Source organism: Coffea arabica, chromosome 5c (genome assembly GCF_036785885.1).
Source record: "Coffea arabica cultivar ET-39 chromosome 5c, Coffea Arabica ET-39 HiFi, whole genome shotgun sequence".
Lineage (NCBI taxonomy): Eukaryota > Viridiplantae > Streptophyta > Magnoliopsida > Gentianales > Rubiaceae > Coffea > Coffea arabica.
In genome coordinates, this window is record NC_092319.1 from 8,998,031 (window position 1) to 9,070,119 (window position 72,089).

At 35.8% G+C, this 72,089-nt stretch overlaps 2 protein-coding genes and 1 pseudogene across 10 annotated transcripts in view; 1 reads left to right on the forward strand and 2 right to left on the reverse strand.

The window, feature by feature from the left end:
• Positions 1 to 27,976: 27,976 nt before the first annotated feature.
• LOC113689723 (probable disease resistance protein At4g27220) lies at positions 27,977 to 32,332 on the reverse strand (annotated as a pseudogene).
• A 5,153-nt stretch (positions 32,333 to 37,485) lies between these two features.
• On the reverse strand, positions 37,486 to 55,238 carry LOC113689147 (probable disease resistance protein At5g63020). 3 transcript variants are annotated; one of them, XR_011814972.1, is made up of 5 exons: positions 55,046 to 55,238; positions 49,602 to 49,656; positions 49,457 to 49,504; positions 38,947 to 39,846; positions 37,486 to 37,741 (listed from the first exon to the last, which is right to left on the reverse strand). XR_011814972.1 is itself a non-coding variant. In XM_072050542.1 (4 exons), exons 1-3 carry the CDS (start codon positions 49,669 to 49,671, stop codon positions 38,985 to 38,987), a joined length of 987 nt encoding a protein of 328 aa, XP_071906643.1. In that variant the 5' UTR covers positions 49,672 to 52,075; the 3' UTR covers positions 37,486 to 37,741; positions 38,947 to 38,984. The 3 variants fall into 3 exon arrangements, 2 of the variants coding, with proteins under 2 accessions (XP_071906643.1, XP_071906642.1); XM_072050542.1 differs by lacking the exon at positions 55,046 to 55,238 and having other exon boundaries at positions 49,450 to 49,504; positions 49,602 to 52,075; XM_072050541.1 differs by lacking the exons at positions 49,457 to 49,504; positions 49,602 to 49,656; positions 55,046 to 55,238 and having other exon boundaries at positions 38,947 to 48,211.
• A 16,067-nt stretch (positions 55,239 to 71,305) lies between these two features.
• The window catches only part of LOC113691057 (uncharacterized), a 7,176-nt gene continuing 6,392 nt past the window's right edge, over positions 71,306 to 72,089 (forward strand). Inside the window, exon 1 of one of the 7 annotated variants that reach the window (XM_072050547.1) lies at positions 71,306 to 72,089. This exon is cut by the window's right edge and continues 1,919 nt beyond it. The gene's annotated coding sequence lies outside the window, so the exon portion shown is untranslated. The other 6 variants (XM_072050548.1, XM_072050543.1, XM_072050544.1 and 3 more) reach the window with 6 other exon arrangements.

Below are 72,089 nucleotides of genomic sequence, written 5' to 3' on the forward strand. Positions count from 1 at the left end.
TCGACTTATGCAGCCATAGCATAATTTATCATTTCATTTAATCATTCAATACATTCAACCATTCATTTCATTTCAATCAAGTCATTCATGATTCAGTCATTTCAATTCAATCAAATCATTCATGATTCATTCATTTCATTTCAATCAAGTCATTCACGATTCATTTAAATGAGACTGAGTGCGGTAAAGTACACACTCGACTCAGCATTTTCAAAATCTCCAATCACTAATAACAATTAAGCACTTATCAGGTTTACATACACTTGACACTCACCAAGTAAACAAGGAAGAAATGTCACTTGAAGTTCAGGTGTTCACCGTGGGATCCTCTTGAAGGTCATCATGCGAGCCTGAGCAATTAATAGTGAACTATCATGTATAAACCCCAATTATCACAAATGATTGTACACTTGTACAATCTAAGAAAATTTCACGAAAGCAAGCCTAAATTACTCGCGAATCAAGACTCAAAAATGGGGTTTTGAAAACACAAGAGAAATCGAGTTTTCATCTTTGAAATCAAGGGTAAACGTTCAAGTAATATCGAGGGGAAAAGGAGATTTCGAAAAACTCCATTTCCTTAAGTTTCGAAAATTTCAGTTTTGATACGAGATTTTTGAAAAATCGTATCTCACTCTTTGCAAGTCTAAAATTGGAAAAATTGGTACCGTTGGAAACTTCTTCCAAAGTACTAAAAATTCCTAGAATACACTTTCCCATGATTCCCAACAGAAGGCATTCAAAAATTGGATCAAAGTTACAGTTTTAGGCTTGCGAGACAGTTTTGAGGTTGGTTTTTTGCCAACTTTGGAAATTCGTTAAAATTCACAGAATTTGAACTAACCTCTCAAATTTGAAACTCAATTAGAGTTTCAATCAAAATTTAAAACAAAACAAGTGGAACAAGAATCGGAGTTTTGAGCACCAAGATATAGTGGCTCAAAGTTGCTAAAAAATTGAGACGGTTAGGCAAATTTTCAGGTTCCATTTACAAACTTTGGGACTTTGTTTGAGCATCGAAATGAACTCGGAATGACACCAAATTTGGCAGTATTATACTACCATATAAGGGATATTCCTCTATCAATTTTCATGGAAAAATACGCATGGAAAGTTGGTTAACTAGATCACCAAATTTTCCAAATTTTCAAGGCAAATCTACCTTGTACATGAGTTTTCCGTTTTAAAAACGTTTGGCCAACAAAAATGTCCCAAACATGGTCCCTTTGTGTAGGTAATGTCTAAGAAACATCCAAGATACATTTGGTAGGTGATTAACACCAAGAATGTCGAAACAACAAGCCCCAATCAAGATTTAGACATTTATTAGCCAAAAGAGGGTTTCAAATCATTGAGTCAGTTTCGGATTTCGGCCACAACTCACTCAATTCAACTTGAAATCAAGTGTGGTTCATGGGTTTGAAAACTAGATTCACAAAGCAATAATTTCTTAGAAGAAATGATTTTCAAAATCTGTCCACAGCTAGCTCATATTTGAGCATCAATCCGCTGCTCAAAACAGAGCTCCCAGTGTAGACGCGAAACAGGACTGTCATGTTTAAATGATTGGTATGGACTATTCAGGTGGAATCAGAACATGCATTTTATGCTGTTGGAAATCTAGAAATGTCTAGTTTCCAGTGCCACAAATGGCACTCGATTTCGACATCGGAACAAAAAGTTATAGCCGTTTGAAAAACACTGCCAGACCAGTTTCGGGAAAAATTCCAGTTTTACTGGACTTTTGAAAACTCAACATCTACCCATCCAAATCCTGAAATTTTTTGATGGAACTTTCTACACAACCCACACAACATGTATATATCATAAACAAGTCATTAGAACTACAAAAAGTTGGTCTAAGGGCCACGGCATGTATAGGGGCAGAAATGAAAAAATTCTCCCCTTCACTTCCTTTGAGCTTTCATCCATAATATCACTCATTTCTACTAATTTAAGCACTAATCCAACATTATTAACATTAAAACTCATAAAATCAGTCCATCAAGCTATAGTGGGAGTTCATAGAGTCCACTCACCAATTTTCCAACAATTTAAGCTACCCATAAGAAATTATAAACTCATAAGTGCTAAACAACTTCTATATGTCAATATTTTCAAAGTTGATCGTTACTTACTTTCCTAGATGATATAAGGCAGAATTTTCGGTCCCCCTTGCTCAAGAAAAACCGTGGATTTGAAGTTCTTTTTGTAGCTTGAGTTGCTCTCCTAGTAGATTGCAAAGTGTGGTTAAAGTTTGAGGTGATTTAGTGAAGGATTGAAGCAAGAAATGAAGAAGAATTTTGGTAAGTTTCTCCTCCTTGTTGTTCGGCCAGCAAGAGCAAGAGAGAGAGGGTTGTGTGCTGATGAGAAAGCTTCTTGAGGAAGCTTAAGTGTGTGGTTAAAGTGGCCTCAAAAGTCAACTCTCTCCCCGCGCGCACACGCGCGTTTTGTGCTCGATTCCTCTCGAGTTTATTTCACTTGTGCACTAAACCTTTAATGCACTTTCATTTATATTATTATTATTTACTCTTAACAGTCTAACAATAAAGGTCTAAAGTCCCTCAATTAATCGCGCGCGTAAAAACGCGTACTTCCGATTTTTGCGTGATAAAGCGAAATTTTAATGAAATTCTTATAACGATTGTATCACTAACTAATAATTGAGCACTTAAATATGAAAATACCTATTTTAAGGCTAATGTACAAGTCTCCAATTTTTCAAACTTATTGTATTTTCGAATCGATTATTGACTCCAATCGCGTATTCACTATTTTCACTTAACGAGATTCTAAAAATTAAATTTTGAAACAAGTCACTTTAAAAATATAACTAAGCTATGGATTCATATAATTAGGTCTAAAAAGGTTAGAAAATAATATTCGGGGCAATTGGCCAAATAAATAATTAAATAAGCTAGAATTAGGAGTTTAAAATAGATAAATTTTGTGAGTCTTCACAGATCATTCTTAATTCTCCAAAACTAATGCACTCTCGAATCGAATATTATATTAAAAAACGTGTACTCGTTATTTCTCGCTAAACGAGCAGTCGAAAAATTAAATTTACTAACGAAACGTTTTAAAATTATAAAAGGGACATTTTTTCATACAAATGGACTTAAAACGGGTGAAATAAATTATTTGGGGTAAACGGGTAAATAAATAATTAAATAGGCCAGTAAAATAAAATAAAAATAAGAAAAAAAATCGGGTCCTCACAAATTTTCTATCAAACTCAATATGTAGATCAATCTCAACTCTTCTGAAGTTGTCATTTTCATCTTTCAGATTTTTGTTTTGTCGAAAATGGTTTACATTGTTTTGAATGAAAAAATTGATCTTTTGTTTTAGTTCCTTGTTTCTAGTATAGGATTCTTTCAAACTATCATGCAGTCTCTCAATGAAGGAATTAACATTATTATCAGATTCATCATCACTATTAAATTGAAAGTTGCAAGTAGTTATCTCATTATCACCAATGGCCATGAAAGCTATTTGAGCAGATTCTTTTTCCTCTTCAACGTCACCATCTGAGTTGCAATCATTCTAAGTGATTTGGAAGTTGTTGAATTTTGGTTTTCGTTCAGTTTTTTCATCCATTTTTTTCTTCATTAGGCACTCACTCATGTAGTGTCCAAGTTGGCCGCATTCAAAATACTTGTCAGTTTGTTTTTTATTTGCCTCTTGCTTTCCTTTGTTTCTTCCATTGTTGAATTGATTCAAAAATGTATTGCTGGGTCCTCCTTTTCTGAATCTCCTTTTGTTGAGAATTCTCTTGAAACTTCTTGTGATGAGAGTAAGATCATTGTCATCAACTTTTACATCTTCTCCATCCAAGGAGGCCGAGTAATCTTCATCTTGAGATGCTTTTATAACGATGCCCCTTTTCACTTTTGTATCTTCTTCCTCCTGTATTTTAGTCTTAAGATTCAGTTCATAAGAGGTTAGAGAATTAATAAGAGATTCAATAGGCATAGAGTTCAAGTCTTTAGCCTCTTCAATGGCAGTTACCTTACTATCCTAATCCTTGGACAAGACATTCAAGATTTTTCTGTTTTTCTCTTCTAAGGAGTATTCCTTTTCTAACACTTCTAAGTTTTTAATGAGATCATTGAATTTATAATACATTTTGTCAATATTTTCATGAGATTCCATCTTAAATGATTCATATTTGGTGACTAAGATAGATTTTTTTTGTTCTCTCACATTTTCACTTCTTTCATGGATTTCTCTCAGTTTGTTCCAAATCTCTTTAGCAGACCTACAACCTTTGACCCTAATGAATTCATTTGAATCTAAAGCACTATACAACACATTCATAACCTTGGCATTCAAAGTGAGATGGTTTCTATCATCACCAGTCAACTCATTTTTTATTTTTGGTCTTGGTCTATGAGTGACTTCATCTATAATAGTGGCATCATATGAACCTTCATTAATAATAAATCACAGTTCAATATCAATAGATTACAAAAAAATAATCATTCTTTCTTTCCAACTCACATAATTGGATCCATTAAACATTGGGGGTTTAGTGACAGATTGTTCTTCAAAAAATATGGCATTGTTGGTTGTCATTTTACTCCAAAACCGCTTGAGTTTAATCTCTAGGAGACCAATCTCTGATACCAATTGTAAGGATCGAATACAACCTAAGAGGGGGTGAATTAGGTTATTTAAAAACTAATCAGGTTATGAGATACTTTTTGCTCAATATAAAATTTACCCTCTTTTCTAGATGACCACACAATGAACAATTAATCAAGAAAGCAAGATTGCTCAGAAGTAGAAGAGATAATCAATTAAGAATTACAAAACAGTAAATAGTAGGGAAGGAATAGCAAACCAATTTACTTCCAAGCTCCTCTTGAGCTTAAGTATCACTTTATAGAACAAGTCTCTTCAGGTTGATCAAATACAATCAATCTTTGTGTATAAAGGAAGAATCACTTCCTCTTTACCCTAAGTTACACTTGGTCAAGTCAGAAAGTTTTACTATCACTCGGATAACCCTCACAAAGCTACACTATTGAAATATTTTTCTCACACAAGAAGAGCTTACATGAAATTCACACAAACAAAATTACAAATCTTCTTGAAGAGTATCTTCTCAACAAAACTACTCTAGATCTTTTGTATTTTCAATGTGCAAAAGTTCTTTGAAAGTATTTGAACATGCACTATTTATATGAGACCAAAAAGTGTTCCATAATGCTTCCAATAGATAGAAGGTAGCTGAAGAGTTTACTAACCATTGGGAGTATTGAACGTCTGGTCCATCTGAAATTCGCGTTCGACAGTAGCCAGTGAGCTTGAGGGAACTTCTCTAATTCTATCAGACGTCCAGTGTCTCTGATATTTGCATCCGAAAGCAGATGATCATTTTGAGAAGTTTTCTTCAGTTCTTTCGGACGTCCGGCACCTACTATGCTTTTGCGTCTGAAGTTTGCATACTTTATCGGACGGCCGATGCTCTGATGCTTAGCGTTCGAACGAGGTCAGTGAATTAGAGGGAAAGTGTTAATTCCTTCGAACGTCCGGTGGTGGAGTTTTTTATGTGTCCGAAGTTGCGCAATGATTATCGAACGTCCGGTCCTGTCTTCACAAGGGTCCGACAGCTTTCAACAACTTTTGTTTCTTTCAATTGCACTTAATCTTTGAATCTGATTTGCACTTGATCTGAAAGTATATCTTGAAGAGATATGAGTATCATCCATTTGTTTTGTAAACATCAAAAGTTAGGGATTAAGATTAACACTTTCCTTGACTCTGATTACAAGAAATGTTTGATGATTTCTACAAGGCAAAACTCATTGAACTTTCTGAGATGAAACGTCCTGAGGAAGCTGGCTAAGTCATTGACCCGAATTATTGTTGTTATCATCATTTTGTTGGTCATTCTCTAACAAAATGTTTTATCTTTAAAGACAAAATCATGAATTTAGTCCTTCTTGAAGAAGACAAGGTCTACAAACCAAATCACAATAATGTTTGGTTCTTTGTGCTGTCCAATAGAAGTCCCTCCTAGTCAATTCTTTTCAAGCAATATTTCATTTGCAAAGAAAGGGATTAAAAAATTAACAAGCCAAAATGACAATAAGGGATGGACTCTCGTTATTCAAAGAAAAAATCACAAGCCGAAGGTAAGAAAAGCATCTGTCCAACAAAGTTCAAAATTATGAAAAAATAAAGCATGATGAAGAAAGCGAAAAATGCTATTAAAGTACCAAATTTTCCAAAAGATCCGCTGCTCCAAAAAACCCGTTAGCTTATAATATTAAGAGAATTTATGCCTAAAAGATATTTAAATGATGATAATGACTATACATTTTATAATGTCACCAAATCTGAAAATTTTCAAATGGCACAAATGAATGTTGAATTAGAAAAAAAGAACTCAAAATTGCTGTTGAATACGCAACAACAACAATTATTTATAATGATGATCTTCTCCTTCGTTTCAAATCCCATAATCACCCTTTATTTGTGAGTAGGTATGTCTGAGAACAAAAAATAAATAGAATACTTATCGACGGAGGATCTGCTATCAACATTAGCTTTAAGTGCCATGAAAGAATTTAAAATTTCAAGTGACGAATTCTCCCAAAATCGCCTCATAATTCAAGGGTTTAATTAAGAAGGGCAAAGAGTAATACATCCCATAAGATTTGAATTACTGATTTGTGAACTATCTTCAAGTACACTTTTCATAGTATTGACGTTAAAACTTCCTACAACATGTTTTTGGGAAGACCGTAAATTCACGAAAATAGAATTGTACCATCTACTCTACATCAATATTTTAAATATTCTTGTGATGGCATCATCAAAAAAGTTGTTGCTGATGATAAATCCTTCACTGAAGTCAAGACACATTTTGTTGATACCAAATTTTATCTCCAAGATGAAGCAAGAATAAAAGAATAAGTGAAAAAAGAAATTTAAAAGTCTAAAGCACCTATTCTGCGTTATGTTCCAAAATCAAGAAGAAAATGAAGGTCAATCTCCATTTGTTGGTTGTGACATATTTAAAAGATTAAATATTCCATTCATCAAAATTGAAACAATTTAGAAGGTGCCTTAAGGGGTTCGTTCGTCCGTCCAAAGAAGGTGCCTGCAGTAGAACATAACTCATTACCAACCGCTCGAATTCAAGAAGGTTTTAATCCAAATGCATATGTATTTCTTGTTAAGGCTGATTATGACCCAAATGAGAAAAATATATTGGACAAACTTTCTCCTAAAATAACTGGCAAGAAAAATCATGGATTGACCTCTATTTAGAAGATGTTAAAAGAAAAAGGTTATGATGTTGAAAGATCATCCATGAGTCTTGACTATCAACCATATTCTCCTATTCGTATAGCAATTAAAAGGGTAAGTTTTAATTATGTGAATGTAGAAAAAGAAGTCACAAATCAAATAAGGTCCATTTTCAATAGATTGAGAAATAAGTCAAATCGTGTTTCTATCTTTGATAGACTTGGTCCACAAGCAAAGAACTTGAAACGACATGTTCATGAAAGATTAAGCATGCCAACACAAGGACAATCAATTATTAAGTAAGAAAGAAACTTACTCCAATAAAGAAAAGTAGTTCAAAAAAAAAAAGTCACCAAATTTTTTTATACATTATAGTGATTTATTTAATACAAGAATTAAAATCATTTTTGAAAAGCAGGATCCAGAAAGTATCACTTCCTATCAATATATTACAATCAACAATTCCGAAAAAAAAAAGATATGAGTGACGCTCCCTCTGAATTTGAAGGAGTAAAAGCCACTACTAATGTGCTAAAGGAAATTAATTTTGGTACAAGTGATGACTCTCGCTCAATCTATATAAACTCGTGAATGACTCATGAAGAAGAAAAGAAGTATGTTGATTTACTATGTGAATTCAAAGATGTTTTTGCTTGAAATTACACAGAAATGCCTGGTTTGGATCCAAAAATTACCGTTCACCACTTGTCTGTCAAGACAGGTGCAAGATCTATTAAACAAATTCAAAGCGCCTTCGACCCGAGTTGATTACTTTGATAGAAAATGAAATAAACAAGTTGATCGAGACTGGATTCACATGAAAAGTGAAGTACTCAACATGAATTTCAAGCATCGTTCCTGTAAGGAAAAAATGGACAAATTCGAATATGTGTAGACTTTCATAATCTGAATGAATCTTGTCTAACAGATGATTTTTTGCTCCCCATTACTGAATTGATGTAGATTCTACAACAGGACATAAAGCATTTTTTTTTTTGGATGGATATTCTGGTTACAACCAAATACGCATAGCATCAATGAACGAAGAGTTCACAGCTTTTTATACTTCTAAAAGAATCTATTGCTATAAAGTGATGCCATTTGATTCAAAGAATGCTGGAGTAATATACCAAAGGGTAATGCAAAGAAATTTTGATGACATGCTACATCGTAATATGGAATGTTATATTGATGATCTCATAGTGAAATCCAAAAAACGAGAAAACCATATTCAAGACTTTCAAAGAATTTTTCAACATCTCTGAAGATATTGACTAAAAATGAACTCTTTGAAATGTCATTTGGAGTTGTGTCTGACAAATTCCTCAGTTTTATTGTCCATCAATGTGGAATTGAGGTTGGTCAATCTAAAATTGATGTCATTATAAAATGCTTGAACCCCACAATGTCTATGAGTTGAAAAGTCTTCAAGAAAAATTAGCTTATATTCAAAGATTCATTTCTAATTTGGTTGGACAATATCAATCATTCAACTACTTAATGAAGAAAGGGATATCTTTTGAATAGAATGAGACATGTAGAAATGCCTTCATAAGTATCAAGACCTATCTTATAAGTCCTCCCGTATTAGCAGCGCCAATCTCTGAAAAGCCATTGATTCTTTATATTTCTGTTCAATAACAATTAGTGGGGCATCGCTTACTCAAGAAAATCAGAGGGTAAGGAGAACGCCTTATACTACTTGAGTCAAATGATGACATTAAATGAATTGAAATATTTACCCATCGAAAAGTTGTGTCTGGCACTCAAATTTGCCACGCAAAAGTTGAAACATTACTTCTGAGCATACACTATTCAATTCATATCCAAAACTAATTCAATCAAGTACGTCATGACAAGGCCTGTGCTGTCTAATTGCCTAGCAAGGTGGTATCTTCAATTTTAGCGGTTTAAAATCGTTTATGTGCCTACAAAAGCCGTGAAGGGTGAAATACTGGCTAATTTCTTAGCTGATCATACTATGCTCGTTGACTGCGAGTTGATGTTTGAATCTCAATGATCGATGTATTTCGATGGGGCTGCCCATTTTGATAGAGTCGGAGTTGGAGTAGTTTTCTATACTTCTCAAGCAAAGATTTTGCTATAAAAAAGGTTCAACAATTTAGAGAGAGAAGACGTTATTTTTTAGTGTGCAATAGTGGAAGCGGGAAGCTGAAAATTGAAGGAGTAGAGGCGAGGTTCTAAAAGAAGTAGAAACAACGTCGTTTGAAGTTGATTTGGAAGAAAAACACTCAACAACACTTAGCCAAATTTCAGACAAAACTCATTTCCCTCTTTCTTTGCCTTCGGACACTATCTTCTCCTTCTCTCCACTGGGATCTTGCCAAAATTACTGAGATAATCACTAAATTGAGCTACCCAAACTGATAGGGCAGCTTTAGTAGGTAGCAAATAGCAAATATCCCTAAGTTGAGCCACCATTTGCATCCCTAAATTGAGCTACCCAAACTGATAGGACAGCTTTAGTAGAGTAGGAGATAACAAATATCCCTAGTTCGTCACGGCATTTGACCATGAATTTTGGAGAAAAGCCAGAGTTTGAAGACTGAATCAGAAGGAAAAGAAGACCTAAGGTTGTCACGGCATAATTTGAGGTAAAAAATTTCAATATTTTCCATCTATTTTCGAACAGTTCTGTCTAATGTAGGTCGTGTGAGTTGAATGTTGAGTTGTGAGAGTGAAACGAAGTGGAAGGGAGAGTTGTGAGCTGCATGTTGAGCTGAATCTTGGAAGGGAGGGCGTGAGCTGAATGTTGAGCTGAATCTTGGAAGGGAGGAAATTTTGGAGGAAATTTTAGAAATTCTGGAGGAAACTTCGGAAATTCTGGAGGTTTTCGTGGCTTGAAGATGCTTGATTCTGGGTTGCCCTTAGTTTATTCTGTTGTCTATAGATGCATGGCAGCTTTTATTTCATCAAGGACGAAATTTACATTGTTGTCTCTTTAGATGAATTTTGTGAACTTCTAGAATCTCCGTGCCTTTGCTTTCAATACTAGTATGGTTTCTACTTTCTAGTGCCTAATTCTGGTGGATTTATGTCAAATATTGTCAGATGCATGTGCTCTACAGTCTGCTGTTTCGGGTTCAATTTTATCCGTAGGCAACTGAAAGAAAATCATGTTCATGTCTACCTTGCAAGTGTGCCTGTCTTCCAATGGATTCGTCTTTAGACATTTGCTCTGTTGGATCCCTAAAATTCTAAACATGAATCAACCATCATTTCCCACCAACTAAGTTATACATAGCTAGCTATCTCCTGAAGCTTAGAAGCTTTATGCATGTAGTTCATTCTTTTTCTCAATTTTTTGTGCAATTGATTTTGTTTCTGATGGTACATATCTACCCCCATTAAACGGGTTGCCACACTTGGTGCATTATGTTTGGGTATCTATTTTCTGTATATTTCTTCACTAATCAGCTTTTTCATTGGAGCCTTAGTTGAAAAATGGTTCTCAGCTTTTTCATTGCCTTTGTTGCAGCTGCTTTACACTGGACTCAAGAGACAATTAAGCCCGTTTTTACCTCTGTGACTTATGTTCTAGATTTGTAACTCTAGGAAATGGACAAAAATTGGATGAAACTTGATAATAGACAGGACAAGTCTTATAAACTTGGGGTGGCTACTTTCTTAAAATTCGCATATTCTCGAAAGGCAAAACATCTTACGATAGCGTGCCCTTGTAAACAATGCAATAACTTCTGCAACCATACAAAAAGTGTGGTGGAGAACCACTTATTTACATTTGGAATTAGAAAAAGTTACACCAGATGGATTGTCCAAATAAAGACAGATTATGCATTGATGTGTTGGAAAAAGAAATGCTTAGAAATCCACTAGCTGGTACTCTATGTATGTCATCAATGGTGGTGGCAGATGATTTGATTATGAAGCTACATATCCTTGAAAATAGAGGTTATATCTCTATCTATAAAGTTCAATACTGTATCCATGCCTTATTGACCCCAGTGGGACACCATCTTCTTAAAATAGGCTCCTTGAATATAATTATTTGCATCCATTTCTGGTGGCATCAACTTTTGAAGGTTTACTTTTCAATCTGAATATTTTGTACATGTGTTTTTGAGCCTGCATCAGTAACTATGAGCGACACATGATGGTATAAATAAATAATACATGCATTGTGTTGGTTCTACTTTCTTGACTTGCCTAGAGGATTGAAAAAAATGAAATGTATGTAGTATAATCAGGAAAAGTATCGAGCCTTGACTTATTGATCAAGCAAAAGTCCCAAGTTTCATTATTTCATTGAAAATCAGGTAGTCAATGTATGATGATCTAATGAGAAACTTTCAGCCAAACTGTTGCGTTAGATGGCAACGATTGGTAAAACCTTTGTTGTTCCCTGGACATGTACCAATTTTATAAGCCTAATGCCCTGAAATTGAATCAAGCTGGAATATTTGTGATTAAAGTAGCAACCAAATTTATTCTGAGATGAAACTTAATTTCTTCTGGAAACAAGTGCTTCCTTTATAATCTTTAGAGAAAGGAAAAAGTTCCCATTTCTTAGAGACAAAAATGTTAGGACCGGCCCAGGAAATAGACAAACTCAAGTTAGAACAAAGTAGGCGGTATAACCGACCATATAAAAGATAAGCGGTAGATACCAGCCATATAATAATTAGGCGGTAAAACCGACCATATAAAAGGGTTGTGGCAGCCTAATAAAGACAAATAATAAAGCAAATAAAAGACACAGAAGATTTACGTGGTTCGGTCAAATTGACCTACGTCCACGGGCGAGGGAAGAGCAATATTTCTACTATGAAGAAGAAATACAAAAGCCGTAGGAAAATGGTTCCTAGGCCAAAAGGCACTTATAAAAGGTTTAGAAAATATTCCTAAACACAATACAAGAGAGCCTAAAATATTTGACTAAATGGGCTAAATGACTCAAGAAGCTAATAGCCCATATAACTCTCTTGAGTGGTGCAATTAATTCCTTCAATAGGCTTCCTTATTTATAACCTTCAGCAGCCGACTTTTCCTTGCCATTGTTTGATGTGGGATGAAAAGAAAAAAACTTCCTTACGCAGCATCTGATGTGGAACGAAGAATTTTGCCACACAAGGTCAAACCTTGCGGCTCAACAAATCTCCACCTTGGCATAATTTTGAGTTCCACCATCGACAATAGTAAAACTGCTCCACCTTCTCCACATAAGCCCCAATGGGCGTAAATCACCAACAATGAATACCAATCAAGTCCAAACACTGCTTGAACTTGTAAACTGGAAGAGGTTTCGTAAACATATCGGCTGGATTGTCCTTAGTATTGATTTTCTGAATAAGGACTTTTCCCTCAGCAATGATATCCCGAATGAAGTGATACTTCACATCAATGTGTTTCGTCCTCTCATGATACATCTGATCTTTAGTCAAGTGTATGGCACTTTGACTATCACAGTGAAATATCAGTAACACATTGATATAGACTTAGCTCGCTAAATAAACTTTTCAACCACAAGGCTTCTTTAATTGCCTCGGTCACAGCCATATATTCTGCTTCTGTAGTAGACAAAGCTACGACAGGTTGTAGAGTAGCTTTCCAACTAACAGCACAACCGCCAATGCAAAATACATAGCCTGAAAGCGATTTTCTCCTGTCAAGATCCCCAGCGTAGTCTTAGTCTACAAAACCAATCAAAGTGTTATTATTTCTTCCAAACTCTAAACATACATTTGAAGTACCTCGCAAGTATCTAAGAATCCACTTCACAGCCTGCCAATGTGTTTTACCAGGGCAAGACATATATCTGCTAACAACACTGACTGCTTGTGCAATATCTGGACGAGTACAAACCATTGCATACATAATACTGCCGACTGCACTGGAATAAGGAACCCGTGCCATATAATCTTCCTCTTCATCTGATTTTGGTGATTGAGCAGCAGATAGCCGAAAATGGCTAGCAAGAGGAGTAGATATTGGTTTAGCATCTTTCATGCCAAAAACGCTCCAAGACTTTCTCAAGGTAATTTTTCTGGGTCAAGAACAAATTCCCTATTCTTCGATCTCAATTGATATCCATGCCAAGAATTTTCTTAGCTGCTCCCAAATCTTTCATTTCAAATTCACTATTTAACTGCAGTTTTAGAGTGTGAATTTCTGACAAATTCTTGGCAGCAATGAGCATGTCATCAACATATAACAATAAGTAAATGAAAGAACCATCATTTAACTTTCGGAAGTAAACACAACTATCATACATGCTCCTTAAATAATCACGACTCAACATAAAGGAATCAAACCTCTTATACCACTGTCTTGGAGACTGTTTCAATCCATATAAGAATTTCTTTAATAAGCAAACATGGTCTTCCTTACCTTCAATTTCAAAACCCTGGGGTTGTCTCATATAAATTTGTTCTTCAAGTTCGCCATGTAAGAAATCTGTCTTAACGTCGAGCTGTTCTAACTCCAAATTATACATGGCAACTAAAGCAAGCAAAACACGAATAGAGCTATGTTTAACAACAGGTGAGAATATATCATTAAAATCAACACCTTGTACCTGACTATAGCCCTTTGCAACTAATCGTGCTTTATATCTTGCATCTTCAACCCCTGGAATACCTTCTTTTTTCTTGAAAACCCACTTGCAACCAACAATTTTCTTAGCTGACGGTGGCTTTACAAGAACCCAAGTTTCATTCTGATGAAGAGATTCAATTTCTTCATTCATCGCAATCAACCACTTTGCAGAATCATCATAAGAAACTGCTTCTGAATAGGTAGAAGGCTCACCAACTGCATCAGTTTCTTCTGCAACAGACAAAGCATATGCAACTAAATTTGCATAACTTTGTGGTGGTCGAATGTCTCTCCTTTGTCTATCTCTGGCTATAGAATACTCCTCTTCTTCTGAACTATCTTCAATAGTAGATTCAGGTGCATCTACTGGCATTTGCTGAATAGAAGATTTGGATTGAGAAGGACCAGAACTGCCAATATCAAGCTCCACCTGCTTCTGTATACTATCAGTAGTACAAGGAGTAGAAGGCTCCTTCTTGGAAGATAACATAGACAATTCATCAAAAGTAACATCTCTACTGATTACAAATTTTGGGGATTTGGGATCAGGACACCATAATCTGTATCCTTTCACCCCAGAAGCATATCCAAGAAAAATGCACTTTTTAGCCCTAGGTTCCAATTTTCCATCATTCACGTGCATGTATGCTGGACACCCAAAAACTTTTAAATTGGAGTAATTAGCAGGAGTACCTTACCAAACTTCCTCAGGAGTTTTGAAATCAAGAGATGCAGAAGGAGAACGGTTGACAATAAAACAAGCCATATTGATCGCCTCTGCCCAAAAGTCATTTGTCAACCCTGCATCATACATCTTGCTCTCTCCAAAAGCGTTCTGTTCATACGTTCGGCCACACCATTTTGTTGAGGCGTCATCCTGACGGTGTGATGCTGAGCAATTCCTTCATTCTTACAAAAATTATCAAATTCACCTCCACAAAATTCCATGCCATTATCTGTTCTCAACCGCTTAACATGTTTTCCTGTTTGTTTCTCAATCAAAACTTTCCATTGCTTGAAAGTTAGGAAAACATTATTTTTGTGCTTAAGAAAATAAACCCAAACTTTCCTTGAATAATCATCAATGAAAGTCAACATGTACCTGGCACCACCTTTATAAGGAGTACGAGAAGGACCCCATAGATCTGAATGAATGTAATCAAGAGTACCTTTTGTCTTGTGAATTGCTGGTGAACTGAAGCTGACTCTTTTCTGCTTCCAAAAAATACAATGTTCACTGAATTCCAATGGCCCGGTACTTTGTCCACATAGAAGTCCTCTTTTACTCAGTATGCCCAAGCCTTTTTCGCTCATGTGCCCCAAACGCATATGCCATAATTTGGTGATGTCTGTATCTGACAAAGATGATGTTGAAACAGCAGCAGCACCTGTAACAGTAGGTCCCTGCAAAATGTATAAAGTACCAGATCTGTGTGCCTTCATAACAACAAGAGCTCCTCGAGTGATTTTGAGAACTCCGTCTCCACCTGAATACCTGCACCCAATGGACTCAAGAGTGCCTAAAGAGATGAGATTTTTCTTCAAATCTGGAACATGTCTAACATTTGTGAGCGTCCTCACAATACCATCATACATTTTAATCCGGATTGTGCCTTTGCCAACAACTTTACAAACGGCGTTGTTGCCCATTAAGACAACTCCACCTTCAGTTGATTCATATGTTGAAAACCAGTCCCTATTGGGACACATATGATATGAACAACCCGAATCTAAAATCCACTCATTGTTAGACCTAAAATTATTTTATGTTGCACAGAAAATGGTTCCATCATTCTCATCAACGGCAATACTAGCCTCGGTGGTTTCACTCCTTTTCTCCTTTTGCTTTTCTTTATTTTTCAATTTAAAGCAATCAGAGATAATATGGCCCTTCTTTTTACAATAGTTGCACACCACATTTTTATGTCTGGACTTGGATCTACTTCTATTTTCTGTGTTTCTCTTTTCAGATCTACCCTGAACAAACAAGCCATCAGCTTGACTCCCACTAGTTTCCCCAGTAATATCCCTATCTATCTGCTCTTTAGATTTTAGTGCAGATTTAATTTCCCGATATGAAATTGTTTCCTTTCCATAAATCATAGTATCATGAAAATACTTAAAGGACTGGGGAAGGGAACACAAAAGTAATAGGGTCTGATCTTCATCATCAATTTTCGAATCTATAATCTCCAAATCTATAATAATGGAATCAAATTATCAAGATGGGAGAGTATAGATGTACCTTCAAACATCCGAAGCATATACAAACTCTGCTTCAAATATAGCCGATTCTCGACTGTCTTCTTTATATACAAGGCTTTTAATTTATCCCACATAGCCTTGGCTGAAGTCTCCGTTGCTACCTCACGCAATACCTCATCAGAGAGATTCAAAATTATGCTGGATCTAGCCTTCTTATCCATATCAGCGAAATTCGCATCCTTTACATCTTCTGGTTTGTTCTCGATTCCATGAATCGCTAGATCAACTCCATCTTGGACAAGAATGGCCTCCATCTTGAGCTGCCACATGCCGAAGTTGACATTTCTGTCGAATTTCTCGACAACCGTCTTTGTTATCGTCATTGTTGCCACAAAATCTGTAACCTGAAGTTTGTCTAAAAAAAAAACTGGCGAAACAAATATTCAAGTCTTGTGAGTGGGCCCCACAGGGTGAGCGGCCCCCACGAGATAAGCGGGCCCCACGGGATGAACGGACCCCACAAAGTGAGACGGCCCCACGGGATGAACGGATCCCACAGGATGAGTGGGCCCCACAGGATGGACGGGCCCCACCAGATGAACCTGTCTTGCAAAATATATCAACCAACTCTGATACTAGTTTGTTAGGACCGGCCCAGGAAATAGACAAACTCAAGTTGGAACAAAATAGGCGGTATAACCGACCATATAAAAGATAGGCGGTAGATACCAGTCATATAATAATTAGGCGGTAAAACCGACCATATAAAAGGGTTGTGGCACCCCAATAAAGACAAATAATAAAGCAAATAAAAGACACAGAAGATTTACGTGGTTCGGTCAAATTGACCTACGTCCACGGGCGAGGGAGAAGCAATATTTCTACTGTGAAGAAGAAATACAAAAGCCGTAGGAAAGTGGTTCCTAAGCCAAAAGGCACTTATAAAAGGTTTAGGAAATATTCCTAAACACAATACAAGAGAGCCTAAAATATTTGACTAAATGGGCTAAATGACTCAAGAAGCTAATAGCCCATATAACTCTCTTGAGTGGTGCAATTAATTCCTTCAATAGGCTTCCTTATTTATAACCTTCAGCAGCCGACTTTTCCTTGCCATTGTTTGATGTGGGATGAAAAGAAGAAAACTTCCTTACGCAGCATCTAATGTGGAACGAAGAATTTTGCCACACAAGGTCAAACCTTGCGGCTCAACAAAAAAGACAATACATGGTTTTGGAGTAGAACATAACAAGAACTTGTGTAATGATTTACGTATCCTCTGGAAATACCACGTAATACTTCTCTGTCCTTAATAGAAGGTTGAAACAATTTTATTTCTGGTTATCAGCCAGTGAAAAGGTCTGATGAATTTAGCTATTATACCAATTGAAAGAATTTAATCTTGACAAGCTCCAAAAGTTCACTTCTCATTCAACTGAAGAATCCTCTGGTAGTCCTTTAGTTGTGGTGGAGTGGTTTTTGAGTGACAGGCTCCCCTACTTGGCATCTAGTTTGCTATATTTCTTCACATAGTGATGTGTCATTAGCCTAATGATCATCTAACAAGGGTTCCAGGTGTTGTAAATTAGTCCCATTTTCCCTACTGCAGTTGCCAAAGTTTCTTTTACGGTTTTAATCATCCTTTCCTGCATCATTGAATGTAATTCCTAGAACTTCAATATGTCCTAAAGTTTTTGGCTTCTGGCAGTGGCAATTGCACAAATATTGTTAACCCAAGAAGCTATGCTAGCAATGGAAATAGCCAATGTGCATTCAACCTCAGCACCTGAATTCTCGCGTCCAAAGAGGATTGGTTTGAATGAGATACCATATGGGCAAGTAAAACGACTTCAATTGCGGCTACAAGCCCTGCAAAAGTCAGGTATTTAAGATCTCGAGCATTCTTTGTATCTTGGGAAAATTAAGTGACTCTAAGTTTGATGGATTGCTAAATATCATCAACAGAGATGGCATTGACTAGTTACATAATAATAGAGTAAATAATAGATGTCCATGCCTGGTTTTCTATCCTCTGCTAATTAATTCAAAACAAAAAAGTTAAAAACAAAACAGTTCCTTGTCTGGTGTTCTCTGATTATGCCATCGACAGCTTAGAGTTATATTTTGCAGAGATATATCAGTATTTGGCATCATTTAACTATATTTTAGGACCTTCAGATGATCATGTATATGTCATTCTTTTTTCCATCTCTTGGATAGTTTGGAGCAAGCTAGAAACAACATTAGTGCTTAATGAATGCTAAATTACAAAAGCTGGTCTTCAATATTTTTAAATACTAATGATCGTCATCTTTGTTCTTTGCCTGACTAGCATTGCAATTATTATTGCCGAGTGGAGGAGTTTTTGATACCAGTTAGCTCCCAATTTGAGTCAATTCCAGATCAACAATGAAAGAGGTGTTTGGACAAAATTCTAAATTTGGTTTCATATAAACAATTTGACCAAGATATTGGAGTGCTTTGTTTCAAGCCACAGGATTAAGTTGGGTGTTTAGCTTTGTAGTCATCCTAAGATGTTACAATTCTAGTTAAAATATTAGTACACCTATGAACTTGTGACTTGCATCACTATTGGTCCTGTTTATGACTAAAATGCCAGCCTTCAAAATGTACTGGATGGTGAACCGAGATTAATAAAATTGCGTACCAAAATCATTAGATTTTACAATTAGAGGTTCTGAGTACAAGAGCTTGCAAGATCAGCAACTTGAAACTAGGGGGCTGTACGAGAAGTTGATAGCCCAAATGAAAGACTTGCACAAATGATAGACTTCAAAAAAGGTGAGGAGATAGATTCTTTGCTTTTATTTTGGCTGAAACTCTCTTTTTGACTGATTTTTTTACTTATTACTTCACAATAGTTGGATATGCTGAAACTCTAAAGAAAAATTTATTTTCAATGCAGTCTAGCTTCATATTTTGATCGTGAGAAGGCTGATGCATATGCTGCTAGAGATGATTGAAATCTGACCTGGTTCCGTAGTTTATGCTTTAGTTTAGAAATCTAGTACTCTATCTTTTGGGAATGATATGTATTGGCCATTATTACTTATGCTGATTATGTGGGATTACTATATTCCCAACATTTACGGTTCACTTTTGTTTTGATTAATTTATAGATGTGTTATGGCCAAATATATGACTTTGCGGCATATATTCTACATTGATTTTGCCTTTTGTCAAATTGAATGTTCTGTTATATTTGTTGAAAATGCCATGGCAATACTATATTTGTATTGGCCAATTTCAACTCCTTAAGATAAAATTCAGTGACAACCTTCCCAAAGGATGTCACTCTTAACCAAATTTAATATTTTTTGCTATAATTGTAAGAACGAGAGCCGTGACAATGTTATATTTGTAATGAACAATTGCAGCTCTTCTAGACAAAGTTGTAAGTTCACTAAGTGACGACTATTCTTGTCACTGAATACTAGGAATGAAAGTGACAAGCTCAAGTCGTCATTGTGCTCGTTCAAATTTGTGACGACTTTTGCTACTTTTTATGACAAAAAAATTTGTGAAACAGTGACAACCTTAACCTTGTATGGTTTTATATTTTATTATATAACACTCTCATAATTTAATATTTTACCATATAACCCTCTTATAATTTTTAAAATATATACATAATTCTCCGTGATTAATAAATGCTCCCTCCGTCCCAATTATTTAGTCCTATTCCGAGAATCCAATTTTGCAAGAATAGTAGTTTGATTATGAAGTTTGTGTATTTCTTTTCAATTTTACCCTTTCAAATTCAATTTTAAATTTGAATGGTAATATACATCTGATTAGAAGAAGGGACTATATTGAAAAAAAAAACTGAAAAGTATTTTGACTTTCTTAACGGGATCCTTTTAATGGGATGGAGAGAGTAATTTTTAATTTTATACAGGGGTACTTTTGATAGTTTAGTTGACTCCGTTATCGAATGTTTGACACTTTAATCCAAATTATGAGAGAGTTATGTATAGTTTTTGAAATTATAAAGGATTATGTGAAAAAAGTGCTATATTATAAGGGGATAAAATGTATTTTGCCCTTAATTTTATCATCAACAAAGGTTATCTAACTTCTCGTGATTTTTCGTGCTTTCATTCTCTATCTGGATTTTCGAGTTTTGTAAAACTAAATTTTTTAAATACAATATTACAGTAATATATAAATAAAAATAATTTTAAAAAATCTTTAAAAAAATTTCATATATACTGATACGATAAAGCTTTTCAAAAACACACAGCTAATCCAAACCGGTTCTAAGTCCGTTAAAATGCTGGCTTTGTTCAGGCAATTCTTTTTTTTACTGAAACAATAATAAACACACACACACACACACAATTAGAACAAGCACGAGAGTTAACGGATAAACCGGCCCGATAAACAAGCAATTCGTCCACTTGATTTTTCGCCTTTCTGAGCACCAAAATGACTTTAAGCGCTCATGACAGTGGGCCCTCGAGAAGGAAGTGCCGGGAAGGTCGAAAGAAAGGCCACTGGAATTGCAATGGTTAAATACCTCGACCATCAACCAATTTGCTTGAGGTTAGTTGACCACCATGCAAAATATAAGATACAACTTTAGTTACACATCAAGAGCTCAAACTTTACTACTTACAATTGCATCCAAAGAATTGTACATATTTTTAAATTCTGAAAGTGTATTCCAACTCTAGAGAATTTTACTTACTTTATATCTAAATAATGTGCAGTAGTATACCTTCGAAAGTTTAGATAGACTGTCTATCGAGTAGAGCACGTTCTCTTCAGAAAATATCTATTATGTACACTAAATGCTAGGATAGAAACAAATTTAACTTAAACGCCATCGGTTTCCATAGTATGTAAATGTGCATTTATCCTTTTGCTTATGCAATATGATTTCTTAAAAATTATTTCCAAGCTATGAGAAATTTTAAGATAGTGCGCTCCAATTATAAGAAACATTACACGACTACTTAATTCACATGCATATTGATTCAGCACTCATGTTAAGTAATTAAGTGGTAGCATCTTTTAATTGTATACTATATTTTGTTCGGAAACTGTTTGAATAGAGATTACCATTCATGTTATATAATTCTCAGACAAATTGATCGGTAGAAAAATCTAAGTGACGACAACTTAATAAAAGCTTTAAAACATAAGCATGCGGCATGAGAATGCAATGCTGTCACCATTGTTTTTTCATTTTCAAATAAAACTTTGAAAGGGCTTGGGTTTTGTATGTGAACAAATTTTGAAAAATGAGTAAAATGTAATTTTGGTATCTAAACTTTGACCCTCAAGTGATTCTAGCACCCAAATCAGGTGTTGTCACATGTCCAACGATGAAATTGTAAAAAAGATTTCATGTTTATACTTAATCGAAAGATTTTGAAATTGTTACTTCAAGCTCTTCATGTGAAACTATATTTCACAATTTTTTTTATAATTTCATGATTTCATGGTTAAATCCATAAAATTTTAATTGAAATGAGGGTCTCAAAGTTTTTTTCCCTTTGGTTTTTATATCTGACAGTATGGAGAGGAGAGAGGAGTTTTTGAGCATGTATGATTAGCTTGATTCAGTGTTTTCTTAGAATAAGTTATTTTATATTCAGCTGAGTGATCCACGTTCTATTATTCCTTAAACTGGGCACCATGTTAGCTTTTTTTTTAAAAAAAATTATTTAAAAAATTTTTGTTGTTGGACACACATAGCAAATAATTTTTTTTTAGTTGGAATTTGAAAAATTCCATTAAGGATACAAAATGTGCTTAAATATTATAACATAATGTACTAGATTTATTTTCATCCAAAGTTTGGTTACCAAAGTCACTTAAAGGTCAAGACTTGATTACCAAAACTGCATTTACTCTTTTTCAAAGTTTAGTTGGAATGAGCCTTTTAACAAGGGATAATTTCAGAAACCTCCCGTGAGATTTTTTACTATTTCACTTAGTTCCCCTGATATTTTAAAAACTACACTTACATCCCTTGATTTGACACTTTGGTAACCAAACTTTAAAATAGAGTAAAAAATTTAATGAATACCCTAAAATGCCCTTATCTTATGAAGTTCAATTTGTTCTTCTCAACAAAAGAGTATCAAGTTTTTCATACGAATATTTGTTATTCAATAATCAACTATAACAATAAATCTTTTGCCATAATAGGGTATTTTTATGGTACTTTATTGGGAATATAAATTCTTTTTAAGATAAAGAAGAAAGTGCTATTTTGTTTCTTTTAAAGTTTATGGACTATTCTTTTAATAAAAATTTATGGACTAGTTTAGCAGCCGAACTATCATAATTTGGTAATGATTTTGGGTCATTTGTTTTTAATCATTGTTGACTTATCCTTGATTTTGATACCCAAAAAAAAAGAGCTACAAAAAAAATTGGAGGATATTAAACGTTATCAAAAAATATTAACTAATTTAACGTTTAATTTGGATAGATATTAGGGAAAATATTGAGTTCTGTTATACTTTTAATGAAATATAAGAGAAATGAATAAGAAGGAAAATGTTAAAAAAATTATAAAATCCATCATTTGCATAAACATGGCAACAAGAGAGTTTTATTAAAAATATTAAAATTAGTATTATCATTTTAAATGGACAAGGGAGGTAGGTGTAATTTTTGAAACCTTGGGGAAGCCAAGTGAAATTATTAGAAACCTCAAGGGGGGTTTTTGAAATTATCCCTTTTAAGTGTGTTTGGATTATAAAAAATTACATTTTATTTACACACATTGATTTGCTTGCATCATCAACACACTTTCCAATCACCTTTTTATCTCACATACATCATATTAAAAAAGTACTACAGTATTTTTTTCACAAAATTATCTCAAGTAATTTACAATCCAAATACAGGTTTTAGCCTAACGATTAAGGTTGAGACTTTAGGTTTAAAACTCTTGAGTTCAAATTTTCCTATTTTCTTGTTTAAAAAAAAAAAATTATCCTCTCCTTCTGGAAAAAGATTAGGGTAAAAAAAGAGAAAGAAATCATAAGATCAATTAGTCAAGAGGAGCCAAACGTTCTTCGCATGGTGACCTATTAGTTTAGTCGTTCAAGTGCTTAGAAGGAGCCGTGGTAGTACATAGACATTTGCAGATGATTTGCTTTTCACTTTTCATCATTGCACGGACAACTAAAAGCGACCACACTCTATTATTAGTAAAGGGCCACCACCGAAAGGGGAAAGACTTCGCGGTTGACGTTGACGGCGACGATATTGTCGAGAGGAAAAATCCATGAAGTTGCGGGGAGGCATGAAGTGGGGAGCCTTCCCTCATCCTCGATCACTCTTCCAAAAGCTCCCTCCGTCTCTACCCAGCTCCCCCTGCAACTGCTCGGTGGCCGTGGGGTGCCACTTCTATGTTTTTTTTTTTATTTGACTTTATTTATATATGTATAATATTGATAATAAATTTACTAAACATTCTTCTGAATTTTTAACCAAAAATTCAACTTGAACTACAATTTAAAATTATTTTGATCTTTGTGAATTCATTTCTTCATATTTAATTTTAGATAAAATCTAAATCAATTATCATTGTCGTTTTTAAAAACAACATGCCCTACGTAAAAAAAAAAAAAGTAATCTAATATTCAAAGAACATCCTTTTACCAAATGAATAAACCAGAATGATTATATTATTTTACCACAATTTCATATTACATAAATACATTCATATTATGTTATCTATGTTATATTCCACATATATATATATATATATATCATTTAAATTATTGGTAGGGTGGAGTGCGAGGTTTCATTCCCCATCCTTCGCTCCATTTAAAGTTGGGGGAGAAAAATGCCCCTTCTCTTCTCCTCCCCCACCCTTCCTTCTCAGCGCACCAATCCTTGTTGCCCTCATTGCTATCTCGAAAATTATTAGGTAAAATTAGAATTGAATTGTTTGGAAATCAATTTTCTAAAGAAAAATTGTTACGTTTTCTATTAACACATTTTTCAATCATTTTTTTACTTTACATATATTAAATCGCTACGGTAATTTTTCTACAAAAAATTCAGAAAAATACAATCCAAACAAATGGGTGATTATTTGTAAAGTAAATGCTAGTATTTGTGTCCCTAAAACTAAGTTTAACTGGCAGAGACATTAGTCAAGTAATGATCAATTAAAGGTTAGATTGAAAATCTTCTCAACCTCCCATTTCTCTCCTACCTTCTTCCTCTTTATAGGATTTAGTTTCTTCCTTTGAATTAAAAAAAGTACTAATATTTGTAAGGTATCCACTAATAGTCAAGGTTTCCTTACCTATTTTATGCCTAGTTCTTGGAAAAATATGATTCTAATCTTCCTTTTTTTTTTCTAATAATGCAGTTATTACTTTAGTTCAGACTCAAAACTTGACAGCTAACACCCTCACATCCAACGTTTCTTGTACATACCAGGTTCAACCCTTCAACTGTTACATAGATACATGTACATAACCATTTTGCTTTTTCCTTTTTGTTATTTTGACAAAAATATAGGTGCATGTCTGTGACTCTCTCTTAATTAGGCTATAAAAAATTTTGATGTAGTACCTCTACTTGTTTCTTCGTCTAATTAAATAATAGGCATTAAAGATTAAAAAAAAAAAGGAAAAGCAAGTAACACGGATACCAATTACTAGCAATGAAAAGGCTAAAAATAGCTAAATGAAGTACAATATTTCCTTCAATCTTAGGCCTCGGGTTTCAAACTGTTACCCCATAATTGTATCCATATTTCCTTGCTAAAACACTCATAGCGTCAATAGAGGCAATCAGAAAAATTAAAAAAATAAGAAAATAAAAAAGAAAAACCTTCATGGAAATTATTTTCTACTTTACAGACATTGCCACATTTTCTTGAAGTTTTACTTCAAAATTTATCAAATATCTATTAATTTTATTATTGTTGAATTTATTTTATGTTGGTTGTAGGAGAAGTAGAGTGCTTCGTTATAAGTGTGAGTGAAAGTCTCACCACTTGAGCTAGCTTTTGAAGTGGAAAAGCCCAATAACACTCAACAATCATCAATTGCAGTTTTCCTACTTGACAAGCACAGTTTCATTTGTCCCTATTCTCCTGATTAACAATCACAAAGCTTCACTTGTTGTAAATGAACAGTTAATAGCGAGAAAGTCTTTGGAAGATGCCTGACAAAAATACTTTTTGACCCCTTTTTCAATTCAAAAGAATGTTTGCTGTTTCAAAGATTGATTACTAGTTCCGGCTTCCTCATCTGTTACGTTTTTCATAGCGTAATGGAAATGAAGGCTTCTTTTGATCACCAATTCACAACTAAACTGGAAACACGAATCAATTGAATTCGTGTCGGCTCTGGGATGTCCATTCATCCCAATAATGTTTATGGGATTGGATTGCAATCACGCTGGGTACTGCAACCTTTTGGAGCGTTATCATGTCCTTTTAATGGTTGAGGACTATGGTTACAATTCACAAGAAATATTACCGAACTCTGAATAACACGTCTCTATTGTGAAAGCAGAAAGTCCTTTACCGCTTGCCAAGCACTAGATTGTGTTGCCCGCTTTGATTTCGTAATGTGATTCCTAAAACGCAGGCCAGACGTGTACCTTGAATCAGGAGGGGATCTAAAACTACTTGAGAACTGAACAAACAAAACCTAGTCTAGTCTTGTTGATGCCTGCTTCAATTTTCCCATCTCGATTATTTTCTGATATTTCACTGCAGAAGTCAGACCACATAACTAAGGTCGAGTATGACATCATTATTGTACCTTGAAATGGTGCAAATTTGCAGTCTAAGTAAAATTAATTAGTCAAAGAATAAGCAGTGTCCTTTGCAAGAGGACCTACTGGTTCAGTCGTTCAAGTGAATACTTAGAAGCTGCTGTGGTAATACATAAATGTTTCAGATGATGTTCTTGGTAGGGCCTAAGCAGTTATCTGTATTCATGCTTGTCTTACATCGATGCAATTTTAGTACTTAATGTTTTTCCTTCTTGACAATCGACAATCTTTGCACTACCCCTAAACTAACCAATACAAGAGAAGATCTTGGGCGTAATCAGGGGGAGAGAAACACACCTACAGACTAGAAGAATGTACCACACTCTTTGAATTTTACCCTTAATGCAAGGGTATGAGTTGGTTGCGTGTAATTTTTATCTAAGGTGGGAAAAATGAGTGGATTCCTTCGCGATTAAGGATTGGGATCAGTTCATGCAGAGGGAAAAGACGTGCAAAATTAATCGACTGACTCCTTGGGCTCTAGTATTTGCTTTCAAAAGTCTTCACTTTCGCGTAAACGAATGGCAGACAGAAGCCGGCATAGTTTTGTCAAGTTTTGACCGGCTGTCGTATTCAATATCTGATGTAAAATCACATTGTATATTGTTGTATTTAATATAGGTGTAATACGTTATTTATATACACAACCATTTTTTCCAAGTATTAACAACATAATACATTACATTGTATAGCAAATAATATGACAAATATAATAAATGTTAAAATTTGCATAAAAAGACTACCGTGTCTGTCCCAATTTCACTAACATCTATTGCACTTAGCAGAGGACTAGTAAAAAAAATATATCCTATATATAGGGGAGAATACTTGGTCATTGAAGGTGTCCGTATCCGTTTTACGGTCTATGACTAATCCTGTTCGAGCCACGTCGGGCCCTTTGTAGGGGGAATCTCTCCCAATGTTGTTTTTTTCATTCCCATGAGTTTCAAACCCGAAACCTCATGGTTAAGGGATGCAAGCCCCTCCCACTTGCACCCAAAACAGTTTTGTTGGTAATCAAGGAATAATCACAAAAAACTGTATCACTGCTCCAGTTACAATCAAGTTAAAAAAAAAAATCATCTATAATGGAAATTTGGTGCTGTTGAACAAGGCTTCAATCAGCACTTGTTTTTACAACATCACCCCTCTTACAGCGGCAATTTTGTGGCTACCTGAGAAATATTGATAAACAACAGGATATTAACGCAAGTACAATTTTTGTGGCTACCTGATTATTTTGCAGTTCTACTTCCTTCCAACTTATTGTGGCTCTCAATATGAAATTTAGAATTTAAACATTTGCAAACATATATACCCTATAACTTTATCTAGAAAGCCTCTTCAGAGAAGGGGAAAACAAGACAACTTTCAACAGCAGGAAATGAAAAAAAGAAAAGAACATAGAGATCAACTCATTCACAGAATCACAGAATACATTAATAAAGACACTAAACTTAGAAATGAACTAGATTATATCAATGATTATAAGAAAAGGGTGCAGTTAGCAATGCGTCTTCATCGGAAAGATAGTCGGCAAAGGAAAGCTTGAGCCTCTCCAGAAAAAGGGGAAGACGGAGAACATTCCACAGCATAAAATGAAAAAATAAATTTATAATGACATTTGAACTCAAAAATAAATAAGAGGAAAGAAAGAGAGAGAATAAAGTACTTAAATCCATTTGCCCATCGGAAAACCTCAAAACAAGAAAAGAAAAAGAAAAAAAATTATATGTAGTAAATCACGTAAATTAATTGAAGAAAGGGTGTTGGTAGTTCTGCACCGTAACATCGAAATAGCTAATATTGATTCCTTCGCAATAGAAAATCGACGCTAGTGGAGAAGTAGATCATATTTTGGAAAATTTCAAAGAAAGCGGATACTTGTAAGACAAGACTAGAGGTAAGGGAGGAATCACATACATGAGAACCAATCATGATTTTGATCAAATAGGCAGCCTTCAACACCCAGTTCGAACTTCATCACCATGCACTAAAAAGTGGGTCAAGGGCATCTTTTGGGTAAGAATTGTCCCACTCTAATGATTCCCACCATTCTTTTTCTCCTCTGATCTCTAGAGTGCTGGGTGGAGATGGTGGTCCGTCGATGGTGGAAAGAAACCAGGGCAGCCTCTTTAAATTTGGACAATCTGCTATACTAATGGACCAGATTGATTCGCAGATCATGGCTGCCTTGAAAATGTTCTTTAGTTGAGGTAGCCTAGTCAGACGCAACCACCACAATTTCGGAAGGATGACATTGGCGGTGGCTCCTTCACTTGAAGTCAATTGGATGCCTTCTCCTCCTCCTTATCCTACTCCATTGCCATCTACTGCTATCTCCTCCAGTCCTTCACAATCATTAACTTCTAATATTTCAAGATTTTGAAGGTTCTGCAGCGGCTGCACTGTGAATAGCTGCTTCATGTTGTGACATCCAGAAATCCACAATTTTCTAAGGGAAGAAAAGGTGCCAGCTGGAAGCAAATATGGTTCTGATTCTCCGTCGATGGTGGAAAGAAACAAAGGCAGCCTCTTTAAATTTCGACAATTTGCTATATTATTGGACCGGATTGTTTCGCAGATCATGGCTGCCTTGCAAATGTTCTTCAGTTGCGGCAGCCCCCTCAGATGCAACTTCCTTAAATTTGGAAGGACGACAGTGGCGGTGGCTTCACTTGAAGTCAATTGGATGCCTTCTCCTCCTCCTTGTCCTACTCCACTGCCATCTGCTGCTATCTCCTCCAGTCCTTCACAATCTTCAACTCTTAATTCTTCAAGATTTTGAAGGTTCTGCAGCAACTGCATTGTGAATAGCTGCTTCATGCTGTGACATCCATAAATCCACAATTCTCTAAGGGAAGAAAAGGTGCCAGCTGGGAGCAAATATGATGGTTCTGATTCTCCGTAAAAAAAGACCAACCAGATTTGGCAACCTGGAAAGATGTAGCTCTTCAAGACCATGGAGTGGACTAAAAGACGAGACTTCCAACTGATCACGTGGAGAAGCAGAGGACAATTGCCAGAGGAACTCTATTTCAACCAATTCCTTGATTTCCAATTCAGTTAAGTGGCTTAAATTTATAAAATTCTTAAAAACATCTGACAAGCACCTAATGCCCATGCCCTCACAATCCTCGATTATCAGACATTTCATATCATCTGGCAGATAGTTCGATCCTCTACCAAGCTTACACTGATGGAAATGCAGTTGTTTCTCCCGGAACCCCCTCACTTCATTAACAAAACTCAGATCCTCAGTTAAGATGTCATTGATATAAACATTATTATAGTGTTTTGGCCACCGAATAATTTTATAGAAGTCCGTAAAAGACAAACATCCTTCAAAACTTTCTAATTGGTTCAACACTTCTGGATCATTAACTTGCACCCCACCATAGGATGGCAAGAATAACAGTTGAAGACAGTGAAATTGGGAAAATGTCCCTTTTGGTATTATCTTTCGACTTACAGTTAGACACTTATCCAAGTTAAACCTTTCGAGGTTGACCAGTGACTCCCAGCCTTCAGGTAAATCCTCAATCTCAGTTCCGGATAGATCCAATTCCCTCAATTGCTTGAGCTTTCCCAGTGGTGGCACGGATCGGAGGTGTATACAATCCTTCAAGTTGAGCCTTTCGAGATTAACCAATGACTCCAATTCTTGAGGCAAATCCAGAATCTGAGTGGAGGATAGGTCCAAATCCCTCATTTGCTTGAGCTTTCCCAATGGTGGCACAGATCGTACGCCCCAACAACCCCCCAAAATCAAAGCAGTGAGATCCACCAAGTTTGAAACAGAATTAGGCAAGTCTGTTATACCTCCGCACCGAGATAGATTCAAAACTTTAAGTCCACACATGTGTTGAAAGAATGAATCTGGGATTTCTTTTATGAAAACATCAGAAAGAAGCAAGGTTGAGAGCTTAGGACAATTTGGTGACCAGGCTGGTGGAACTTTTATTTTTATATGTTGAAACATATCTGAATGGAAGGAAACTGCATGGAGATCTTGTGTCCATTTGTTTGGTTCCAGTGTTACTTTTGAATTACTCCATCCTAAGCTTTTCACCAAGAATCGTGGTACATCATCTCTGCTGCTCTTTGGTTTGGAGTTTCCATGCGTGATCCTTAATGCCATGTCTCTGACCAAATCATGCATCTTCACACAGTCATCCCCCATGAAATCTTTTGCTTCTTCCAACAAGCAAACTCTTATCAGTTTTTTTAATATCGTTTGACCTTCATCAAATGCTTTTGACCATGATTCCCTTTTTGACACCAGCTCTGCCCAAATAATGAGGTCTATTAGTTCCTTTCTTTTTATTTTCCAATCTTCCGGATAAAGACAGCAATACAAGAAGCAATTCCTTTGGCATTCATTCAAGCGATTGAAACTCCATTCCAGGATGGGAAACACATCTCGTTCCATCTCATCGTGCCCTACTGAACATGCTTTCAAGTCTTCCAATGCATTTCTCCACTCACAAATGTTGCTCACACCTCTCATGCTCCCAGCCACTGTGACAATACCAAGAGGCAATCCATCACACCTTTTCGCAACGGACTTGGCAATATCTTTCAAATCTCCATCAAGCACGGTCTTGCTGCCAAGTGTACGCTCGAACAAACCCGAAGCTTCCTCTGTGTCCAAAGTTTTCAACTCAAATTTGCTATGGCATTGCATCCGGTTGCACACTTCTTCTGAGCGTGTAGTCAAAATCAGTCTGCAATTTCTTGCATCAATCCCTAAGCTGTTTAAACGAAATTCTTCCCAAACATCATCCAACATGAGCACTACCATTTCCTTCATTTTCTCGAATGCGTCATGCAACCTACGTGCCCTTACTTTTGCATCATCCACGTCTGACAGATCAAGCCCTAAGCGTTTAGCAACGTCACCTTGCAGCCTTTTGATGGTAAAATCTTGGGAGACAGAAATCCAATAAACATTGAATTGAGTATTCTCGAGGAGGTGATTATGGATGTGTTCCGCCAAAGTAGTCTTACCCACGCCACCCATCCCGTAGATCCCAATCCTTGAGATCTCATTGGTGCCCAACCATGCCGGGATTGTTTCCAGACCTTTGCGAAACATTTCTCCAAATAATTCTGTTGTCTCTCGTGGCTCACCTCTGCTCTCAGAAGCCTCAAGGCAAAGCTCACCCAAATGATCACTATCACTTTGCACCATCAGTTGCTCTACATCATCGTCCATTTTCTCCACTCTTTTCCCACTGCTAAACGCATTTTCTAGAAATCCACCCTCTTGTATGCTCGTTTTCAATGCAACGAATTCATTCTCTATTTTTGCTACCTCTTCAAACCAATTATCAACCTCTCTTTTCCTTTTCTTAGTACCTGATCTTTCTGCAACTTTCACTTTCGACTGGAAGTCAATTTTCCTATTGCATAATCTTTGCAACTTCGTTTCGAGCGACCTTAGATTATCACCCAAATTGACATACTTCCTTCCGGTGTCGAGTGCCAAATTCCCAAGTGCCTCCATTGTTAATTTTCCAGTGAGCTCCCTTACCTATCAAGTGACAAGAGAATCTCTAAAAGGTATAGTTATCAACCAAATACGTTGTTCAACTAAGGCATCATAAGAATTCAAGAATATATCAAACTTGGTCTACACGTTGCTAAATAAAGTCATAGCACAATAGGTAAGTAGGAAAAGAAAAATCTTCCTCAGTCCTGCAACTGTAAGCTCATCTATGATTCTTCCCATTGGCAAAAAAATAAAATATTTACTACAATATCTGCAGAAATATCAATGTGATATGAAGAACCATGTAAATTTCAAATCTCATCAATAAAATGTATCTCAAAACAATTACAGAATATGCGTGAAAACCCACTCTCTCAATAGATCATTGAGGTATTTTTTTTCTTTTCTATACATTTTAAAATTTTGAGTGTATCAAATTAAAAAATTTAAATGAAATAGATAACAGGAATTGTACCCTAATAAGGTGTCAGGATAATAATGTGTCAAATATATTATTTTTAAAAAGAAGAAAGAGGATGAAGAATAAGATAAAAAGTGTCTCAAAACTTGAAAGGAAGGATGTTAATACCTTCCCATTTGATAGGGAAGAAGAGCACATAAACATGTAGTCGCCCAATTAAGCATGTTAATAAATGATACTACTGTTGTGCATCAAGAAGATTATGATAAAAATTTTAACCATTTTATGCAACATTTCTGTTGTAAGACTAACACCAAGATCGTTGAGTTTGATGAACGAATTATAATTGAATCAAGATGGTGCCGAGCAAAGCCATTATAACATGGTGAAATAAGAGAAAGCTGCAAAAGTTACAAAATTCAGATGGATATGATCTCATTATACCTGAAACTGACTCGAAAACTTGAGGAAGCTGAAAACCTTGAGACTCTGCCAAGATTATGTATAATGAGTGTTGAGGAAAGGATGGTAAAAGTTGAGCTAACAGCAGAGCAGACCACCAATGGCCTTGCGGGTTCGTGATAACGGGCCCTCGTGAAGGAAGTTCCGGGTGTGTTCGAAGAAAGCTAGTGGAATTGTATTTGATCAAATACCTGGATTATCAACCAAACTGTCTTTGGCTACCTTGCAAAGAATGAGATGCAACTCTGGCTACAAGTTAGGAATGGAAACCATTACACTTACAGATATATCCAAAGAATTGCACATAGTTTTAAATCCAAAAAGCATATTGCAACTCTCTCGGGAGTTGCATCTACTTTTAAATCCAAAAAAAAATAAATCTGTTGAATACTGTACACTCTCTTCAAAGAATGTCTATTACAGTTACTAACTTAAATATCATTGGTTCCCATAGTATATATATGTGTATTTATCCTTTTGCTTGTACCATAAAATTGACACCAAAACTTGGATTTTGACTTAGGAGCTGTGCCGGAAAAAATGTAAGGATAAAAATGGCTCAAACAAATTATTTTTCTTCCCAAACATTGATCTTCTCTATACAACGGAGTACAAACAACTTTGCAACTATGATAATATTCAAAATTCTTGCCAGGAAATATCAATCTTGTAAAAAGCTTGAACAGAGCACTCCATGTTTTGAGAAGAAGAACAAGTGATCAAGGTTTACAGGCCTTAGAAAGCTAAATATAACATGATGAAGTGAGAAACAGCTACAAAAAATTTGCAAATTCAAGATTGAGTCTAAAATCATTGTACCTTGAAATCAGGATAAGTTATCTTGAAAAAGTTGAGAACTGCAAGACTCTACCAAAAGATAAGAGTTTGAATTAGATTTTGGTCTAGCTTTCACTCATACAAGGAGGATGATCATTGAGTTTTGGCGAATGAATTATAATTGAATCAAGATTTTTATGCCATGTAAAACTATTATAACATGATGAAATAAGAAACAACCCCAAACATATACAAATTCCAGATGGAAGTGATTTCACTGTATAGTGTTACATGGTTCCATCAAATGAACTACGTTCATGGGTAGAGGAGTAAACCGTCAAATAACCTATATCTACGGATAGAGAAGTAGAATTTTCATCATGAAGAAAAAACTACAAAAGCCTTCTACACCTATGAAAATCTCTTTTTGTCTAGTGTTCAAACTAAAACTAATTTAAATTCACTTTATTTATAACCACATAGGGGAAGAATTCCTTAATAAAACTTCGGAGATGTTTTACAAAGCCAGATTTTTAGTTTTCAGTCACTATTCATGCAGACATACAAATGAATGAGAACGCGATTAGAGATCAAAAGTAGATATTTACAATCCAAAAATTTATAAGCATGTGTGCCTCGATATATATGTATATGTATATGTGTGTGTGTGTGTGTGTGGTACTATCAGCGAAATTACATATATTTAGTCCTTTTCATTCTTCCGTGTAGCTTCTTAACTGGAACCATGTGGAACCATGCTAAAGTCAGTCAATGCAAAAGAGGTAAAACTAGTAAAAGTTTCTTTGAAGCTTTAAGCTCATGGAGCACAAAAAAACGCGGGCTGGCGAATCATTTTCCACTAATAAAGCTATTGAAGACATCTGATTCTTTACTTCGTCTTCCCGACTTCCCATACCAAAGCCATAGTTTGCAAATTCAATGATCGGCTATAAAGTGGAAATTGACAATACAAAATGTGCTTCTTTTCTTTTTTTGGTTCTTTCGCCGAAAGGGGTGATGGGGTAGGCAAAGGAAGGAAGAATTGGCTAAGAGGGTGATAATCTAGTTGTTTTAAATTTTTTTTTTTAAAAAAAAGGGTAAATTACATTTTACCCCCCTGTGGTTTACCCTTTTTTTAACATAACCCCCCTATGGTTTCAAAAGCTATACATAACTCACTCATGGTTTGGATTAAAGTGTCAAAGTAACGGAAATAGTCACTCGTAATGGAACTTCTAAAAATGTCGAAATTACCTTTATAAATACATGACACATTAACCCCCTATGATTTTTATATTTTACCATATAACCCCCTTATGGTTTAATACTTTACCATATAACCCTCTTATGATTTTCAAAATATACACATAACCCCCCTTGGTTAATACATAAATTTCAACCTTACATAAGGGTATTTTTGACATTTTAGGTGACGCCGTTACGAGTGACTATTTCCGTTACTTTGACACTTTAATCCAAACCATAAGAGGGTTATGTATAACTTTTGAAACTATAGGGGGGTTATGTGAAAAAACGCTAAACCATAAGAGGGTAAAGTGGAATTTGCCCAAAAAAAAAAGAAAAGAAAAGCTTTGCGTATTATGTCAAAAAAATTCAGTGTCTAATTAAGTCCAATATTTTTGTGAATTTTTCATGAAATTAAATCTGATTGCCCAGCGAACTATATTGGAAATAAGCATTTAGCCAGTAATGTTGATTCTTCAAATTCTTACGAAAGGTGTTCTGCTTCAGAAAGGAGAACCTTTTTTTTTTTTTTCCCTTTTTGCTCTAAATTTTTTGTGCTCTTGATTGATAATTTATAGCAACTAGGGGCTTTGATAACCCCATGAAATACTAAAATTTAATAAATTAAGTGTTTTTTTCTGTTAAACTTGTTTTATAACATAAGTTTGATAAACTAAGTCTCACTTAATTTTTATACAAAATTTTTTACGTGAAAGTTGTATCACTTAATTTGCTAAATTGATGAACTACTACAATATATTCACTCAAAGAATAATTATAAATTTAGCGACAAGTAATGACCTATCAATGACTAAAGTTAAGATATAAGTGTCACACGAGTTATTTAGTCTCGAAATCTAAGAGATTAAAGCTTTCAATAGTTGCCAGTACTGCACGGTGTAAAATGGAAATTTCAGACGAGCTAATGTAAAATTTAGGCAATTTCAGACGTTGGAAAGATCCTCAAAAGTCAAGGTGCGAACGAGAATGCCCAATAGGTCCGGGCAATCTCACTGCAGCTTCGTGCCCTATTGTAGATGTTCATAAGGTTGGCAGCGTTCTGACTTCATCAAGACTTCTTGCTTATGAGTGCTGCAACAGAATTTGCTAGAATTCCATATCAGTTGCAGCCGAAAAACTGGCTTTCAGCAATTATAACATGAAAACATTTGAGTAACATTTCCATCTTGCTTGATGAATCAGCTATTATAAGGGACCGTACGAATATCATGCTCCGACGGCTTGCCAGTAAGCTTAGTCCTTCTGCAAACAGAATACTCAGGGGACTTTCTAGGTGTCACTTAAACAAAGAAAACTAGGAAAAACAATAAGAAATGGACCTTGCATCCTTACGATTTGCATGATAAAATTTGATAATTTACCTAAAGCTAAGAGTATCTTAATCTCATTTTCATCCTACTCCATGATTATCAGCCTGCCCACTGGTATTCTGGATATCTCTGAAATTTCAACAGAACGTGGAGATCAAGTGAATAATAAGACATCTCGTTGCAATGCCATGGAGAGTTATATTCTCAACTGCGAGAGGAAAGGTTTATTACTAATTTGCAAGCAGTAAACTGTGCTTGCTTGCTTGGTATGAAATAACATTTCTAGCAATGTATATAGCGTGTGCCATAAAAAGCAGCAGGACTTCTCACCTCCAGGTCCGCATTTTCGCATCTCTTCATGTATATATGACCACTATAGGTCACTTTTCCGAACATTACTTATGGATGTTTTTCCTTCCCTAAATTTGTGGATCATCATGGTTTACAATCTGCTGAGAACTGATTTCCTTCAACAGTTGACTCAAAAGGTAGTAGTTTGAACAGATAGTCCAATTTTACAAAATATATCTCCCTCTAGGCTATGAACTATTTCCTTGTAAAGTTAATTTAACTATGAATGTCAATTTAGTCTTGCCTTTGATTAGTTTACCAATTATGTTCTCCAGAATCCGGTTGCCTCTCTCCAGAATTGGATTCTATTGTGGTCTCGATGACAACGTTGCAGCTTCTTGGCCTTCTGGTCCGTTTGTTTTTGCATCTTCCTGCAATGAAACTTACGCCTGTCATCTTGAGACTTCAGCGAATTGTTTGAGAAATTATCGTCTTTTTTCCTTGTTTTATTCTCCTTTCCTTTTGATTATTACTTTTCATCTCGTCAAATTTAACTTCCACTATTGCAGGTAGTATACTTCCAAAAATACCAACGGCAACATATGCTCAAATAGGTAGGAGTACTTGCTGATGTTCTATTAATAAAAAGCAAGTCATTCAATTAAGTTCACTGAAAAGACTACTTTCTTTAACAGATATTATCCTTTTTTATATGAAAGATGATCCATTGACCCTCTAAAGAACACAAAAAAAAAAAAAAGAAAAGAAAAGGATGTCCTGACATTGTGACATTTGTTTAACCATTTTCATTAGAAGAATAATTTCAGTTCTGATATGGTTACACTATCTGAAACCACATTCCTTTCTTTACCACATTGTACAGCAAGTGATATAATATTTCTTGCTCATTTATTGGTTGCATAAAATAAATTCTTTGCGGTGCGAAGACTTTGAATTCGGCTCAAATTGAAACCAATCAACATTAAGCTGGAAAATAATTAGTTATGACTGTTCCTTAATTGAAAGTTGTTAACCTCAAATTTTGCCTCTTCATAAATTGCTGGACTACAGATTAGCAACTTGATGCTTGCTTTACTGGCCATCTCAAACATACCCTGATTTTTCACAACAAAAGCCAATACCGTATCAGATGACATGTACAAGTGCATGTCTCTTGCAAGACAAAACTACATCTGATTAATTTTTTTTTTTTGGGTTTAATACATTTGTTTCTGAAAAAGGAAAAAAAAAATCATTTGCTACAAGTTTGATCTGCTCATAGAAAATTCCTGCCAAAGAAGTCAGACATAAAAGATTCAAGTCACGCAAAAAAGGGTTGATGTGAAAGCTTCTTCCGTTCATTTATTCTAAATGTAGTTATTTAACTCCAAAAGGGATTTAAATGTTATTCTGATCCTTCTTTAGCATGTAAGTACAACCTAACCCCAATCAAAAGGATTTAGCTAAAGAATTATCGGTGGAACTGGGGATATAATTGCTTGAAGTGGAAATCAGGAAGAAGCACACACACACACAGAAAGGTTTAAATTGACAGAATGAAATCACGCTCTTGGAGTATAATGTGACTTAAAAGTTTTGAATTAATAATACTTAATACCCCATCACAGTTTTGTTGATATTTAAGGAACAGCCACAAAAAACTGTATCACTGGTCCAATTATAATCAAGTACAAAAAAAACATCATCTAGCTAGGAATGGAAAACTAAACATGGAAAAAAAGCAATTGTAATACAGCTAAGGAAGAAGCATGTACTGAAAATAAGTTTGGTGCTGGTAGGCATGGCTTGAATTTACACTTCTTTTTGCAACTTCACCTTTCTTGCAGCAGCAATTTTGTGGCTATCTAGTATAGCTATCTTAACCTGAGAAATATTGACAATCAATACTTGATCAGTATAGTCAAAAACACAAAGATTGACAAACAATACTTGATCAGTATAGTCAAAAACACAAAACAAATGCATCCATGATATGAAAGCAAGTACAAATTGTAAGTTACTTTGTCAACTGTACTTCTTCCAAGTTACTATGGCTCTCAATTATATGAAACTTGGAATTTAAACATTTGCAAATGTACATATATACTTGTAGCTTTATGTCTTTGGTGTTGCAAAAATGACTTATAAATTGCTTATAAGAGACTTGTTTGAAGCTGGAAAAATGAGCTTATATCTTCATTCGTAAACACCCTATTTATAGTGTTTATAAGGAAACAAATCAACACAATTCAGCTAACAATACTTTAAAAAATTTCAACAAAAACTACTTGATAACATGATCTTTTACCTAACAAATCATAGGTATAATATTTGTTAGCAAACCAATATTTTTTTTGTTAACAAATATCCTAACAAGAATTATTCTTCTACAAACTAAATTATTTTGATATCAAACTCAATCTGATAAAATTTGTAGGGAAAACTAGCATATCTCAACACTTTATCTGGAAAGCCTCTTCAGAAAAGCAGAAAAACAAGACAACCTTTAAGAGCAGGAAATGAAAAGAAAAAGAAAAGAACATAGAGATCAGCTCATGCACAGAATAAATTAGTAATACACTGAATTCAGAAATAAACAAGAAGAAAGAAAGAGAAATAAAATAAAATATTTAAATATATACAGAAATAAGAAAAACTGTAAAAATATTAAAAAAGATGTACGTAGGAGAATATACGAATGACTATAAAAACAAGGAGGAGTGCAGTTTGTAGTTCGGCGCCATAGGAAAGTTCGTCGGCAGATGAAAAACTTGAGCCTCTCCAGAAAAAAGGGAAAAAACAAAGAACACTTGACAGCTTAAAATGAAAAAAGAAAATAACATATAGAAATTTATGATGACGTTGAACTCAAAAATAAATAATAACAAAGAAAGACAGAGGAATAAAATGCGTTAGCAATTCTGCACCTCAAATAAGTAAAAAAACTTGAGCTCAATACGGAAAGAGTTAATATCGATTCCTACACAATAGCAAATTCTATGCTAGTGGAGAAGCAGATCATTTTGGAGAAAAAAGCTCAAAGAAAGGGGATAGTTGGCAACGTTTGAGGAAGGGGAGAAAACACATACATGAGAACGAGTCAGGATTTTGAGCAAACAAATGGTCTTCAACAACTCCACCGCTGTGTGGTAAAAAATGGATCAAGAGCATTTTTGATGCAGGGATTGTCCCACTCTAACGATTCCCATCCTTCTTTATCTCCCCTGATTTTATGAAGAGTGCTAGGAACAGCTGGTAGTCTGTTGATGGTCGGAAGAAACAAAGGGAGCCTCTTCAACTTTGGACAATCAAATATTACAATCTCCTCAATTGAATCACAGATCATGGTTGCCTTGCAAATGTTTTTCAGTTGTGGCAGCCTATTCAGATCCAGCAACATTAAATTTGGAAGGATGACAGTGGAGGTGGCTTCACTTGAAGTCAATTGGATGCCTTCTCCTCCTCCTTGTTCTATACCATTGTCATTTGCTGCTACCTCCGCCAGTCCTTTGCAATCGTCGACAGAAAATACTCTTAGACTTTCAAAATTCCGCAGCAGCTGCACTGTGAATAGTTGTTTCACGTTGTGACATTTGTAAATCGACAAACGCCTCAGGGAAGAAAAGGTGCCGGGTGGAAGCAAATATGCTTCTGATTCCCCAAAAAAGAGACCCACTAGATCCGGCAAATTCCAGAGTATCAGCTCTTGCAGATATCTCAGTGGACTGAAAGACGAGTCTATCAATTGATCACGTGGAGCAGGAGAGGAAAATTGCAAGAGGAATTCTATTCCATCCAAACCACTAATCTTCAAAGAAGACAAGTCCTTTAAACTTGTAAAGTTCTTAAAAACATCTGACAAGCACCTAATGCCCATGCCGACACATCCCTTGAGTTCTAGACATTTCATATCACTTGGCAGCAGTAGCACGGGATAGTTTGACCCTTTACCGAACTTACACTGATGGAAATACAATCGTTTACGATACCTAATATCATCGACCAAGGGAATGTAGTTATGAAAAGATGAGAAGTCATCATTGATATAAAGATAATAGTATTCTGGCCACTCAGAGATTTTATAGAAGTCCGTAAAACATAAACATCCTATAAAAGTTTTTAATTGGTTCAACACTTCTGGATCATTAACTTGTACAGTACCATAGGGCGGCAATACTAGCCGCTGAAGACGGTGCAATTTGGAAAATGTCCCTATTGGTATTATCTTTCCTGTGAAAGATCGGCAATGGTCCAAGTTAAGCCTTTCGAGTTTGACTAACGACTCCAAACCTTGAGGTAAATCCTGAATCTTAGTCCTGGATAGGTCCAATTCCCTCAATTGCTTGAGCATTCCTAGTGGTGGCACAGATCGGAGCTCTTCACAATGCCCCAAAATCAAAGCAGCAAGATTCACCATGTTTGAAATAGAATTAGGTAACTCTGTTATACCTATGCACCCATTTAGATTCAAAACTTTAAGTCCACGCATGTGCTGAATAAATGAATCTGGAATTCTTTTTATGGAAAAATGAGGAATAAGCAAGGTTGATGTCATGAAGTATGAGGGAAATACAGAAGTCGTGATCTAGAATAAAGGAAAGGCGTGTTCCAGCTTGAAGAAGGAGGAAGGCGCGTTCCAGTTTGTGTGAAAGGCGCAGCTGCTCAACTTGAAGAAGAAAGGCGTGACTTACAAATCACGCCTTCTACCTGAAGTAACAGAATTATGCTTCTGTTTTTGCGCAAGTGGAGTTGATGATTCCAGAACTTCCACGTGGCCTCACCTGATTAGCTAGTTTAGAAGTTAGTTAGTCTGGAAATGCCATAAATGGCTGAAGAATCCGAGAGTTAGAGTAGATTTTTGGTCATATTATTTCCATTGATTGTAACAGAAATTGGCTCTACCAATTTCCCTCTCTTTTCTATTTCAATTCCTTCAATCTTTCCTTTTCGATTCTAAATCCGTTGATTCTGTCTCTATAATTGATCTACCTATTGTCATTTAGAAATTGAAGTTCCAATATTCATTATCATTTCCTGTTCCATTCAGTATTGTCAAGGGTTAATTCACTTCTGCTGCAAGGAAATCTGTCACCATTGCTGCATATTGGTCCAATACCATAACAGTGGTATCAGAGCTTAGCTACGAGCCATTGGGATGACAAAATCTCAGGAGGAGGTGTTAAAGAAGGATATCTCTGAGCTAGGCAGTGTGGTCAAATGTTGGGGCATAGACAAGAAAGCACAGAAAGAACTCTTAAAAATCTAGACCAAAAATATGAGAGTATGATGGCTATGATGGCTCAGATGATGGCAAAATTTAATGACAGGGACAAGGAGGCAGAAAGCAGTAACTCCATCGAGGGACCTAGCAAGATAGCAACACAGGAAGAAGGCTGTGGCAGATCAGAGTGGAGAGAAACTAGATCCTACACCAGAATGCCTAAAGTGGAGTTACCTAACTTCACAGGAGACAATCCCAGGGAATGGATCCGTAAGGCTAACAAGTTCTTCAAGATCAATGGAGTGGAGGAGAACTTGAAATCTGAGATTACTGAGCTATACCTGAGGGACAGAGCTGATACCTGGTTCCATGGAGTATTCAGTGGCAGGGGAACCATTCCATTGACAGAACTGGCTACTGCTTTGTGTAAAAGGTTTGGGGAGGGTACACCGGAGGAAGCTATTGAAGAATTCAACAAACTTAGGCAGGAAGGATCCATAGCAGACTACCTGGAAAAGTTCGAGCTACTCAAAGCACTGGTAATGCCTTCCCTCCCTCATTTGGCTGATTCCTACTATAAAGCATGTTTCCTAAGTGGTTTAAAGGAAGAAATAGTCAATATGGTTAAAATGGCCAAACCTACAACCCTGTCAGATGCAATAGAAGCAGCCAAGCTACAAGAAAAGAACCTGAAGGCTATGCAAAAGTTTCACAAACCCCTACCTAACAGCCCCCAGACACACAGAACCCCTTTCCACCCACAGAACCATAACAAATGGAACCCCACCCCATCCAGATCCTCAGATAAAACACCCACAGACACCTACAGAACCCCAAACAACAACACTAACCAGTTCAAAAGGATCACCCCTAGTGAGTTCAATCTTAGGAGGGAGAAAGGACTATGTTATAAATGTGCTGAACCATACACACTTGGCCATACATGTAAACAATCCCACATCCATCTTCTGCTAGTACATGATGACAATGAGAAACAGATAGCCAGTGAGGAAGGAAAGGAGACTGAACCTGAAGTTTTCTGCGATTGCATTGAAGGCAAAATTGGGGATGAACATATGGAAATCTCCATCAATGCTCTAGCGGGAGGTAGTGAGCACAAAACTATTAAATTGAAAGGGTTAGTAAAAGGGAGAACTATCACTGCACTTATTGACAGTGGTAGCACTCACTGATTTCTGGATGCACAACTGGCTAGCAACCTGAAACTGGTTAGTAGTGGTCCACCCCTAGTTGTTAAGGTAGCTAATGGGGAAAAGGTACAGTCCAACAGCCTAGCTAAACCTATAGTGTGGAAGATGCAAGGCTATGAATTACAGCACCAGTTCAATACACTGAAGCTAGAAGGATGTGATATGGTGCTGGGAGTAGACTGGCTGGCCAGATTCAGTCCTATGGAGTTTGACTTCAAGGGGCTTAGTGTGAAGTTCAAAAAAGGGAAACAGCAGGTGGAACTGAAAGGGGAGAGGGATCAGGTGCAGCTAAGGTTGATCAAAGGGAGTCGACTGCACAAGTGGGCCAGGAAACAGGCCTATGGAATTATGGCTCAGCTCAGTGCAGTCCAGGAAGAGGAACATGCCAATGCTACTACACCCCCAGAGATGGAGGAGGTACTGCAGGATTTTGAGGAGGTATTCAAAGAACCTCAAGGGTTGCCCCCTGAGAGGGGTCATGATCATTCCATTACCCTTAAAGAGGGGTCCAAACCTTTCCAGATCAGACCATACAGGTGTCCCTATGTTCAAAAGACTGAGATTGAGAAGTTGGTGCAGGAAATGTTGGGAAATGGTATCATTCAGCACAGTAACAGCCCCTTTGCATCCCCTGTACTTCTGGTAAAAAAGAAGGATGGCACCTGGAGATTCTGTGTCGATTATAGGCAGTTAAATGAACTGACAGTCAAAAACAAATACCCTATACCCCTTATTGACGAACTTTTGGATGAGTTGACAGGATCCAAATACTTCACCAAGATAGATTTGAGGGCAGGCTATTTCCAGATCAGAGTAAAGGCAGCAGACATTCCCAAGACAGCATTTAGAACTCACCAGGGGCTCTACGAGTTCAAGGCGATGCCATTTGGGCTCACCAATGCCCCTGCCACTTTCCAAAGTCTGATGAACCATGTATTTCAAAAACAGTTAAGGAAATTTGTGCTGGTATTTTTTGATGACATCTTGATATATAGCTCAAGTTTGCAGGAACATTTGAAGCATGTCACAGTAGTGCTGAACATCCTCAGAGAACACTAGCTATATGCCAAAAGGAGCAAATGTGCCTTTGGCCAAACACAGGTGGAGTACCTGGGACACATCATCTCTGCTGAAGGAGTAAAAGCTGACCCTGAGAAAATTGAAGGTATGGTGAAGTGGCCTAAACCAGCAAATGTGAAACAACTGAGAGAGTTCCTAGACCTAACAGGGTACTATAGGAGATTTGTTAAGGGTTATTGTAGTATAGCCAGACCATTGACTGCACTATTGAAGAAAGACAGCTTCCAATGGGGACCAGAAGCAGAGGAGGCATTTCAGAAGCTCAAAGGGGCCATGTGTGACACACCTGTCCTGGCTCTACCTGACTTCAGCCAACCCTTTGTAGTAGAAACTAATGCCTGTTACAATGGGATAGGGGCAGTATTAATGCAGAATAGGAGACCTTTAGCCTATATCAGTCAAGGATTAGGGTCAAGGAATATGGGGCTATCTATCTATGAGAAGGAACTACTGGCACTGGTTACAGCAGTTACTAAATGGAGGCACTACCTGGAGGGCCAGCACTTCATCATCAACACTGATCAACAGAGCCTAAAGTACCTATTGGAGCAAAGAATCACCACTCCCTTGCAGCAGAAGTGGTTGACCAAGCTCATGGGGATGAGTTATGAGATCCACTACAAGAAAGGTAAGGAGAATGTGGTAGCAGATGGCCTTTCCAGGAGGGGGGATCCAGGCTTGGAGTGCACTGCAATAACTACCATAGTATCGGAATGGATCAAGGAGGTGATTAGTAGCTACCAAGGAGATGACTGGGCACAGAATATCATCAGGGAAGTTTTACTAAAACCAGACCTGATTGCCAACCACAGCTATCAGAATGGTATACTGAAGTTTAAAGGAAGGGTAGTAGTGGGATCAGGAGGGGAGATAAGGAAAAAGCTGATCCACACCTTACATGACTCCCAATTAGGGGGACATTCTGGGATTCAGGCCAGTTTCATGAGAGCCAAGCAGTTGTTCTATTGGCCAGGCATGCACAGAGACATCAAGACAGCAATCCTGGAATGTGATGTCTGCAGGAAGTGTAAGGACGAGCATGTATCCTATCCAGGGCTCCTACAACCCCTGCCAATTCCACAGTACCCCTGGAGCCACATCACTATGGATTTCATTGAAGGATTACCTAACTCTGAAGGAAAGGATACCATCATGGTAGTAGTGGACAGATACACTAAATATGCTCACTTTCTAAGCACCTCACATCCTTATGATGCCCCAAGGATCGCCAGGATTTTTCTAGATGGAGTGGTCAAGTTGCATGGAATACCCCAGAGTATGCTATCAGACAGAGATAGGGTCTTCACCAGTCAGTTCTGGGGAGAACTGTTTACATTCCTGGGAGCTACACTGGACCACAGTACCGCCTACCATCCATAGTCTGATGGCCAGACTGAAAGGGTCAATCAGGTACTGGAAATGTACCTCAGGTGTTTTTCACATTTGGAACCAAAGAAGTGGAACCATTGGCTGACTATGGCTGAGTGGTGGTACAACACCAGCTACCACACAGCCATCCAAATGACCCCTTTTGAGGCTCTATATGGACAGGCACCCCCCAATTGGCTATACGGCCATATACTCAGGCCAAGGTAGCTGTTGTTGGGGACTACTTGAGGGAGAGACACAAGGTTGACCTCATACTGCAGCAGAACCTAAAGCTAGCTCAGGAGAGGATGAAAAAGTACGCAGACGAAAGCAGGAGTGAAAGAAGGTTTGATATAGGTGATTGCGTGTACCTGAGGTTACAGGCTTACAGGCAAAGTTCAGTAGCCATGCGAGGTAACACTAAGTTATCAGCACGTTACTATGGGCCATATGAAGTAATAGGAAGGATGGGGGAGGTTGCATACAAGCTCAGATTACCAGCAGATTCCAAGATTCACCCTGTTTTCCATGTCTCTCTGCTGAAGAAGAAGGTTGGGGACCAGACCACACCTGTCTTACAACTACCGGAAACAGATGGGAGGGGGTACTTAAGAATCGAACCAGTTGCAGTGCTAGAACGAAGAACAGTCAAGAGAAAGAATGCAGCTGCTGTCCAATGGCTGGTACATTGGTGGGGAACAGATCCAGCAGAGGCAACATGGGAATTTGCAGACGAAATTAGGAGGCAATTCCCTCATTTCCAATCTTGAGGACAAGATTCTTTAAAGGGGGAGGCTTTGTCATGGAGTATGAGGGAAATACAGAAGTCGTGATCTAGAATAAAGGAAAGGCGTGTTCCAGCTTGAAGAAGGAGGAAGGCGCGTTCCAGTTTGTGTGAAAGGCACAGCTGCTCAACTTGAAGAAGAAAGGCGTGACTTACAAATCACGCCTTCTACCTGAAGTAACAGAATTATGCTTCTGTTTTTGCGCAAGTGGAGCTGATGATTCCAGAACTTCCACGTGGCCTCACCTGATTAGCTAGTTTAGAAGTTAGTTAGTCTGGAAATGCCATAAATGGCTGAAGAATCCGAGAGTTAGAGTAGATTTTTGGTCATATTATTTCCATTGATTGTAATAGAAATTGGCTCTGCCAATTTCCCTCTCTTTTCTATTTCAATTCCTTCAATCTTTCCTTTTCGATTCTAAATCCGTTGATTCTGTCTCTGTAATTGATCTACCTATTGTCATTCAGAAATTGAAGTTCCAATATTCATTATCATTTCCTGTTCCATTCAGTATTGTCAAGGGTTAATTCACTTCTGCTGCAAGGAAATCTGTCACCATTGCTGCATATTGGTCCAATACCATAACAGTTGAGAGCTTAGGACAATTTGGCAACCAGACTGGTGGAACTTTTATTTTTGTATGATGATAAAGTGTGTGAAAGGAGACTGCATGGAGAACTTCTGCCCATTTTTTTTGTTCCAATGTTACTTTTGAATCTCTCCATCCTAAACTTTTCACCAAAAATCTTGGTACATCTCTGCTCATCTTTAGTTTGGAGTTTCCATTCGTGATCCTTAACGCCATATCTCTGACCAAATCATGCATCTTCACGCAGTCATCCTTTTCTAAATCTGTTGTTTCTTCTAGCAAGCAAACTTTTATCAATTTGTTTAATATCGTGTGACCTTGATCAAATGCTTCTAACCTTGACCTTGAGTTCTGTTTGTCCATCAGCTTTGCCCAAATAAAGAGGTCTATTAGTTCCATTCTTTTTATTTTACAATCTTCCGGATAAAGAGAGCAATACAAGAAGCAATTCATTTGACATTCATTCAAGCGGTTGAAACTCCATTCCAGGATGGGAAACACATCTCGTTCCATCTCATCATGCCCTACTGAGCATTTTTCCAATTGTTCCAATGCATTTCGCCACTCACAGATATCGCTCCCACCTCTCAAGCTTCCAGCCACTGTGATAATACCAAGAGGCAAACCCGCACACCTTTTCATGATGGACTTGGCAATTTCTTCCACATCTTCATGAAGCACCGTCTTAGTGTCAAGTGTATGTTTGAACAAATCCCAAGCTTCATCTATAGCCAAAGTTTTAGCTTCAAATACCCTTTGACAGCTAATCTTGTTGCATAATTCTAGTGATCGAGTAGTCAAGATCACTCTGCATTTGTTTGCACCAAGAGGAATTCCAATCTTTTCAAAAGAAAATTCTTGCCAAACATCATCAAGTATGAGGACAGACTGCTTCACCAATTCCCTAGACAAAATGGCTGCTCTGCCATCCTCATCATCCTCGTAAGACAGATCAAGCCTTAGGCGTTTAGCAATGTCATCTTGCAGCCTTCTGATGTTGAATTCTTGAGAGACAGTAATCCAATAAACCTTGAATTGAGTTCTCTCAAGGAGATGATTATGGATGTGTTTCGCGAATGTAGTCTTACCCAAACCGCCCATCCCATAAATCCCAATGTTTGAGATGCTATCGATGACCAACCACGCCCAAATTGCTTTCAAACCTCTGTCAAACATTTCTCCAAATAATTTCGTTGTCACTCGTGGCTCACCTCTGCTCTCAAAAGCCTCAAGCAAAAGCCCATCAAAATGCTTACTTTGCTCAATAAGTTCTTCTACAATTGCATCCATTTTCGCCACTCTATCCCCACTGCTTATTGCATTTTCTAGGAATCCACCTTCTTGTATACTCTTTTTTAGTGTACCAAATTCGATTTCTACTGTTGCTACCTCCTCAAACCAAATCTCAACCTCCCTTTTCCTTTTCTTGGTACCTGACCTTTCTGCATTTGTCACCTGCAACTCGAAGTCAGATTTTTTGCCGCCTAATCTTTGCAACTTCCTTTCGAGCGACCTTAGATTATCATCCAAATTAACATACCTCCTTTCCCTATCTAATGCCAAATTCCCAAGTGCCTCCATCGCTAATTTCGAGTGAACTCCCTTACCTATGAAGTCACAAGAGAATATCTAAAAAGTATAGTTATCAACCAATAACGTTGTTCAACAAAGGCAGCATAAGAATCGTGATCTTCCTCAGGCAAATTTTAAAACAGGGTATTTCCAAACTTAAATTGAATTGAACCCGATTAGTAAACTAAACAAATAGCCGTTTAATGTTAGATTCTACATAATGGTATTCTCAACTTTTAACCAAAGTTTAAATGATGCAAAGGAATTAATAGAACTTTTTCAATGTTAAAATGAAAAGATTTTTTTTTTGTCATATTCAACTATTTATCAAATACAAGTTCTATAATGTCATGGCTTTCTTGCGCTGAATGAAATGTTCATGAAGTATACATGATGTTACTAAGTAGAAATATTCCTGCAAACAGTAAATTTTTTGGATACAAGTATCTCTTCTCACTAAAACGATTTTCCTTTTTCTTATTTGACGCAAATGATATCTTTTTTTTTATTTTGATAAATAAATGTATGTCGAATTACTCACCACTCATTGCGTCTCATTCCACAAACAGCAACAGTCCAAACGACAAAATAGTCCAATTAAAGACCTCATTGAATTCAAGAATATATCAAACTTCATCTGCACGTTGCTTAATAAAGTTCAAAACACAATAGGTAAGTAGGAAAAGAAAAATCTTCTTCGTTCAATCCAATGTTTATGCAACTGTAAGCAAAAGTAAAATAGTTACTACAAGGTCTGGAGAAATATCAAGCCTCTTACCACTGTCTCACCAGTATGTCAAACAAATTTTAGCTAATTTGACAAATCTACTTTTCCTATTAATACTAGAGGGAAGCCCCACGCGAAGCATGGGGATTGATACCTGTGGTGTGATCAAATAACTTAACAGTATTTGATAACTTGATATCAAGTGGAACACACTTATATATTCCTTAAACTTTCTATTGTCATAATTAGCATTACATTTTTCTGGTGCTTGGCTAGATTCTTTTATTGAGCAATAACGGCACGGTTCCTATTTTCCTTTTCAATGTCTAATACAAATGGAAACTCATGGTGTTATCATATGTATCATTTTCCCCTGAGTTTAATCTTTCAAACAAAATTAGGTTGTTCAATCAGGAACACTCACCATTGTTTTGTTTAGTAGTTTTAACAAAATGAACATGAATTTTTAATGCTTTACGCTTATTTTCTGTTGTTCCAATCGTACTTTATCTTTTCTTCTACCGATAACAATACATATCTTTTTCTTGCCTTTTGATTCCCAAATTACTTTTTAGCATTAAGTTTTCCAATATTGTTTGTTTGATCCATCCTAAATTTCAACCCACAAGCCCTAAACTTAAACATAGAAAATTTATATATAGCATTTGTTTGTTTGACTACTACAACTAAGAACCATTATTTCAATCAATACATGCATCTACAAATAATTAGAGAGGAAATTAATTTTCCTCATTACAAACACTAACTTGTATCACCAGGTCTACGAAAGTCAATACAAAAATAACAAAGCATGTAAATATAGCTATTTATCTATTCAAATGGCAATTTCTATCCACACACAACAACTCAGTCACTTAACTATTGAACCAATAAATTGCATCGACTACAAGATAATTTTCAAAGTGGAACAATCATTCACACACTTGTTCATTTAAGTACATGATTCAAATGGATCAAGTATAATTGTAATCATATTTAATCAATAAATGGCATGCATCAAGTGGGAATATAGAGTTACCTTGTACCTTCAGTAGTAAAGTGCAATCTAAGAGCAAAATCTCTCCACACTTCGTCTGCATGCAATAGCAAGCACAAAAACTTATTCAGGATTTTGTAGAATGGAAGCTATGCAACTCATAGACCAAAAAGCAAGAGCAAAATTGAGCATACCTCTACAAACCCAACTTTGGTATTGTGCAAACCTTCTTAATCCACAATTTTGTACCTTAACAATAGCCATTATTGTTACCTACGTTACAAATTGATGACCAAATGTTGAAGAAAATGGGAGGTCCTGCGTTACTCTTGTAACATTTATTCCAAATGATTCTTTACCTCTCACACTTTAATGGCCTCATCAATGTGCTACAATTACTAATTCAAATAAGTGCCATTTGTTGCAAGAGTTGAATTAATGGTTCTTGAGCTTGAATGATGAAGAAGATGAAACTTTCTATAGTTACAATTCAAGCATTCATTTTTAGCCTTACTGCACCAATATTATCTTAAATGCATTTAATTTGCATAATCAATTCAGCTAAACATACTTGAGGGGAGTTAATTTCGCTTTTCTACCCACTTTGCTAAATCAATGGCAAAGTAGCCAAACCATTAGCCACTAAAGGGTACAGTAGGTAAACCATGCAAAATTAGGCAACAGAAACTTGTGCATTTTGCTTAATCAATACTGTTATATTTTTACCATTACCAAAACGTCCCTACAAATGTTAGATGAAAATCACCCAAGAGTCATACAACAACTCCTTTATATATATATATATATATATATATATATATATATATATAAATATATAGGATATCTCCATTTCATTTTGCCCTCAAAAAAGTTTTTAAACTCAATATTTTGCTCTTTTTAGGGATCTATATATATGAATTAATAGAATATAACACCATGGTAAGCTGTGGAACTTATCAAGCTATTTCAAACATTAATCTTCTTGGAAGAATTGATAACAAACAATTTTGCAACTATGATATTTGGCCTTCATTTTTAGAATCCAAAAAAATATACAATTTAAGCATTATTATTAGCAAAACATGGGACATCACAAATTTAGCGCCAATCTAGGCATAATTATGTGTTTTGACAAAAAATAACTTAGACCCTTTTTTTACATTCTAAACACAAAAAAGAAAACTTATAGCATCACAATTAACAAAACTGAGACTACATATTTGGCGCCAATTTAGGTGCTTGAAGGTCTACTTTTTTTTATTGTTATATATGTAACATAAAGATGAAATTTGGATATCTCCTTAAGTTGTCGTGAGCTATCATCTAGAGCTCACAAGAGCTTGGAAAGAGTGAAAAAGTTTGAAATTGTTCTTTTCTGATTCAATGGCTTTGTGCATTGCAATTATGGTAAAAAATGTGAATTTTTTTCTTTTGTAAATATGCCCGTACACACCTTGAAGTAAAATAATTTTGTGGGTTAAAAGCCTTTCCGCCCAGAATACATTTCTACGTACCCATAATATTAGGGAAAAAATTATTGTTCTGGAGCTTGGTAGACAAGTTTTGGATGTTTGGCAGCCTTCAAAAATGACTCTTTGGCCTTTAAACTCGCTTCAGCTACCTTTCTTGAGTGGGGGGAATCGATTTATTCGTGAATAATAGAGGTGGCAAAATGGACGGGATGGGCGGAATTTGCTTGAATTTGAAATGGAACCGAGTCATATGGGTTTGGATCCAACTTTATCTATATGTGTTTTGGGACTTACTTGGGCAGGATCACTTTGGAATGAGTTTAGATTGATCCCGCCCAATACCCAAATCTATTTTCTACATATTTTTTCCCTTTAATTCATTTTTTATTTTTTATATAATTTTAATATTTTTGATTTATTAAATTTCTTTTAGTTTTATTAAATAAACATGCAAGTGCTTTATAGTCAAGATTCCCACCAAAAATTGGATTAACAAATAAATGAAAAGATAGATATACAGCCATATTCCAACATATATTAAGATGGCCAAGGTACTTAGAGTGTTGAATATTTATCCTCATCATTGTCCAAGGATGACAGGTCTAAACTGACTGAAATGCTCGAAATTCTTGTGGATAATGACTAGGAAGACTATTAGATTATATTCGCTGGTATGACTATAAAAATTGTTAAAGATAATTTTTGAATCTAAGACTCTGTTTGGATTGGCTATTTTTTCAAAAAATAAGTTTTTCAAATACAATATTACAGTAATATACAATAACTCAAAAAACATTCCATCCATATTAGTATATCAAATATTTCAAAAAAATTTTATAGTAAAAATTTTTCATATACACTACTACAATAAAATATTTCAACAACACCCACCAAAAACAGCTAATCCAAACGCAGCCCTTGCTATTTGAGTCCAATGGGTACTCAAGTATTTTCCAAAATTTCCCATCAATTAATGGGTACAATTGAGATTTGTCTCATTTTAAACCCAATATCAAATTCAAGTACCCATCCCGCCCAAAGTCCCCATGGGCATGGGTAACCCATTGGAACTTGGGACAAATTGCCACCTCTACTGAATAAGCATTTTTCGGGATTTAGATGTCAAAACGGAATATACTAAATACAAATTTGATTTAATTGCCCTAAATTAGTTGGTAGGATATAATATGTGTTATTGCTTTTATTTTATTTATCTATAATTGTGTCTGTCTATTTACATGAAATTTTTGTTATTTTTACTTTAAAAATAAATGAGAATTGATATAAAAAATTCTTCAATTGTAATACTCGATTCATTCTAATATTAGATTTTTAAGTTTGCATTCACTAGCAATATAATTATCAACATAAAATAAAAATTACATGAAGTTAAGCAATTATAATTTATTTTTAATCTATTTTCAATTTTGATGTGAGATTGGAAAAAAAAATTCTTGCACAATTGTTTGAAAGTCAAGGAAGAATGTATCTTAAAACATTAGTTTTCTAGTATAAAAGAAAAAAACTTATTCTAAATACAAGTAAAATTAATTATTAAAAAAATTACATTCAAATATTAATTGAGTTCATAAGATATCATAATGCATTCGAGGATAAAGATTTATAAGGATACATTTGATATCTTGTTATTTAAGCATTCTAGGATGATAGTGGAAAAGCTTTACCAAAACTTTTTTTTTTTTTGAGGAATGAGATTCCAAAAAAACAGAGTATTAGCATTCTAGGGGAAAGAACTTTTCCACTTAAATGAACCGTATCAAATATTGGAATGGAGTGAATAAATTGGAAAGGTCTTTCCTTTCTAACCGATCTCTATGTACCGAATAGGCGAATTAGGGGATAGTGTACTCAAATGCATAAACCTTTTTTTTTTTTTTTTTACTTATTCAATGCCCCTAGAGCACATAATAAGAAAAGTCATAATAAAAAGCCATTGCACTTTGGTCCAATGGCTCAGGAGAGCCTCTTAAAATTCTCCCCTAATCAGGGGTTCAAATCTTGCTTGGTATATTAAGGGGAAGTATGGTGCTTCCTTTGGTCAAAAAATCTTGGGCTCCCCCGCCCCCCCCCCCCCCCCCACGCAGCATTGGAATAGAGTTGATTGTTATGTTAGACAAAATGATAATAATAATATTAATAAAATTAATATGCAAATCTTTTTAAATGGATGCTCTCGTTAATACACTGAGATTACACTTAGCTTACAATGTGAATACATGCTTTTTTTTTTTTAATGTAAGTGGAAGGGATCAAACCCGAAACCTCTTACTTACATTCTCCTCATACCCCACAGACCACCCAACCGTGAATACAGAGATTCACATTTATTTTGCTTCTTGTATTTACGCACTTTTCTAAATTAACCACTTTTGGAAAAAAAAAAAAAAAAAAGGCATTCTTAACGTAAAATATAGCACCATAGTAGGTGTGGAAATTATCAAGCTATTTTAAACATTATCTTTTCTACAAATTGATAAAAAGGTTTTTCTTAAAACTTAAAAGAAAGAAATTGAACTTTTAAAGTATTGAAATGATCATAGAAGAAAACAAACAGTGAATGGAATTTCATAAATTTATTTTTGCAAATTAATCACTTTTGTAGAAAATAAACTCTCGATGAATCCCCATTGGGCATGCGTTAACCAAACCCATAAAATATAGCACCCTAGTAAACTGTGGAACTTATGAAGCTATTTTAAACATTATCTTTTCTATAAATTGATAAAAAAAAAAAACGTTTTTCTTAAGACTTAAAAGAAAGAACCCAGTTTAAAGTATTGAAATGATCACAGAGACAAACCGACAGTGAATGGAATTTCAGAAAATTTACTTGCCACTTTAATATATAACCCACAGTGAATGGAATTTCAGAAATTTTACCTATACTTTAACATATCATCTGCCATCTCAAAGACCCAGTTCAACTGGTAGACATATTAATCAAGTAATCATGAGATCTCATGCTCAAGTTCTCTCCCTTCATTCTTGTAAAGATAAGAGTCCCATTTGTAGCAAACAAAATCATCACACCAATTTTTGTAGAGAAAAAAAAATGGCCCTCTCTGTGTACGAAAACCTATTGCATTAGTCAGTTAGACAGAATGAATATATGTATTTGGCTAGCTGTCTATTCTGAATATATGCCCCGTCTTTCCTTGATATAGGATAGCTGAAATTATTTTAAAATTTGTGGCTAATTGAACAATTGTAGAATTCTAGAATTAAAGGAACTTTTGTTTTATCAAAAAAAAAAAAAAGAATTAAAGGAACTTTGTTTCTGGATTAATCTTAGAGGAAGTCAATTGTTAGTATAAAGTTTTTAATTGGACAAGAGACAGAAACAAAACATCTTGAGCTTGGACACGATAATAAAGAAGCATAATTGTTTTTTCGTTTTTTGAGCTGATGCGGCAGCAGAAGTGGATTTAACAAAAATTTACATGAACTAATCTCATGGAAAAGAAACCAAGAGCAATACATGATCAAATTCCCAAAGTTAAGATTCAACAAGGATTTAGGTTAGATTCAACAAGAATTCAAACTTAGGACCCAACTCAAGAACAAGATATAAAACCCAAACAACAAAAAAGTACTTATTTCATGTAATTGTCAAATTGATTAAAACAGTCCAGACTTGAGCAAATTACTTCACTAATAAGAAACTCCAAATACATTCAATTAAGAAATAATTAAAAAACGGGTAAAAACTTCGTTGGTCTGCCAGGAAGATCCGCTCATAGATCGAGCTAGAAAGGTGCGGATCCAAAAGTGCCCTCTCTGTAGCGGATCAGTTCCAGCCAGACGTAGAGTCTTGTTCTACTTCTACATCCTTAGCTAGCAAATTGCTCAAATAATTTTCCCAGACAAATTCGTGTGCTGATGCAGTGTTTATGCATAATTATGCAACAACAGACATGGGATTAATGTGGTCGAGGGAGAGAAGAAAGATTAGGGGCAACAACACTAAAGTAGTATTGCGTTTCTGGATTAAAGAATCATGAAGCAAAAGCAGCGCAAATCTTCAACGACAGAAAAATTTACGCAAATCTTCAACGACAGAAAAATTTACGCAAATCTTCAACGACAGAAAAATTTAGACTATAAACAAAAAGAAAAAAGAAAAGGAGTTAACTAGTTCTGGTTACCTTGAAGTGCTGGGAAACTATATAAATTCCTGAGGCCGCAGTTGTATGCTTGGATTGGATGAAGTTGAGAGAGATGATAAGCTTCCAAAGCTGCAAACGTAATGAATTTTCTTTTTTCCTTTTGAATTAAGGCCTCTGTATTATGGACTAGATTTCAGTTGGTTTTCATGTAGAAAGATGAATGAATGACAGAATGCGATCAAACTCAATGAGAGAGATTAAAATAGAAATGTGGACGTTGAAAGTGAATAGTGGGTCATAGAGATGTGGACGTAGGAGGAAAATAACAGTAAAAATACGTGTAACAAATTATTTTACTTGAAATCATCTCAATCCATACAGATCTATAAGTTTTTATAAACTTATAGGAATTTTATAAACAGATTTATAAGTTTAGGCCTGTTAATAGTGTAGCTTCTTAGAAGGAGCCATATGGTTGCATTATCAATCATGACTTGCTGACAAATTGCTGTCAGGTTTTAGCTACAGGAGCTCAGAAAAGGCGTGACTGGAGAAAGGGCGTTTTGTCCACGCCTTCTCTGCCAACTACACTTGGATGCAATGGAAATTAAGGCCATCGCACAGAACAGTTGCATTTAATCAATCTTCCGAGTTTAGACCAGAAATTAAGTAATGAGGGACGGATTCAAAGTGCATAGTGAAGAAAATACTATAAAATTTACACTTGTTCAAATTAAAATAATAACATAGTTGTTGACACGAAGGATCTTCCCGAATTTCTAACCTAATCCTCTATTATTGAGATGAGGACAAATTTAGTATAATTAAGCCTGCAATTATTGCGACTTTGTCATCTAATTAATTCGATTTGTTTTTGAGTGAACAGGCTATTGCGTGGAGATTCATAATGTATAATTAAGCCCAAAATTATTGCGATTTTGTCATTTAATTAATTCGATTTGCCTTCCCAGGGAACTATACCAGGGCGGAGCCACACGCCAAGTTCTGCCAAAATCTTTCGTGACCGCTGAAAAATTTTACTAATTTTCATTTAGAAGCACTCTTTGGCCCCCTCCCCTCTACAATTCTAGAAAAATGTGATTGTCCCCTTCACGTAACTTTTCTCTCATGAAAAATATTAACCTTAGTTTTTAATTTTCTTTACTACTATTTAGGTAGTTAGTTTTTGAATATTTAACTTCATATTAAATGTTTTAATAATAGTAAAAAATACTTTGAAATTTTAGAATTTGAAGGTTTTGTATTCAAATTCCCTTCCTATTTCTAAATCCCGCCGTCACAGAATACTAACCATTAGTGACGACTTAGTCTTCGTCATTAAATAACAATATTTAGTGACGACTTTGAAGAGGTTGTCACACATACCCATTTGTGACATAGAATTAGTGACAACCATGTGACAATGGGAAAAGTCGTCACTATATGCATATAATGACGACTTTTTGATTTTTAGTGATGACTTTTTATTGTCACAAAAGACCAAATTTCTTGTAGTGAGATTATATTGATTTTACGAAAAAAAGTGTCAAACTTGCCAATTTCATGATATTGTTATTCGTTAACCTCCCGAACCATTGCACCCAACTATTGTTTTCTGACCATTTGATACTTGAGGATTGGACATGGTAGGGCCACTTTCAAAATTTTCTTGTGGATATGTCTTCATTTTAGCTACAACAAATTACTTCTCAAAGTGGGGGGAAGCAGTTCCTTTGAGAGAGGTAAAAAAAGAAAATGTGATAAACTTCATTCATTTTAACATCATCTATCGATATAGAGTTTTGTATTATATCATCACCGATAATGGCAAACTCTTTTGCAATACTACAATGAATAAACTTTGTGAAAAGTTTAATTTCAAGCAATATAATTCTTCCATGCACTATGCAACTACAAAATGGACTTGCTGAAACATTTGATAAGACCTTATACAATTTGTTGAAAAAGATCAAGGATAAATCGAAAAAAAAACTAGCATCAATGAATTGGACAGACTCTTTAGGCGTATAGAACTACTATTCAAACTCCCACGCAAACTATTTCATATGCACTGATCTATGATTTTGAAGTTGTTCTTCCACTCGAGCGACAAATATTTTCATTAAAGATTGCAATTCAAGAATGGTTCAATAAGGAAAATAATGTTTGCCTTCGTCTTAAGGAGTTAGAAGCACTTGATGAAAAGAAATTAGAAGTCCAACAACGAATTGAATGCTATCAATCTTGTTTTTCGAAAGCATTCAACAAGCACATCCAACCTTGCTCTTTTCAACTTGGCGAATTAGTACTTGCTGTTCGAAAATCGATCATTCTCACTCATGGTGGACAAGAAAATTCATCTCCAAATAGGATAGCCCATATATTGTTCAGAAAATATACTCGAATGGCTCATATAAGTTAGTTGTTAAAGATGGATTAAAGGTTGGCCCCACTAATGGCAAATATTTGAAAAAATATTATGCTTAAACTGAAAGCTCCATAATGTATAAGTAAAAACTGTATGTTGTTTCTTGCTTTGATGAACTAAAACTGTGAAGGTAACCATCAATAGTGTAGTATGTGGTTAAACTTTTGAAATACTCCAACAAATCTAAAATAGTAAACAAATAGATACTCTTAGCCCACATGAGGTTAAACTATAAACAGCAGGAATTACATGTAACTTGATTCCCTTTTAAAACACATAAGCAGTTTAGAGGGCAATTTCTAAGTTCAGTTACACCCTCAAATCAAACCATTTTTCCTTGTGCAAGCTTTTTTTAATTTCTTTTATTTTAAAAAAATCACAAGATAGGAAAAGAAAAGTTGTTTTATTATTGAAAGAAAGTTTCATTACATGTAAAAAAAATGAAAAGAAAATTTCTGTCTTAAAGTTCTAGGGGGAAAAAAAGGAACATGAGGGGACATTTAAATGTCAAACTTATAATCTACCACAGCTATTTTGCATGCTTCAAGTGCGAATTTCATGTTTTCAAGTTCTTTTGCTACGTCATTAGTTAAAACGCTAGTATTTTCAATGGAAGAAAACTCATCATGCATTCGGGATATTTCAGTTTGAATAAAGTTTCATGCTTCTAGTCGATGGTTGAGATGACTTCCATGCCTTGCCTCTCCAAATTAATAAGTTTCTTTTGAAGAGCTTTCCTATTATCTTCAATAGATTGTAACTTTTCTTTACGATTCTGCGAGTGACAAGTTAATTCTTCTTTCTTTACCTTGGCGCTCCCGAATTGTGCAATTGCTTGGGAAAGAAATTTTGCATGTGTTTCTTTATTCATCTTTTTGCATAATAAAGATACTGAAACATCATATGTCTCTGCCTTAGCATACAATTTTGTCAGAAAATTTTCAAAGGAAAACCATTGATAGGATTTGTTCTTGTGATTTCTGTAATAACTTTCTCGGCACACTCATTTAAAGAAGAAATTTGCTCGATAGGAGTGTTAAGAATTTGCTCACAAAAGTTCATTCACAAATTTTGTAAGTATTTTCTATGAGGACCCAAAAATTATTTTATTTTATCTTATTTCTTTAAGTACATTTTCTTTACTTTACTTTATTTCCTTAATTTCTCATTTATTTTTATAAGTGAGTCATGTTTTAAATTATTTTCTAAGTATAAGCTAGTGCATGTTAAATTCGTAGTGTATTATGGTAGAAGGACCCACGAATGCGGTATGTGCGATAAATTTTTGAAGATTAGGAGAAGTTTTGTGCAAAGAGATATTATTTTATAAGGTGTTATGGGATAATTAGAGGTTGGCTCCTATCATCTTCTCCCCTCTCTTGGGTGACCTTCATGAGCAAGAAAAGAAAGAAAGAAAACTCCATTTCCAACACAAAAAACCTTGCTTGATCCTTGAGTTTTCACCTTAACCTTGCAAATCAATCCATAAAAGTTGAATTTGAGGTAGGAGGAGGAACTTTGGTGGAGAGTTTTTGGAGGAAGAAGCTTGTGGCTGCTTGGTCTTCTTTGGGTTTCAAGGTAACAAAGTCTAGAAACCATCTCTTGTCATTTAACTTGCTTTTGAGTGGATTTAAGGGTTAAATTATGGTGGTATTCATGGAAACTTTCATGGTTCATGTGGTGGATCAAAATTTCCAGATTTGATTGAGGATTTCCAGCTTTGATGAGTTCATTTCAGTTGTGTTATGATTTATTAGCATTAGCATATGATTTTCCAGCTTTCCAATGCTTGTTTGGCTTTATAATAAAATTTTCAGCTTGTGATTATGAATTTCAGCATAGGGTTTAATTTTTCTAGCTTGAGTTGGTGATGGTTATATGCTATGTATATGCTTGATTTAGTGTGTTTTTGGCCTAGTATGTATATGCTTGATTTGAGGCTATTTTGTGGTAAGAATGAAGCCTTGAAAATGGCTGGAAATTAGGGAAAATAAGGGGAAGTGCTGTTGAAATTTTTCCCACAGGAGACTCTGAGCAATTTTGGGAAATCTGTCATATCTTGGAGTAGAAAAATCCAAATTGAGTTATGTTTCTTGCGTTTGAAACTAGATTCAGAGTACTTTCTACCTTGAAAATTTCAGAATGTTTCTCAATTCCTATGAATATTTATGATTTTCCAAATTTGACTGAATTTCCATTCCTATTCTGTCTTTCTACCAGATAAAGCTTTTGAGATTGGATTTTGACTGACTTGTGGATAGAATCTTACAAAGGTGTCTTCTAAGAAATTGTAACCCTTTGAATTTATTTTCCAATGGTATAAATTTTATAAATTTTGGACTTAAGAAACTTGAGATATGATTTTTCAAATAGCGTCGCGCAAAACTATAAAAAATTCTGTTTTTCTAAAACTATCATTACCTTCATTTCCAACTTTAAGTTCGAGTTGTTAAACCATTTTGAGCTTGGTTTTATGATTGGAATGAGGAAATTCTTGGTTACTCATGTCCTTTGGGTCTAAATGTTCTCTTTTCACTCCAAAACCATATTTGCATCCTTGCACTAGTAGTTACTTAGATTTTCTTTGGTTCACCTAATCTTTGAATGGTTGAACTATAATACTTTATCTTGATTGTTCTTAAGGTTTGTTGGTGATCAAGGGTATAACCCGAGGGGTGAACTTTTGATGTTATTTTGCTTAAACTGGTGAGTGTCAAGTGCACGTTTCTTGATATCTTGATTTGACTGATATCACGTGTTATGTGTTGATTTCCGAACTTGATGAGGTGAAGGTATACTTTATCGCACTCATCCTCCCCTTCTTGAATGATCTTGTACTTGCTTGAACTTGATTGACCTGTACTTGTGGTTGTGGTTGTGCTTGACTTGTAAGTGCTGAGCGGCAGCATATACCACACTCAATCTGAGTGGGAGGTACCTCTCATTCCGTCTCAATACTTTTATCCTAATTCAGTCAATTGGAGAGTTATCTCGTCAACTCTAGTTCTGAACGGCAGTATGTACCACACTCAATCTGAGTGGAATGTGCCTCTCATCCTGTCTCAGTACTTTTATCCTAATTAAGTCGATTGGAGAGTTATCTCGTCGACCCTATTGCTGAGCGGTAGCATGTACCACACTCAATCTGAGCGGGAGGTGCCTCTCATCCAGTCTTAGTACTTTTATCCTGACTAAGTCGATTGGAGTGTTATCTCATCGACCATACTTATTCTTTGTTTGGGTATACTTGAGTATTACCACCACTACTTTTATTTGGCGTTCGGCCCGGTGAAATGGTGGATGGGGATTCGTATCAAGTGAATTCTACGGACTTGTTATTTGCGTGGTTGATCGAGTGCCAACAAAAGAAATGACATCCAAGATCGTGAAATGGCAAGCTGTGGATTGGCTCCTGAGAGCTCCTGTATCCTCTTAATGAATGTGTTTTAGTCCTTTTGTGGCTTTACGTGAAACCATTGTGGCTATTCTGTATATGTGCTACTTGAGTTGAATTATGGTACTTGTTCTACTTGCTTGCTCGATATTTTGACCTCACTGAGCTTCCGCTGATCCCTTTAAGTTGTTATTCCTTAACAGGAATTTGAAGTGAAGAATTGGAGGGACTAGACTAGCCAATTTTTGTCTAGAGTTGTGTGATTCCCTGAACGACTTTAGGACATTTGGAAGTGTAGATTTCATTTGTATTTGAAATATTATGGTTGTAATAGTTAACGCTATTGTCTAAGGATTGTGCCTGTTGTTATTCAAGTACTTTCTTGGTTTTAAGAAATTGTTTGGCTTGAGAATCGTGATTTGGTTCGAGTGAGTGCATGAGTCCTGGCGAGAGCTGGGCAGGCGGTCCACCAAACCCTTGGGTTCGCCCTGGGGGGAGGTGGGGCTGTCACATTTTCTCCGATGTGGTTGAATCAATTTTGTCCATGAAACTCTAACACCAATATTGCATTATGTTTCTTTCGAGTTTCATGTGAATTGATCAACTCTTGTGCATCAATGAGGAAGATCCATTGGTAGTAAAAGACTATGGACTATTAGCAATAAATTCATGATCCTTATTAATTGTGATATCAACTTTGGATTTTGTAGATGAATTGTTTTCAATTTCTTCTCTACATGCCTCAAGAAGAGCAGGCTGAAAATTAAAGAAAATGTGTAAGAAAAAAAAAATATGTTAAAAAATGATATGGATTTGCATATTTGATCACCTCAAGTGGTGACACTTTGGCCAAGGATGATGAAATGGAGATTTCTTCCACAATTGAAGATTTTGTTCTTTTTTCTTTATCTATTCCAATGGTGATCCTAATTACTACTCTCACTTGCTAATGAGTGGATTTCTTCTTGAATTGACTCAGAAAACCTGGATTGAGTTGCCTTGTTATTTTCAATTTTTATAAACTCTTGATTGTCTGATACTTCAATTTCATCATCCTCTTTCCCAAAAATTGTTAGAAACCCCTTGAGAATCTTTTGTATTAAAGTTGTCTGCCTCACTGTTTTTGTTATCTCTTGTTGAGAATCTCTAAAAGAACCATCCATCAAGGTTATACTTTTTAAGCAAGTGTCGGTGAATTTTCCCTTTTTTTTGTTGATATTTGAAGAATTGGTAGTGATATCCGTCCCAGTTGTCTTCATTGATGTCCTAGTTATCTCTTTTGTTTCACTGTTGTCTTTACACATTGGTTCATCAACAAAGACAATCTTACACTTCTTTGGTGATGATTATTTTCTATTTTCTTGAGAAATTTTGATAGTGAGCTTCAGAATATCTGGAGAGACATTGTTCGATTGCGATGATCACCAAGCATCATAATCATTTGTGATCAAGAGATGTTTTCTTTGTATTGTTATAATCATTTTGGATTGTGTTTGCATGCATATTGAGAAATCCCATGGTTGAATAACCTCTCTTAGAGAATGAGTATAGTGATCTCCTTCAAGTTGTTCAATATGTTTTAACAGAAACCAAATTACCTATTGAATTTGCAAGGATTCTAACTCTCAACAATGAAAACATTGTTCTTTTGAAGAGTCAAATAACAAGATCGCTAACTGATGAAGTAGTTAACAAGCCTTGCTGATAAGGATCTATTGTCAATCAATACCGTCTCTTCCTTCTCAATCCAGCACAGTCTCGAATGGGTCAATGGATTTACTTCTTTAAGCCTCCCCTCCACTTTTGATCTATCATAGAATATTGTCATCTTCTCGCCACTAAATCTTGTCATGCGAGTGTAGTTGCTGCTTAGTTGATTGTTTGCATAATATGCGTCAAAGTATTGGTTAATCTAAGCATAGACGTAATGGATAGGGAAAATAGCTTTACATTCTCCTAAATTAGGGGTATGGACAATCTCTCTCAACCCATGATATATACCTGCAGGTACTGAAATTGTGAGACAAAACTTCTTTCCAGTGGCCATTAAACATGCTACCTTGAAGACGCTTGGGCAAGTGGAGTGGACATTTTTGCTTGGCCAGAGAAACTTGCAGATCCAACATGCAACGAATGTGGCGATATACGTCTCTTTCCTCAATGATTCTTGAATATTCAAGGTATCAAAATGAATATCATAATCCTTTGTATTTGCAAGGTGATAGAATTCCACGCTCTCAGGAGGATTGTGCGTCAGATTGGGTTTTGATGTTGTCTTTCTTCTATTTGCTCTATTTGGAGGATGTAACGACCCCACCTCCCCCTAAGGCGTACCAGAGGGTTTAGCGGGCCGCCTGCCCAGCTCTCGCCGGGACTCAATCACTTACTACATTCCTCAAGTAAATTACAAGGTACAACTCAAATAATACATCCAATTCTCCAAAATTACATATCATAAGCGAAGCGGAAACTAGTTCTAAGCGTAAAATGTAGATTTACATCCAATTCAATTCCAAATATTTATACCAGCCCAAAAGTACATAAACCAAAACCAAAACTAAACTATACAAGATGTACGCCATCCAGCCACACAAAGATCCAAATACAAGTTCTTCCTTTACCTCGATCCCTGTGGGGAGAAGAAGATAATAGGGGGTGAGCTAGAAGCTCAGCGAGTGACCAGTAAAATCAACAGCCAAGTATATTTCACAATAAAGCATTAATATGATGTCATGATGCAGTAATCAAATGTTCATTTATTGCTCATGTGAGCCAGTGAAGTTCTTGTACTTAAATATCCAATGCTCGTTTAGATCAAGTAACCATGAAACAGAAGTAAGGAGCCATCGTGCTCCAAAGAATGTGTAAACAATAGTGGAGACATTGGTTCTAAGCACAAGACTTTCCAGGAACTCATTGGAGCCAAATTATGTCATGGCACACACCCGAACCCCAAATGATATGCAATGGAGTAATAAATGCAAGAATTAGTTCAAAAGTAACTTTGGGACAGTTGAGGGATCACTCACTCAAAATATAGTGCTTCAAGTATTCACGTTCAATTATACTCCAGGCTTGGAGTCCAGATCTGCGATAAAAATCCAATTTGAGAACTTTGAAACACGAGTAAGATTCGAAACTTAAACGTTCCGTTCATTAAGAATCAACCAATTGAAATTCATTTGAAAGGCATTCGTGAAACACTTGCTCGCTTTTCAAATCGTAAGGTTTCTGTAGCATATATACTTGGAAAACAACACTTGAGTTGAAAGTACAAGGAAATACAAGTTTACATTGGCCATTATATCTTTTCCTCAAGGGTACAAGTTCGTTTAGGTTTTTAACGTATAACCCTCGATAACAAAGTAGCAAAGGTGCTTGCTAGTTCAAGTGATAATCACTTAACCTTTACACAAGTTACAAGTTTCGTTTCCTAGCCCTCGAGTATAAATTCGGGCAGCATGCTCTTTGTGTTTACCTAATTTTCCAGCCATTTAGGCTTCATTATTTTTCCCCAACCAAAACCCAACATCACACATATTAGCAATTCAAGTCAAAAGCCGTTCCATAGGCTCACAACATCATAAGAATAAGAATCACAACAATAGCAAGTGCAGAAATTCAATCTAACACAAGACAGATTTGACGTATGGATGCGGAAATAACACATCTGAGGCTACGCTTATCGGATTAAGGCGAAACCTATGCCGTTTCGAAGCGCAGACATAGGGCTACAATGTTCATGAAGGTCACTAAGTCCAGTTTCTAATGAAACTTAGTCAAATTCTCAAATTAAAAGACCAAAATCTAACTTGTCGGCTTTTCAACCGCGTTACACTGTAATGACATATCTCAGTGTACAAAAGTCCAATTCAGGTGTTCTTAGAGGCATTTGAAAGCCAAGACAGAATTCTACAACTTTAATGTTTTGGCCAAGAGCTAAATCAGTACAGATCCTAGTCAAAAAACATGATAAACTGGACACACTGATCACACGGACTGCTGAGGAAATACTTAAAACAGTAAGGGTATTTTGGACCTTTCACGACCTACGTTGCTCCGATTGAGTTGAAATTTTGTAGGTACCTATAAAATACCGTTCTCTACAACTTTCATTCTTTGACCTAAGGCCAATTAGGCCTCTAAGATAGGGATATAAATTCGGACAGAATGTTGGGGAAAATTTTCCAGATTCTGGAATTTTTTGTAATCAATGGAACTTTCTCAATTTTCTTGTTCTAATCACTACCAAAACACCTTATACAACCTTAATTGCAACATACAAGCATCATACAACAAATTGGGCAGAAATTTCTCAAGCCCTAGTTCATCATATAAAAGGGGAAAACTTCCAAATTCATCACACCCACTTGCATAATCATGAAATCAAGCCAAAACTTAAGCTAAAAACACATCTTAAAGCAAAATTCAAAGCAACCAAGATCATGTTCAGATGTTGGTACCTCAAAAGCAAAGCTTGGTAGAGTGATCCTTCACCCCCTTTGGTATTTCTTGGTTCCTCAAACTTCCCAACTCACACTTAGTACTTTAATCGGTTTAGAATTGGATTTGTTACTTGGGTTGAAGCAAATCAAGAAGGAAATGGAGTGTTTTCCCTTGGTGTTTTTCTTTCTTGCTCCTCTCGGCCAGCAGCAGCAAATGAAGAGGAAAATGCTGAATTTTGGTGTTTAAATGGAAAGACCAAGTCTTGGTCAAGAAGCCACCTTTCTTTTTTTCTCTTTCTTTCTTGCATTTTCTAGCCTCAATTTCGGTCAAAGCTGCTGCAATTTAAGAAGATATTTTGTGCAAAAGTCAATAAACTTTTTTGGTAAGAAAAATGGTGGTCAAGTGGAGCGTTCAATCGGTAGTGCGCGGGACCCGCCGGTTCGCGCCGTTTTTCTTAAAAACACACGTATTAGGGTTTTTACTTCCCATTCACTAACCTTATATCATTGCTACTAATCACATATTATTTCTCACTTAAAAGTCACTTTTAATCCCCAAATTTAATCTTTACTTTGTACCGAAAATTCATCCGGTGAAAAAAATCGCGAAAACCCTAATTTGTTCAAATCTTGAAACCGAAGTGTGAAACCCTACTTTCTAGGTTCATTGGCACTTATTGTGGGGTGATTGAGTAGTAGGGCCACTATAAAGTGGTATTTGTCAAAGAAACGGGAATTTTAAGAAAAATATAAGGAATTTGCACGGCTTCTGGCCGGATTCCCCCACAAAACTCTATTCACCAGAAATTTTTCCCTTTCTTCTGCCTCGGGGCGTTACAGAGGAACTCTGTATCTCATCTCTCCTCCAAACCAAAAGAGGATCCAGTCCTTAATCTGCGCTCCTTGATCATCTGTCCAAAGATGGTAATATGCCGAGAAGAGATACCTATAGTTCTCAGGAAGAAACTGTTTTCCATCTTTATCAACATTGAGAAGCTCCTTAATTGATGAGACAACTTCGTCAAAAAATGCCCTTTCAAGTGAAAGGCCACCAAGTCGATACATATTTCAAAGTGTGATGGATAACTCTCTAATAGATGTATGAAGATTGTTTGTTGAGGGACACTAATATTAGAAGAAAGCTCGTAGGATGTTCTCGCAATGATCATATGAGAATTTAGATGCATGGACAGTTTCGAATATTCTGGCATGTGTAAATGTCTTCTTATGTCTTCCAAGGATATCCTCAGGTCATTCCCAATAATAAGAACTATAGCACATCTCACCAAAGAAAGTTGAAAGAACCTTCCATGTAACTTTGCCAAGGTTGAAGCTCAGGAATGGAAGTGTGAATTTGGCTATCCTTGGATCTCCATTATGAAGCAATAAATTTAACACGACCACTTCCTCTTTCCTTGACATGGTGAAAAAAAGTCGAGGGCACTACAACTTCCTTAGTTTACTTGCTAGTCCAATCTTTAAGATGAAAGGATCCTTCGAGAGGTATAAAAGACTCAGCAAAGGTGCCGATTGCCGGTTTGTTAACCTATAATGACAAGCTCTTCAATTGAGATCCTCCTCATTCATTCGTCAATGAAATGTATGATAGTGAAGTGGTATAGTCCTTGATTTGCATGGCTGCTAAAATATTGTGAAATTTTTCCAAGTCAATGAAAAGAAAAAATTTTTACAAAATTTTTATAATTGAATTACTTCACTGATTGTCCTTTATCAAATTCCCGAAGCTAATTTTCCTATTTAAATTTCGTTGTCGACCTCTTGCAGAAGCTGATACTGCAGAGTTAAATTAAAGCTAATGACAAGTGAGCAATTAATAAGAACATTGAAGCTTATAACTTAGATTTATCTTGCATGTTTGAGTGGTAGGTCACTGTGAAGGAAAGCAAGATAATGAAATTTGTGTTTTGCTACATGCAAAGTTGGAAAAGTAATGTTAAGTGGACAAGACCTGACACACAATGGTGCACCGTGCAACTATAAAGTGCTAATCAATACCGGAAAGTTTCATGCGAAACCAGCAAGGATGGTGATTCTTATGACGCTTAGCATTTTGCGCGGAAAACAAATATATAAAGCATTGCGTATGTACCTCCGAACCAAATAATTCAAGGACAGCTCGGCCAAGGTGATGACCAGCTTCAATTGTTTCTATTAGTCAAGTAGACAGCACAGCGGGATGGACGGCAGAAATAAGCAGCGGTAGCAGTAAACAGGAAAGCAGTAGCAGCAATTTTGACAAAAAAAAAAAGCAGCAAATGACGGTAGCTTAATAACACCGGCTTGAAGAAAACAAATTTTTCTCTTGCTTTGATTATGGGAAAAAATATGCCTTGGTCTTGTGTATTTATAGAAGATACGCCATCCTACATTCAAGGAGAATTTAAGCTGAAGAATGTTCCAAGTTGAATTGAAATCGATTTCTTTTCCCACGGTGATTTAATTAACAAGCCTTGAGAGATTGGTTTGCTCGGATAAAGGGATATAGTTTCTTTTGCAATTGAAAGTTGAGATCTTATTGATATGAGTTATCTTCGGAATATCTCCTAAGTTCCCAGGGATTGAGTTTTCCCAAAGGAAAAGAATTCTTGTTCACATGATGTCATGAATTCCCGAAAGCAAAGGGAGAGCTATAGTCAAGGCGGTGGACATGAAGCTATCGCATGGAATGATTTGGTCTCGAAAATTGAGACCACTAACTTCACCAGATTATGCATACATTTGGTAGTTACGATGGTGATGAATTTGGAAGTATTTTGCAAGGTCATCCCATAGTTTTAGAAAAAGCTACAGCCATGAGATTTTGTGAAGCTTCAAGTTCATTCCTCGGTTCTATTTGAAAATTAATGTTTAATCTTGATCACATGGTATTCGAAATGAATTCAAGGAAGTCAAAACTTGTCAGTTCAAATCATATTACAACCTTGGTGTTCACAAACAAGTTTCAAGGGGCATTTGTAGACAATAGAATTTTAATTAATTCTAAAAAAAATTATCATTGGCCTATAAATTATTTTTATAACTTATTTTATTGAATTGGATATTGTCACATGTCATACACACTTGGAAACTTGGTTATTCAAGAGCTAGTGATGTCTCTTCACATATCAAGTTGAGGAGTCCTAACTAATTAAAATTGCTGAGATGTTTCTGTCAATCAAATTATGCCATATTACATGTTTTTATGGTTTGGCAAAATTATAGATAAATATCTAAATAATTATTTCTTTATTAAAGAGATAATATTTAGAGTTATTTAATCTATATATATGTCTTATGTACTGCACTGATTCGTCCATTTAAATTGTGCTACGTCATATGTCCCTACAAGCCTAGCCAATCAAGGAAATATTCATTAATATTATCTCTTTGTCAATAAATATAAAATGAAGAAATAATATTTATAGTGCTACAGTCGTGATATGACTGCATGTTTTGCAAAACAAGTAAAGTGGTATACATGCCTTCAAATTCTATCATAATCTACAACTATAAATAGGGGATCTCTCCATCAAAGTTCACATATTACATATCCCATACTCTTATATCTTCTTGAAATTTCAAAGCTGTGAAGGCTTTGCATCTTCAGGTTCTTCAAGTCTTCCTCCTATCAAGACTTGAATCTTCAAGTGGTCAAGTTCATCAAGTTCTTCAAATCTTTTATATTAAGATTTGAAGGAATCGACAATCGATCCAAGAATAAGCTGCGAAGCCCTTCGATTAACGTTTAAGGAGAATAATCGAAAGAAACTCTCTACAAATCAGGGAAAATTTCGGAGACTGTAACTCACATATTTTCTTACAATTCATATTTGTTGAATATTTTCTTGTCTTATAATTTTCTTTCAGACTTGAATTATACCAGTCAACTATATTTGAAAAGTCCACCGCTTATTTTATACCTAGTCCTCTTTTTCTTTCATGTTTCTTTGGTACCATTCACTTTTTTATTTCCATTTTTGTTGGGGCCAGTATATCTAGAGAGTTTCCAAAAAATATCTCTAATTATCGGGTTGTTTTATAATGACCACTGGAATTGTTCTGACTGAGCAAGGCACAACCAATGGCCAATCTATTGTGTAAGAATATTGAAAAATTTCTTGCCACTCTTATTTTTAAACTTGGGCACAATTGTATTTAAATCCTTATTCTAAATTAGAAATAAATTACCCATTTGAAAAGGTTCAAAATTCTCATCAGACTGAATAATCATTCATCTAAATCCAATAGCACAACTAATACCCAACCAATTGTGTAGAAAATATACTGCAGAACATCTAAATTGTAAGTAAGTAATGACAGTTCATATGCAGATGTATATAATGTAATAAGGTGATTAGCACAGCTCATGCCCCACCCATTAAATTTGAAGAAATATTGATCCTAACAATATTAGAAATGAACATTATTTTTTATTTTTTATTAATTGAAATACTGACCTAAATACTTTCTTTTTAAGTTTAAAAATTTTTTAAACAGCATTTTTAGGCTAGAGAATTAAAGTTTAATTTAGCCAAAAAGAAATCCGATATTAGAGATTCTTGTAGAAAATTTTATTAAATTCAGTGATTTTGAGTGATTTTGTGGTATATCTGAAAAATTTTAATGGATTGCTTAAATCATTGGTCTTTATTAGGTTGTAAAATAGCATGCCTTAGAGATTATTCATACGTTTACTGGCAAGATGTGGAAAAAATTAAGTGCATAAATTATTGCTTTCTTGCAGTAGCGTCTCTCCAATGAAAATCAAAACATCCTATACTATGTAGTCTATGTTGCATTTGTAAATGTTCAAAAGATCCTATACTATGTTGCATTTATACATGTTTAATCAATAAGAGTAAGAATAAAAGAAGCAAAGGTAGAACCTTACTTCTTAAATGAAATTACATAATATCCTTTCCATTTAACCAAAAGTTCCCCATTTTCCTCCTTTCATGTAGAATTATCATGTGGGTAAGCAAATTTTGAGCAAGAAATTAAAAAAAAAAAAGAATTGATTTGACATTGAATAAAGGAGAAGACACCATCTGCCAGAGTAGTTAAACTCCAGCTTCTTCCTTTCGTCTGATGAGAGGAAAGAGAAATAGACGGGAAAGAAATAGGAATGAAGCAAGAACATGGTAGGCTAAAAGTCAAAAGAAGCGAAAAGTGATAAGACAGAGGAAGAAGGGAAAGACGCGAAAGAACGGGAGGAAAGATGCATGTGAAAAACCAAAATTCAGCCTAAATAGTGAGCTACTACTATTTTGAAAGCCTGTTATCTCTAGAAGGGTAAACACTTAATTTTAAGTAGAAAGCCAAAAATATCCTAGAATAGTTGCACACTGTTTAGACTTTTTTTTTATCAGTAACGATACATTTGTATAACCTACTCTATTCTAACATCGGGGGTAGGAGGAGTCTAAGGAGGCTGCGATAGGGACCTAGTGTGTATACAGACCCAACTAGATCAAGAGAGTGATCTGATACAATTTTTAGATTTTTTTTCGCTGCAGGTAAGATTTAAATCCTCATCTATAGTCCAAGGAGGGACTTAACCCCCTCCCCTGATGACCATTGAGTCATTGACCCAGTGATTTGTACACTATTTAGACCAAGGTACACTTTATGAAAAAAATCAAAACACACTTTATGAAAAATCAAACTGCTTCTCTCTCATGTTCTGCACTGCTTCTCTCTCATGTTCTGCAACAAGATCAACGGGGAAAAGAAGCCTTTTTATATATATGTAAGATAAGATAAGAAATTTGCAAAAGTGCTTCCCCTATGATATCAAAAGTTTTATTTTTTGACCCACGTGAATTGCATTCTTATTGTTTGGTCCGACAAGCAATTGGCCTTGCCCGATCAGATCACAGCACATCATTAGGCTGTGCCTCCCTCTACCCGGCCCCACCAAGCACTATTGGCCTTCTTTAGTCGGCATTTTGATTCTCACGGATTCTTTGCAAAAAGCAAACGGACGGAATGACTCCTCCTTTATCGTTGGAATGACTCCTCCTTATCCCTTGCCACGTAGCTGTCTAGCACTTAAGTACACACGCTCACACTCGCGAACTTCACACACCAACACACAAAAACTTGCATGCTAGGGCTACTACCTGGAACCAACGTTCATCAGCCTAATTTTCAAAGAAAACCAAGATAGTGAGGCCTTGGGATCAGCATCATTTGTGATCCGAGACGTCCTTTTTCATTAATCAATCCATCAGCTTTATCAAATCATCCAGAAAAGTCTTTAGGTTTTCAATTCATCAGCCAGCTTTGCTTATAAAGAAAATCTCAAGAACCAAAAATTATCATCTTCAGTCTTTCACCAAGAAACCAGAAAACCCATGGTCCCCTCAATTTTGTGATGATCTTCAACCCGTCATTCTTTTTTAAAGGAAAAAGAAAAGAAAAATAGACCCTAAAAGGCTTGCCAAACTGTAGTTTCTAGATCCCAAATTCCATTTAAAAAAAATAAAAAATAAAAATCAGAATATAGAAATAAAAATCAGGAAAAGACGAGCACAGTTCATTGGCGAGTAGGGGAGCAAGAAGTTACCATCTTTGCCGCCGGAACCGATACCACCTCTCCCGTCGCAAATCTTCACCGGAACAACACTGTAAAGCTGTGTCACTCTTCTATTCTGATATTTGTGTGAACTACATGCCTCTTGCTTGTCTTCTCGCTTAAGCTAGCATCCTTTCATTTTTCTATTCTATTGTTTTATGATTATGAATGACTGAAATTTGTTGTGTTTCTGAAAAATTTCTGGCCAGATTGCTATAAATTTGCATAAAAAGCTTGAT

Excerpts from the sequence above, each read along its gene's own strand:
- LOC113689147 (XM_072050541.1), bottom strand. The coding sequence starts at position 47,692 with ATGGAGGCACTTGGGAATTTGGCATTAGATAGGGAAAGGAGGTATGTT.